General features: G+C 38.2%; 1 non-coding gene and 1 pseudogene across 1 annotated transcript; one reads left to right on the top strand and one right to left on the bottom strand.

Moving 5' to 3' along the window:
- The first annotated feature begins 41,471 nt into the window (after positions 1-41,471).
- LOC128290063 (small nucleolar RNA R71) lies at positions 41,472-41,578 on the top strand. Its single transcript, XR_008279704.1, has one exon. It is a non-coding gene; the product is annotated as a small nucleolar RNA R71 (small nucleolar RNA).
- A 2,420-nt stretch (positions 41,579-43,998) lies between these two features.
- LOC128289514 (small nucleolar RNA R71) lies at positions 43,999-44,096 on the bottom strand (annotated as a pseudogene).
- Between the last annotated feature and the right edge of the window lie 27,993 nt (positions 44,097-72,089).

Genomic DNA, 72,089 nt, shown 5'->3' with positions numbered 1-72,089 from the left:
AATCATTAAATCAATACCATGTTATATGCTTTTGATTTTGTATAAGTGTGTAAGAGATTAAGGTTGACCAAAGCTTGGAAAATAGCCTAGGTATATTCCACACAGGCAGAGACACGACCATGTGTCTCAGCCATGTATGGAACATGTGACACCCCGAATGTGACCCTAGTCGGAGAGTGGTTTCGGGACCACGAAACCGAGTCACAAGAATAATTAAGTGTTATATTCCGTACTTATTGAATGTGGAATTGGTATGCGTAAATATTTCGTGTCTCGATTTTTATTAATTAGGTGCTAATTTATAAGAAAGGACTTAGTAGTAAACTTTGAAAGTACGATAGGGAAATATGTGATGACTAATTAAAGCATGCATGCAAAATAATGGACTTGCATGTCAAATTCCCCTTTTACAAGTAATGGCCGCCATGACAAAGAATATGGGTTAAACATGTCATGAAACATGTTTTGTTGGGCATTAGGGAGAAAATCATAAACAAATAAGCATGGGTGAGAAAAGAATGAAAAAAAAATGTGTGTGAGAGAGTAGCATTCCCCCCATTGCCGTGCAACCAAGAGGAGAAAACAAAAACTTGTTCATCCTTTCTCATCTTTTTAGCGAAAATACTAAGAGGAAGAAGGATTTTGCTTCATTTCCTTTGTTTAGAAGAGATCTAGAAGGTGATTTGGCTAAATTTGCATCAAGATTAAGGTATGTATGGGGTTGTGTTGGGAGTTTCATGCATGTTTTGGTTGCTAACTTGATGTGCATGTTAGCCATGGCTCAAATCTTTGGTATGCCATGGAAATGGTATTTGGCCAAAGTTGTTATAGTGATAAAGCCATTGCATGCTAAGTGTGAAGCTTGATGATGACGCATGCAATGATGGATTTTCTACTCATGAGTAAGATTTTGAGTTTTCTCTTTGTTTTATCATGATTAAAGTTGAAAAGGAGCATGATTGTCATACTTGGCCATGATGCATTCTTGAGCATGATTCATGCTTCTTGCATGTTAGTTAAAAGTTTGTGTTTTGGATGGCTATGGACACTTTGAAAATTCGCCATGCTCATATATGCATATATATGATTGCACATTTTGTTTGGTTATGAACTAAGTGATGAATATATTGATTTAAAGAAGAAAATGTGGAAGAATGCTTGTGAAATTGCAAGCACAATTCGGCCTAGCACACATATAAGTGCTTGATGCTATATTATAAGTTTTGGGCCACAATGTGCAAGCATTAATTAGTAGATTGCATGCTGTTTTTGTGAGGTATTAAGTGCAAATTTTGACCTCAACATGTACATGAATATTCGGCCTTGGGTAGCCCATTGAAGGCCTTAGCATTTCCTTGATGTTCAAACAAATTGTATTGAATTGCTTGATGTAGTATAAAATGTGCATGACCATTGTGTATTCAAGCTAAAGAGTGGCCATATGACCATCTAAAATCCTTGTCATATTCGGCCATAAGCAAGCACAATGAGGTTTTAATAAATTGAATTTGTTTGAATTAGCTCAAGAGCCAAGAGGGCCACAATTGGACAAGGGGAAGGAAAAGGTGATCGAATAGCCAAAAAAGCCGTTCGACAACATCCGAGGTAAGTCCTCAAGAAGTGACCTTACTCAATTATGTGAGATGAAATATGGATGTGTATGATTATTGATTAGGTGTGTATGAGTATTTGAATTCCACCGGGCTAAGTCCCAAGGCGAATATGCTAATGATATTAATTGTGTTTGAGCCTTAGTAACGAAAATGAAATATGTATGCCCAATGATTATTGATGTATGTGTGCATGAGAAATTGAATGATATCCGGGCTAAGCCGAAGACAATTATGCTGGAAATTATATCCGGGTTAAGACCAAAGGCAATTGTGCTAGTGGCTACATCCGGCTAAGACCGAAGGCATTCGTATGAGTTATTCTATCCGGCTAAGACCAAGGCATTTGTGCACTTGATTATATCCGGTTATATTCGAAGAATCTTGGGCTGGAGGTGAGTGTTGGTTGCTGAAATGAATTTAATTAGTACACTCGGACAGCCCAAAGGATAAGGTACGTTATATGTGCATTGGAAAGTCGACGTGTTTGAGCAACATTCGCTCAATCGACTAACAATTTCAGTTATTGAATTGATTGATGCTTTGCGAACTTATATAATGATGAAGTATGAAGTAAGAATGTGTATTAATGAAATGATGCATTTGGCTATGTGAATGTATTGCTGTAAATTATAGTTCATTATATTCCTTGAGACTTACTAAGCATAAAAATGCTTACCCGTTGCTTTGGCTCTTAGTTTTCTAGATTTCGCTCGAGGCAATCGGATTTGGGATCGTTGAAGTCGAAGTCATCCACACTATCAAGCCTCCATTTTGGTATAAATTTTGTTTGAACTTGAGATGGCATGTATAGGACTACCCTTGTTTGTTAAATATGTTGTAATGTACGTATGTACGGCCGTGCGAAAATGGCTCGAAAAGGGAAGTATGAACTTAGACTAATTGTGGGTTGTATGTATATATTTTGTGTCATGATGTGGCTATGGCTTGGAAATGAGAATGTTGGTCATATGATCAGCCATTGGCACAGTTAAAATGATCATATATGAACCTATGTATGGTAAGGCTAGTTGAATCATGGAGACCACCAAATAGGTGAGTCCTATCTTAAAACAGATGCTGCCAGCTGCAGTGGCGTGAATGTGAAAAATCACCAAAATTCATAGGAATGGAATTAGATAGTGAATAAGCTATGTAAATGAACCTTGATGAGTCTATTTTCATATGGAAGAAATGAAACGGTCATAGGAGTTACAGGTTAAGAGATATTAAAGCTATTGTGAGACAGGGCCAGAATGGTTTCTGGGTTCCCTGTCGCAACTTTAAAATTCACTATAAATTATCCAAAAAGAATTAGGAGATATATCTTATATGTACAGATTCCATTTTGAGTCTAGTTTCATTAGAAACAAACGACACCAGAATTAAAGCCCTGTACAGAGAGATATTCAAGTTATACCGCGCGAAGGTCGGAGCAGTCGATCCCTGTAACAGGGGTAACTTTAACTAATAAACTGTACCAATTGGCCCGACCAAAATCCTAGAAATAAATCCATGGATGGATATATGAGTCTAAATTCAGGGAAAATTTACGAAACCAGTTTCCGAGTTTTGAAACTCGAGATATGATTTTTAAGGCGACAGTGACGCAGTTTTCCAGCCTGACTGGAAATGTCAAATTGGTGGGCAAAACATGTGAACTTGGTTTGTTAACCCTCGGGTCCGACACGGCGATGGTCTCGGGTTTTGGGGTGTTACAATTTTATTGGTATCAGAGCCACGGTTTAGTCGATTCTAGGACTACCGTGATGTGTTTGGGGTCTAGCTATACATGCCATTAAATGATGAATCGATAGTGTGATGAATTCTGACAATTTGACTTCATGTTTGTTTATAGCAATGGATCCCGATCCTAACCGAAGCGATAGCTGATGATGTGGAGAGTGTGGCGCTGCTCCCGCGCAAGGGACAGCGCCATGGACTCTCAACCTATGGCCAGATAATCCTAATGATGAGGCTAGGCAAGCCTTTTATAGTGTGATGAGCGAATGGTTTAATCAATACATTCGAACCAACACTACTGTTCCACCACCTCCATTCCCGATTTATGCAACCCCGCACCTCGATACCTCCGGTGATCGACCCAATAAGGTCGGGTAAGCCCCAATCGATAGGATTCGAAAACATGGGGCCACTGAATTTAAGGCTACGGATGATGATGATGCCGAAGCGAGCTGAATTATGGTTAGATAACACTATCCGGTGCTTGATGAGCTATCCTGTACACTGATGAGTGCTTAAAGTGTACCATCTCCTTGCTACGAGTCCGCCTACTATTGGTGGAGTACTCGACTTCGTGGTGCCTAGAGAGCAAGTGACTTGGGAATTCTTTCTAACCGAGTTCGAAAAAAGTATATCGATCGAGATTCATCGACCAAAAGCGGAGGGAGTTCCTTGATCTTAAGCAAGGTTCTATGTCCGTTACTGACTACGAACGAAAGTTTGTGAGGCTTAGCCGATGCTGCGAGAATGCATTTCGTCCGAAGCTATTATGTGTAAACGCTTGAGGATGGGCTGAATGATGATATAAGGATGTTTGTTGGCATTCTCGAGATCGAGAGTTCGTAGTACTTGTTGAGCGAGCTTGTAAAGTCAAGAGCTTAGAAAGGAGAAACAAAAAGCTGATGTGGGGATTGGAGAATTCGAAAGAGGTCCTCGGAAAGTCTCTTCAACAAGCATCGAAGAGATTTCGAGATGATGCGAGCCGGTCTAGAGGCGTTTGGGCTTTTCTAGACGAGGACGCGATCGACCCCTGTGACCACACGAGTCACCTCGATCATGGTGGCGGAAATGATCGCCGAGAGAGGGCGGAGTGTCCACATTGTGGCAAATGGCATTCGGGAGCTGTTGGTTTCGTGATCGCTCTCGCTATAAGTGTGGATCGGCCGACCACTTTATGAAGGATTGCCCGAGGATGCACGAGCAGAATGCAAGTCGAGTGCAAACCCGGTGCTACCATCGCTCGAGGTAGACCACCTAGAAATATGGGCAATGTCGTGGCGGTCGAGAGGATCTAGAGATGCTACCATCGGATCTCGAGGCTCGTGCTCTCGCTAGGACTTATGCCATACGCGCACGCCGAGGATGCCGCCTCTCCGGATGTTATTACCGGTACTTTCACTCTTTTCAATACAAATGTAATTGCTTTGATTGACCCCGGTTCTACTCATTCATATATATGAAACCTTAGCATCCATAAGACTTTGCCCATTGAGTCTCTGAGTTTGTAATTCGGTGTCAAACCCTTGGGTCATTACGTGCTTGTTAACAAAGTGTGCAAGAAAAGTCCCCTAGTGTTCCGAGGTTCTTGTTTTCCGCGGACTTGATGCTTTTGCCGTTCGATGAGTTCGATGTTATTCTTGGTTTGGATTGGTTGACCATGCACGATGCGGTTGTAAATTGCAAGAGCAAGACTATCGATTTGAGGTCTTGCGAATAATGAAATAATTCGGGTTGAGTCCACGGACTTAAAGGGTTGCCAATGTAATATCGCGATGTTGGCCCGTAAATATGTAAGAAAAGGGTGCGCGTACCTTGCGTCGTGCTTTCGATGACAAGGAATCGAGAAGAAACCGAATCTGTGCCCGTGGTTTGTGAATACCGGATGTTTTCCCAAGAATTACGGGTTTACCACTGTTCGGAAATAGAATTTGGCATCAATTGGTACCGGTACCACTCCAATTTCGATAGCTCCGTGTCGTATGGCCCCAACGAATTAAAGGAGTTGAAAGTTCAGTTGCAAGAATTGGTGGATAGAGGTTTTGCTCGCCCGAGTTTTTTCGCCTTAGGGTGCTGTGGTCTTTGTTCGTGAAGAAGAAGGATGGAACCATGCGATTGTGCATCGACTATCGTCGACAACAAAGCGACGATAAAGAACAAATATCCGTTGCCACGTATTGATGACTTGTTCGATCAAGCGAAGGAGCCTCGGTGTTCTCGAAAATAGATTTGAGATCGGGCTACTATCAATTGCGAATCCGAGATTCGAGCGTGCCCAAGACCGCCTTGAGCGAGATATGGTCACTATGAGTTCCTAGTGATGCCGTTTGGGCTCACTAATGCCCTCGGTATTTATGGACTTAATGAATCGGATCTTTAGACCATATTTGGATCGATTCGTAGTCGTGTTCATTGATGACATCTTGGTCTATTCAAGAAATGAGACCGAACATCTTTGAACACTGCGGTTAGTCTTGCAAATTTTATGGGACAAGCAATTATATGCTAAGTTCAGCAAGTGTGAGTTACGGTTAGAGAGGTTAGCTTCTTGGGTCATGTGGTATCAGCATCGGTATTCGAGTCGACCAATAAAATTTCAGCCATACTTAATTGGAAACCTCAGAAATATTACCGAGGTTCGAGCTTTTTGGGGCTTCTTAGGTTATTACCGACGATTTGTAAAGGGTTCTCAACGATAGCCACGCCGATGACGGCTACTCCAAAAGGATGTTAAGTTGAATGGACGGAGAAATGCCAAAAAGCTTCGATCAACTGAAAACTTATTTGACTGAAGCCCCAATTCTAGTGCAACCCGAGTCCAAGCAAGGAGTTTGTTATCTATAGCGCCTCTCTACTTGGGTTAGGTTGCGTATTAATGCAAGAAGGTCGAGTTGTGGCCTGTCGTCGAGGCAATTAAAGCCACATGAGAAAAATTATCCGACTCATGATCTCGAATTGGCGCTATCGTATTCGCCTTAAAGATTTGGCGACATTACTTATTTGGTGAAAGGTGCCATGTATACTCGGATCACAAAAGTCTCAAATATTTGATGACCCAAAGAGACTTAAATCTGCGACAAAGACGTTGGCTTGAGCTGTTAAAGGATTATGAATCGATCATTGATTATCACCCGGAAAGGCGAATGTGGTTGCGGATGCCTTGAGTCGTAAATCGTTATTCACTTTACGACGATGAATGTGCACTTGTCATCCGATCCGACAAAGTGTTAGTGGCTGAATTGAAAGCCAAACCACTATTGACACACCAAATTCGAGAAGCTCGAGAAAGTCGACGACGAGTTGGTTGCAAAAGCGGGCTGCGTGTGTTCGAACAAGGACTCGGAGTTTCAAATCGACGATGACGATTGTTTGAAGTTCAAAAGTCGTCTGTGTGTCCCAAGGAATTGAACTCATTTCGATAATTCAATGAAGCCCATTGTAGCCAAATGGCAATCCACCCGGGGAGTACAAAGATGTACAATGATTTGAAACGTCGATTTTGGTGGCATGGTATGAAGCGAGACATCTCCGACTTTGTTTCAAGATGTTTAATATGTCAACAAGTGAAAGCGGAACATCGGTGCCTTGAGATTACTTGACCAATCACGATACCCGAGTGGAAATGGGATCGAGTCACAATGGACTTTGTATCCGGACTGCCATTGTCAGCAAGTAAGAAGGATGCGGTTTGGGTCGTGGTAGATCGATTGACTAAGTCGGCCCACTTTGTCCCCGTACGTACGGATTTTTCAATGGACAAATTAGCGGAATTGTACGTTTCTCAGATTGTGAAATTACACGGGGTGCCTATTTCTATCGTGTCGGATAGAGATCCGAGATTTACCTCGCGGTTTTGGAAAAAGTTGCAAGAAGCTTTGGGTACCAAGTTGCATTTCAGCACCGCCTTTCACCCCCAAACCGATGGTCAATCCGAAGCGGTAATTCGAGATACTTGAGGATATGTTAAGATGTTGCGTCCTCGAGTTTAGTGGTTCATGGGAACGGTATTTGCCGTTGATTGAATTCGCTTACAACAACAACTTTTCGATCGAGCATTAAGATGGCACCTTATGAGGCTTTATGCGGGCGTAAATGCCGTACACCATTGTTTTGGACCGAGCTTGGTGAAAGCAAGATTTTCGGGTGGATTTGATTAGGGATGCTGAGCGAAAGTGAAAGTAATCCGTGAAAGTTTGAAGATAGCCTTCGATCGTCGAAAGTCGTGCGCGGATATGAAGCGTAAGGATATCGAGTATCGTGGGTGATAAGGTGTTTCTCAAGGTATCGCCTTGGAAAAAGATACTCGTTCTACCCGTAAGGGCAAGTTGAGCCCGAGGTTCATTGGGCCATATGAGATATCGAGCGAGTCGGTCCGGTGGCATATCGTTTGATTTTGCCCCGAACTCAAAAGGTTCACGATGTCTTCCACGTGTCGATGCTTGACGTTATAGATCCGATCCATCGCACGTGATTAGTCCATCGAAATTGAAATTCAAGCTAATATGAGTTATGAGGAAGAACCAATTCGTATCCTATCACGAGAAGTGAAAGAGTTGCGAAACAAGCGGGTTCCGCTAGTGAAAGTGTTATGGCTCAAGCACGGGATAGAAGAAGCTACTTGGGAGACCGAGAACTCTATGAGAGAGCGATATCCGAACCTATTTACCGGTAAGCTTTTGGGGACGAAAATCTCTTGAGTGGGGAGAGTTGTGACACCCGAATGTGACCCTAGTCGGAGAGTGGTTTGGGACCACGAAACCGAGTCACAAGAATAATTAAGTGTTATATTCCGTACTTATTGAATGTGGAATTGGTATGCGTAAATATTTCGTGTCTCGATTTTTATTAATTAGGTGCTAATTTATAAGAAAGGACTTAGTAGTAAACTTTGAAAGTACGATAGGGAAATATGTGATGACTAATTAAAGCATGCATGCAAAATAATGGACTTGCATGTCAAATTCCCCTTTTACAAGTAATGGCCGCCATGACAAAGAAATATGGGTTAAACATGTCATGAAACATGTTTTGTTGGGCATTAGGAGAAAATCATAAACAAATAAGCATGGGTGAGAAAAGAATGAAAAAAATGTGTGTGAGAGAGTAGCATTCCCCCCCATTGCAGTGCAACCAAGAGGAGAAAACAAAAACTTGTTCATCCTTTCTCATCTTTTAGCGAAAATACTAAGAGGAAGAAGGATTTTGCTTCATTTCCTTTGTTTAGAAGAGATCTAGAAGGTGATTTGGCTAAATTTGCATCAAGATTAAGGTATGTATGGGGTTGTGTTGGGAGTTTCATGCATGTTTTGGTTGCTAACTTGATGTGCATGTTAGCCATGGCTCAAATCTTTGGTATGCCATGGAAATGGTATTTGGCCAAAGTTGTTATAGTGATAAAGCCATTTCATGCTAAGTGTGAAGCTTGATGATGATGCATGCAATGATGGATTTTCTACTCATGAGTAAGATTTTGAGTTTTCTCTTTGTTTTATCATGATTAAAGTTGAAAAGGAGCATGATTGTCATACTTGGCCATGATGCATTCTTGAGCATGATTCATGCTTCTTGCATGTTAGTTAAAAGTTTGTGTTTTGGATGGCTATGGACACTTTGAAAATTCGCCATGCTCATATATGCATATATATGATTGCACATTTTGTTTGGTTATGAACTAAGTGATGAATATATTGATTTAAAGAAGAAAATGTGGAAGAATGCTTGTGAAATTGCAAGCACAATTCGCCTAGCACACATATAAGTGCTTGATGCTATATTATAAGTTTTGGGCCACAATGTGCAAGCATTAATTAGTAGATTGCATGCTGTTTTGTGAGGTATTAAGTGCAAATTTTGACCTCAACATGTACATGAATATTCGCCTTGGGTAGCCCATTGAAGGCCTTAGCATTTCCTTGATGTTCAAACAAATTGTATTGAATTGCTTGATGTAGTATAAAATGTGCATGACCATTGTGTATTCAAGCTAAAGAGTGGCCATATGACCATCTAAAATCCTTGTCATATTCGCCATAAGCAAGCACAATGAGGTTTTAATAAATTGAATTTGTTTGAATTAGCTCAAGAGCCAAGAGGGCCACAATTGGACAAGGGAAGGAAAAGGTGATCGAATAGCCGAAAAAGCCGTTCGACAACATCCGAGGTAAGTCCTCAAGAAGTGACCTTACTCGAATTATGTGAGATGAAATATGGATGTGTATGATTATTGATTAGGTGTGTATGAGTATTTGAATTCCACCCGGCTAAGTCCCAAGGCGAATATGCTAATGATATTAATTGTGTTTGAGCCTTAGTAACGAAAATGAAATATGTATGCCCAATGATTATTGATGTATGTGTGCATGAGAAATTGAATGATATCCGGGCTAAGCCCAAGACAATTATGCTGGAAATTATATCCGGTTAAGACCAAAGGCAATTGTGCTAGTGGCTACATCCGGCTAAGACCAAGGCATTCGTATGAAGTTATTCTATCCGGCTAAGACCAAGGCATTTGTGCACTTGATTATATCCGGTTATATTCGAAGAATCTTGGGCTGGAGGTGAGTGTTGGTTGCTGAAATGAATTTAATTAGTACACTCGGACAGCCCAAAGGATAAGGTACGTTATATGTGCATTGGAAAGTCGACGTGTTTGAGCAACATTCGCTCAATCGACTAACAATTTCAGTTATTGAATTGATTGATGCTTTGCGAACTTATATAATGATGAAGTATGAAGTAAGAATGTGTATTAATGAAATGATGCATTTGGCTATGTGAATGTATTGCTGTAAATTATAGTTCATTATATTCCTTGAGACTTACTAAGCATAAAAATGCTTACCCGTTGCTTTGGCTCTTAGTTTTCTAGATTTCGCCGAGGCAATCGGATTTGGGATCGTTGAAGTCAAGTCATCCACACTATCAAGCCTCCATTTTGGTATAAATTTTGTTTGAACTTGAGATGGCATGTATAGGACTACCCTTGTTTGTTAAATATGTTGTAATGTACGTATGTACGGCCGTGCGAAAATGGCTCGAAAAGGGAAGTATGAACTTAGACTAATTGTGGGTTGTATGTATATATTTTGTGTCATGATGTGGCTATGGCTTGAAATGAGAATGTTGGTCATATGATCAGCCATTGGCACGGTTAAAATGATCATATATGAACCTATGTATGGTAAGGCTAGTTGAATCATGGAGACCACCAAATAGGTGAGTCCTATCTTAAAACAGATGCTGCCAGCTGCAGTGGCGTGAATGTGAAAAATCACCAAAATTCATAGGAATGGAATTAGATAGTGAATAAGCTATGTAAATGAACCTTGATGAGTCTATTTTCATATGGAAGAAATGAAACGGTCATAGGAGTTACAGGTTAAGAGATATTAAAGCTATTGTGAGACAGGGCCAGAATGGTTTCTGGGTTCCCTGTCGCAACTTTAAAATTCACTATAAATTATCCAAAAGAATTAGGAGATATATATTATATGTACAGATTCCATTTTGAGTCTAGTTTCATTAGAAACAAACGACACCAGAATTAAAGCCCTGTACAGAGAGATATTCAAGTTATACCGCGCGAAGGTCGGAGCAGTCGATCCCTGTAACAGGGGTAACTTTAACTAATAAACTGTACCAATTGGCCCGACCAAAATCCTAGAAATAAATCCATGGATGGATATATGAGTCTAAATTCAGGGAAAATTTACGAAACCAGTTTCCGAGTTTTGAAACTCGAGATATGATTTTTAAGGAGACAGTGACGCAGTTTTCCAGCCTGACTGGAAATGTCAAATTGGTGGGCAAAAACATGTGAACTTGGTTTGTTAACCCTCGGGTCCGACACCGGCGATGGTCTCGGGTTTTGGGGTGTTACAGAACATGACTTTGGGACACGGGCGTGTGGAGCCTTAAAGCATGAAATTTCCAAGATTTTCGTAAGTTCTCGGTTTAGTCCTAAACCCTTTCTAAAGTATGTTTTGGGCTTCGTAGACTCAAATAAGGGACTATGTGTAAGTGAATGAACGTTTTGAAATATGAATGAAATTTTATGGCTCGTATTTTAGTTTAATATTTGTATGTTTGTCCGGTAATGCCTTGTACCTTATCTCGGCCTCGGGTACGGGTAAGGGGTGTTACATGCCATGTGCTAGATATGTCTTACATTAACTTACGTCTCGAAGATAATGCATGTCCCAGACATGTCTTACACTAGCACTCGTGTCAATGCCGACGCCATGTCCCAAACATGGTCTCACACTAGCTCTCATAATGTGGCCGATGCATGTCCCAGACATGTATTACACTAGCTCACATAAGTGACCCCAAACGTCATGGCATGAATATTCGATTTATTTCCTAAGGTTCATTTGGGAATTCTACTATCTCTATTCTCATCACATTTTCCCATTTCCACAATCAAGCAATTTATGCTATAAAAATTTCAATACAATTCAAACACACATATTATCAATGTAGTTGTATTATTTACATACAACTTACTTCGGATTACAAAATGTGGCGACTAGTCGATTTGCTTGGCTTTCCCCCGGTCTAGGTTTGGATTCCGTATTTCTTAATCTATAATAACAAAATGCACTTATTTAGTCACTTTATCAATGTCGGCACTCTACAATTCATAATTGGGCAAAATGACCAATTTGCCCCTAGACTTTTGCAAAATGACCATTTTACCCCGAAGCCCGAAAATCAATTTTTTATCAAATTTCTTCACATCTTGAGCTTAGCCAAACCCTTTCTACTCTTGCAGCAACTCCAAATTCCCACTATTTCACACTCTTATCATCTATTTTACAACTTATGCAAAATAGTCCTTTTAGGTGTTTTCATGCTACCACCTTTCACAAAAGTTATTTATAAGACCATAAAAACTCAGCAAAAATTACAAATCCTTTCATGACAAAACCCTAAACTCCTAATCATTTTGAAAAATAGTACTCTCATTTGAAAGCTTATGCTTCAAGGGTCTCAAAAATGCAAAAATCATCAACAAAGGATATGAAAATCACTTACTTCTAGAGATGCTAAGTTGTTGAAAATTTCAAGCTTCAAAACTCTTATTTTGGCTGATATTTTCATTTAAGAAGAAAGAATAGGCGAAAAAGATGAAGGCTAGGAACTTAGGGTATTATTTTATCACATAATATGTCATCACTTACCTAACATTTTGACCATTTACTCTTCTTTGTCTCATGGCCGGCCAAGCTCTTTTAAAAGGGTATAATGTCCCTTTAAAGACCCCCAAATTTTATTCTCTAGCTATTTGACACCTTTAGCTATCAAATTAGGACTTTTTCGCTTTATACGATTTAGTCCTTTTACGCAATTAAGCTCACAAACGCTAAATTACTTCACTAAATTTTTCATTAACTCTTAAAAACATGCTATAATATCAAAATAATAATAAAATAATTTCTTTGACTTTAGATTTGTGGTCTCGAGTCCACTATTCTGACTAGGCCCAAAAATTGTGCTATTATAATTTTGGAAATAAAAGAATTTGTAGTGCTTGTTGAACGACCGTGTAAAGCTGAAGAGCTTAGGAAAGAAAAAAGAAAAGCCAACTCAGAAGCTAGAGATGTGAGAAAGAGATTTGCAAGTAAATCATTTCAGTCTATGTCAAAGAAATTTCGATATGATTATAGTCATTCAAAGGCTAATATAGGGCATTCGAGTAGAAATCGTGCTAGATTGCATTCGAGCTTTAGAGCTCCAGCCACTTCTATTGCAAGTGTTGGAAATGTCTGATCCGACCGACTTGGGTGCAAACACTGTGGTAAAAGATATTCTAGTAATTGTAGACTTTATGATCAGGCTTGTTTCCAATGTGGATCTTTTGATCATTTTATCCGTGATTGCCTCGAGTTTGTTGAGCAAGAGATTGTGCAAAATCTGAGACCGAGTAACACTTCAACTAGAGGTAGACCTCCCAAAAATACGAGAAATGTGAATGGTAGTCAAAAAGGGACTAAAGACATTACTGTTTGATTCGAGGCTAAAGCACCTGCTAGAGCCTATGCCATCCGAGCTCGTGAGGAAGCTTGTCTCCCGATGTTATAACTGATACTTTCACACTTTATGATGCTTCTGTGATTGCATTGATAGATCTTGGATCAACACATTCTTATATATGCATGAGTTTAATGAACAGTAAGACTTTGTCTATAGAGTCTACTGAATTTGTAATTAGAGTATCGAACCCCTTAAGCAAATGTGTTTTGGTTGATAAAGTCTGCAAGAATTGTCCGTTAATGTTTCAAGACATTTGTTTTCTAGCTAATCTGATGTTATTACCCTTTGATGAGTTTGATATAATTTTGGGTATGGATTGGTTAACTTTGTATGATGCTATTGTGAACTGCAAATGGAAAACTATTGATTTGAGATGCAAGAATGATGAAATAGTCTGAATTGAATCTAGTTATTTGAATGGGTTACGAGCTGTCATTTTGTCAATGAAAGCTCTAAGTATTGTGAAGCTTACTTTGTTTATGTGATTGATTCAAAAGTAACAGATAAGAAAGTGGAATCAGTGCCTATTGTCTGTGACTTCCCTGATGTGTTTCCTGAAGAACTTTCGGGATTACCTCCGATTCAAGAAGTTGAATTTGGCATTGAGTTAGTACCAGGGACTACTCCAATTTTGATAACTCCGTATATGTAATAGCTCGGTTTAGACCCTAGTCAGAATAGTAGTTTTGGGACCACAAATTCGAGTCAAAAAAATAGTTTAATATTATATTTCGTGCTTAAAATATGTGAATTGAGATGTATGAAATTTTCGTATGAAAATTTCGTCGTATGAGTGTTTAATTTGTGAAAATGACCTAATCGCGTAAAATATAAAAGATGTGTTCCATTTGTTAAAGAGCTTAATTGCTATGTCTTTATAAATATGGGGTCCTTATGATGCAATTAGACCATTGAAAGAGTTAATGGACATTAATGACCATTATTTTTGTGTTATTTATATGTTTTAATGAAGGTTAAAAAGGTAAATGATATATTATTATGAATAAATAAAATAATGGCATGAAATTAGTCCATTAATGTTTGTTCTTGCCGAAAATATCAAAGAAAAAGAAAAGAAAAGCTTGCTAGGGTTTTGACACTTATATTGGCTAAATAGATATGTGTTTTTGATTGGTTTTTGATAATTTCTACGTTTTTGTGATTGTTGCTTAGTGTTCTATCAAGCCCATGTCTCAATTTCTGATTTTATTGATGATTTTGAAATATTCCATTGATGAAATTGTGAGCTTTGTGATGTTAGTTGTTGGAAAATAAAAGATATGTGTTGGATTGATATATTTTGTCCTTGAATTTTTGATGAATTTGTCTAAATTGGGCTAAATTATAAAAATGAGATTTTGAGGGACTAAAATGAGAAATAAATGAAATATGTGGGCTTGTATGAACACCATAAAGATTCGGCTAAGCGTGGGTGTTTAGAAATTTTGAATATTTTGTGTTTTGTTAAATAGGGACTAAATTGCGAAAAAATGAAAATTGTAAGGGAAAAAGTGTAATTAGCCCATTTATGTGTTTTTGGATGAATTTGATTGAGTGTATGATTAAATAAGTTGAATTTTTAGTGAATTAGATAAAAAAGTGAGAAAATCGAATTTGGATCGGGGAAAGTAAAAAATTATTAAATAGTCATTTCGGTTCGTTCGTGTTAGTACGAGGTAAGTTCATAAGTAAATAAATGTGTTTTGAATTGAATTATTATTATTTGTATGCTCTTGATCAATAATGAATGATTATATGAGTAGAGTATGATATATCCGAGAAAGTATTAACAAAGTTTCAACGTCCGAAAAGCCCCGTACAAGCCATAAGAATTGTTAGGATACATATGTCATGACATAGGATCCGATATGTGTTTTCGTACAAGACCACATCTGGGACATTGGCATCGTATATGATTTCGTGTAAGACCTTGTTGGGGACAGTGGCAACGATATTTGATTACATGTAAGACCACGTCTGGGACATTGGCATTTTATGAGCTTATGTGCTATCTAAGTATCCTTATTAATTCTGAACGGTTCAACGGGCATTTCGAGAAATGAATAACCATGTGAAATTATATCCGATTCAGGTACGTGTGATTTGTTATGAAATTCAAAAACGAAAGGTGAATTTGTATCATATGACCATATGTGAAATATATGACAATGAATGATATGAATGTATATAAATAAATAATGTGTTATATATGCTAATTATATGAAATTATGGTTCTATGTTTCGAACATGAGATTTATGAAATATGAAACATGGCTTTGATGTATGATTTGTTAGTTCAAAAACTTGAACAGTTAATGAAATTAAAATGGTTAAGTTGGCTATATGGTTCATATATGCAAATTGGATTTATGTGAATAAAGAGAATTATGGTTGTTCGAGTTTAGAAGTGTTTATAAAGAAGTTTATATAATCTTATGTATAATTTGTAATAAATGAACATAGTTTGATTGGCAATGTAATGAATATGTGCGAGCTTGACTTATATGATTAAGCTAACGATTGTTTTCCGAATTTGAAAGCATGGTTATACGTTCATTGGATATAAGATAAGCGGAGTTATTTAATGTGGTTTATGAATTTATGAGTACAATAAATGTATATGTGATTGAGACTTGATAAATTTGGTTTAGTGATACTGATTATAAATATCATTGAAATGATTTATTTGTTTATGGCTTACTAAGCTCTCGAAGCTTATATTGTGTGTTTTTCCTATGTTTATAGATTTATAGAGATATGCTCGGGTTGGAAGTCGATGGAGACATCATCACACTATTTGGTTATCATTTTGGTAAATAATGTTTTGAGATTTGGTTATGTGGCATGTATAGGCTATAGGTATGTGAATATGTTTTGAGATGTAAATATATGTTTTTCCAAGTGATATGGCTTAATAATGGATGTGAATATGGTTTGGTTTTTTTATGGTTTATGTGGTAAGAAAATGGTATGATTTAATGCATATGAATGATTAAATGAAATGGTCAATTTGGTAGAAGGTTGGCCTGAAGATGGATAAGAAATTGAGATGTTGGTAACATATGATTTAATATGACTTTGGCTCATGATTTGATATGATTGAGTATAGATTATAAGCTTGAATTTGGTTGATAATAATATGGCATGAATTATGCAAGTTTTGGTATTGAAATTACCTAAGATTATAGTGCAAATATGTTGGTTTGATGCTTGTAGGTTTGAACCAAATTAGGTGGCAAATTGGCTTTTCAAATGGCCTATTTTTGTCCACACGGATAGAGACACAGGCGTATGCCTCAGTCGTGTGTGACACACAGTTATGTTGCACGGTTGTGTGTCCTCTGGGGTACCCTACGATTTTAAGTCAGTCTTGAGCCGGGCCAAGGCACACGGGCGTGTGGCTAGCCATGTGACCCAAGTCAGTTTCGACCACGGCCAAGGTACACGGGCATGTCTTGTGGCCGTGTGATTAAGTCAGTATGACTGCCCTGTTTTGACACGATCTAGACACATGGGTGTGTCTAATGCCGTGTGAGGCACACGGCTTGTTCACACTAGCGTGTGACCTCTGTAACTTAGAAAATTTATTTAAGTTTCGAAAAATTTTGTATGTGTTTAGTTTGGTCTTAAACCTTCTCCAAATCATGTTTAAGGTTTCGTAAACCTTCTAAAGGGACTATTTGTGTATGAATTGTTGTGATATGATGATGTATGATTATGATTTTGTAATGTTTCGATAAGTCTGGTAATACCTCTTAACCCTAGTCCAGCAATGGATATGGGTTAGGGGTGTTACAGTATAGAATGGCTCCGATCAAGTTAAAAGAATTAAAGTCTCAGTTGCAAGAGTTGACCGATAGAGGATTCAGAAGACTGAGTTTTTCACCTTGGGGTGCTCCTATTCTGTTTGTAAAAAAGAAAGACAACACAATAAGAATGTGTATTGATTATTGTTAGTTGAATAAAGTGGATATCAAGAACAAATATCCTCCACCCCAAATCGACGATTGTTTGATCAGTTGAAAGGAACTACTATGTTTTCAAAGATAGATCTTAGATCAGGCTATTATCAGTTGAGAGTAAAAGATTCAGACATTCCAAAAACTGCTTTCTGAATGAGGTACAGACATTGTGAGTTTTTAGTTATGCCTTTCGGATTAATGAATGGAACTGCTATCTTTATGGATTTGATGAATAGATTTTTTAGACCAAATTTAGATCTATTTGTCGTTGTATTCATTGATGACATTTTGATTTACTCACGTGATGAAACTGAGCATGCCGAGCATTTGAGAATAGTGCTACAGACTTTGCGTGATAAGCAATTGTATTCAAAGTTTAGCAAATGTGAATTCTGGTTGCGCGAAGTTGATTTTCTTGGCCATATTGTGTCAGTATCAGGTATCTAAGTCGATCCGAGCAAAATTTTAGCTATTCTGGATTGGAAGCCATTGAGAAATGTTTCTGAAGTCTGCAGCTTTCTTAGACTTGCTGGTCATTATCGACGATTTGTAAAAGTCTTTTCGATGATTCCGACTCTGTTGACAAAATTACTTCGGAAAGATGTCAAGTTTGAATGTTCTGAAAAGTGTCAGAAAAGCTTTGATTAGTTAAAAGTCTATTGACAGAAGCTCCGGTGTTAGTACAACCAGAATTGGGTAAAGAATTTGTGATCTACAGTGATGCTTCGTTGAACAGTTTGGGTTGCATTTCGATGCAAGAAGGCAAAGTTATAGCTTATGCCTCGAGACAGTTAAAGACGCATGAAAAGAACTATCCAACACACGATCTGGAATTGGCGGCTATTGTGTTTGCTTTAAAGATTTGGCGCCACTATCTATTTGGTAAGAAATGTCTCGTTTATTTCGATCATAAAAGTTTGAAATATCTGATGACTTAGAAAGATTTGAACCTGCAACAGAAAAGATGGCTAGAACTGCTAAAAGACTACGAGCTTGTTATTGATTATCATCCGAGAAAAGCAAATGTTGTTACTGATGCTTTGAGTCAGAAATCAATATTTGTATTAGGTGCTATGAATGTTCAGTTGTGTATGTCTGATGATGGTTCAATTTTAGCAGAATTGAAAGCAAGACCGTTGTTTTTACAACAGATTATTGATGCTCAAAAGGTTGATAATGAGATAATAGCAAAGCGAGCTAAGTGTGATTTGAATTTTGATTCTGAATTTGGGGTTGATAATGACAATTATTTGAGATTCTGAGATCGGATTTGTGTTCCGAGAAATCTAGAGTTGATTCAGATGATTTTGGACGAAGCCTACAATAGTAGTTTATCTATGCATCCGGGTAATACAAAAATGTATAATGATTTGAAACAGTATTACTGGTGGTTTGGAATGAAAAGAGATATCTCTAACCTTTTTTCGAAATGTTTAACCTATCAACAAGTTAAAGCTAAACATCAAGTGCCCTCTGGTTTGTTACAGTCGATTATTATTCTGGAATAGAAATAGGATAGAGTGACGATGGATTTTGTTTCGGGTTTGCCCCTATCTCCGCGAAAGAAAGATGCAATTTGGGTTGTAGTTGATCGATTGACAAAATCAACTCATTTTATTCCGGTACGATCTGATTACTCGCTTGATAAATTAGCTGAGTTATACATTTATGATATTGTGAGATTGCACGGGGTGCCATTGCCTATTGTGTCAGATGGAGATCTGAGATTCACATCACTATTTTGGAAGAAACCACAATAGGCATTAGGTACGAAATTGCATTTCAGTATTGGTTTTCACTTGCAGACAGATGGTCAATCTGAGCAGATTATTTAGATTCTCGAGGATATGTTGAGATGTTGCATTCTTGAGTTTGAAGGTTCGTGGGAACGATATTTGCCATTGATTGAATTCGCGTATAATAATAGTTTTCAATCAAGTATAAAAATGGCACCTTACGAAGTTTTGTATGGTCGCAAATGCCGAACACCCTTGTATTGGACTGAGCTCAATGAGAAAAAGATTCACGGAGTTGATTTGATAAAAGAAACTGAACAGAAAGTAAAAGTGGTCCGAGATAGTTTGAAAACAGCTTCTGATTGTCAGAAATCTTACACAAATTTGAAACAAAAAGATATTGAATTTGAAATTGGCGACAAAGTGTTTTTGAAAGTATCCCTGTGGAAGAAAGTACTCCGATTTGGCAGAAAAGGAAAATTAAGTCCAAGGTTAATCGGGCCATACGAGATCATCAAGCATATCAGGCCGGTTGCTTATAGATTGATGTTGCCACCAAAGCTAGAAAAGATTCATAATGTGTTTTACGTATCGATGCTTCGTTGATACAGATCTGATCCTTCGTATGTAATTTCTTATTCTGAGATCGAGATTTAGTCCAATATAACTTATGAAGAAGAACTGATTCGTATTTTAGCTCACGAGGTTAAAGAATTAAGAAATAAGAAAATTCCGTTAGTTAAAGTGATGTGGCATCGACACGGTGTTGAAGAGGCTATGTGGGAGCCCGAAGATGCTTTGAGACAGCAATATCCAGATCTGTTCAATCGTAAGATTTTCGGGGACAAAAATCCCAAAGGGGGAGAGTTGTAATAGCCTGGTATAGACCCTAGTCGGAATAGTGGTTTTGGGACCACAAATTCGAGTCAAAAAAATATTTTAATATTATTTTCTGTGCTTATTATATGTGAATTAGTATGTCAAAAAATTTAGTATGAAAATTTAATCGTTTGTGTGCTCAATTTGATAAAATGACTTAATTGCAGAAAATGCAAAAGTGGCCTTCTATTTGATTAAGTGCCGAATTGATGTGTCTCTTTAAATATGAGGTCCTTAAGATGTAAATGGACCATTGGAATTATGTATGGACAAAATAGACATGTATTGGTGGATTTTAAATGAAATGAAAAAAGGTTAAATTAGTAATTAGAATATTATGTTAATATAATTAAAACAAAACAACAAATTAGTCATTATATTCATCATTTTAGCCGAAATTGGAGAAAGAAAAGCTAGGGTTCTTGTGTTTTGATATTCGGCTACTTTCAAGTTTGGTTAAGGTATGATTTTGATTTGGTTTTTGATAATTTCTACGGTTTTGTGATCGTTGCTTAGTAATCTATCAAACCCATGTCTCAATTTCTGATTTTGTTGATGATTTTGAGTTATGCCATTGATGAAACTATGAGTTTTATGAAGTTTGATGATTTTAAATGAAAGATATGTATTGGGTAATCATGTTTTGTCTTTGAATTTTTGATGAATTTGAGTAATTTTGGGCTAAATTGTAAATATGAGATTTTGAGGGATTAAAATGTGAAATAAATGAAATATATGGACTTGTATGAACTCCGTGAAAATTTGGCTTTGTGTATTTTGTGATTTTATGAATTAGGGACTAAAATGTCAAAATGTGAAAATGTGAGGGTTAATTTGTAAAATTCCATAAATATGTGTATATGGATTGAATTGAATGATTTGTTGAATAAAAGAGTTAAATTTGAATATGTTTAGATCAAGAACCAAAGAAAATGAAATTAGACCGGGGAAAGTCAAAAGTCGTCGAGTAGTTGATTATGTTCGTTTGAATCTGTACGGGGTAAGTCAATATACAAACAAATGTGTTTTGAATTGAATTATTATTGTTTATATGCTCTTGAACAATGATGAATGATTGTATGAGTTGAGTATGAGATATCTGAGAAAGTATCGACAAAGTTTCGATGTCTGAAAAGTCTCGTATGAACCATAGGAATAGTTAGGATACATATGTCATGACGTAGGATTCGATATGTGTTCTCGTGTAAGACCACGTCTGGGACGTTGGCATCGACTTATGATTTACGTGTAAGACCATGTCTGGGACATCGGCATCGTATTTGATTTCATGTAAGACCCTATCTGGGATAGAGGAATCGATATTTGATTACATGCAAGGCCACGTCTGGGACGTTGGCATTGTATGAGCTTTCTAAGTTATCCGCATATCCTTATGATGACGTACGGTTCAACGGGTATTCCAAGAAAATGAATGACTATGTGAATGTGAATTCGATTCAGGTACGTTTGAATTGTATACTATGTTTGAGGATGAAAGGTAAGTACATGTAATTTTGTGAATATATGATATAAGTATGAGAAAATATGCTATAGGTACAAATGAATTGGGATATGTGTAGTGTATACGAACCATGTGGTTGATGATAGTATTTGGCTATGGAATTTATGTAATTTGATGATGTTTATCTGCTTATAAAGTTAAGTTCATTTGTACATGGCTTACTAAGCTTTGGAAAGCTTACTTTTTGTGTTTATCATCTGTCTTTTAGATATCGAAGCTACTGAAAGCTTAGGGAATGCCGAGGATCATCACCACCCTATCGAACTTCATTTTGGTACCTTTTAAGAATATGAATATTAAAATATGGCATGTATAGGCTAGAAGTACTTTGATTATGTTTTGCGATGTATATATTTAGCCATGTGATATGGCTTGGCTTTGGTTGTGATTATGGTTTGATTTTGGTATATGAAATGTAATGCAAATTGATCAATATGATGTGTTTATGAATGGCCAAGAGATTTGGTAAGTTTTTGATATGTACTTAATTGTGGATTTGGTAAGAATGTGATATGAGAATTAATGAGGTAAATTGAAGTTACAAAACAAATGTTTTGGTTTGATTATGACTCATGATATAGTATGTTTTTGTATGGATGTTAAGTATGAAATTTGTTGATAATGAAATGGCATGAAAGATCTATGTTTTGGTTGTGAAATGGTTGAGAATTTGGTATAAAATGATGTGGTTTTGATGCTTTGTAGGGAGGACAGTTAATGGGTGGTAAATTGGCCTTGTAAATGGCCTATTTTTGCCCACACGGGTAGGGACACGGGCATGTGTCTCAGCCGTGTTGCTTATTGGCCATTTCAAAATGAGCCTGGGCAAACCACACTATCGCACACATGGGCGTGTGCTAGGCCGTGTGGCCAAGTCAGTTTCGAACACGGGCTAGACACACGGGCATGTGACTGGCTGTGTGACACAAGTCAATAGCCTCCCTAATTTTCACACGGCCTGGCACACGGGTGTGTCTTGTGGCCGTGTGGATAAGTCAGTACGTATGCCTTATTTTGACACGACCTAGACACGTGGGTGTGTCTAATGTTGTGTGAGGCACATGGCTTGTTCACACAAGCGTGTGACCTGTAACACCCCAAACCCAGCCCAGACGCTATGGCCGAATCTGACGTGTTACATTGAAGTGTTTTAGTGAAAACCCTTCTTAAACAAAAGAAACCTTAATTAACTTAACTTAAAAAAAAAATAAACACAACTGAAATTAACTTAACTTAAAAAAATAAACACACCTTTCAGTTGCGAAAATGTAGAAAACATACTATAATTTAGGAATCCCAAGTTCAACTACTAATAATTACAATGAAAATAATAATAATTCAAATAATAATAGCATAATGAAAACCTTATTACAATCTGGTCTGAAACATACTTAATAAAATAAAACTTATAAGCTTAAGAAAAAGAAGTCCAAATTTGTCTTGTTAGATGGCAACCCAAAGTCCCTCCAAACATTGAACCGTCTAATGACCATCACCTGAAAATAAAATGAAAAAGGGGGTGAGTTTTCGCAAACTCAGTATGTACAACCCTCGATGAAAAACAAGCATTCAAAGACAAATCATCAGACATGCAATGCAATCCCATCCAAAGTATCCATCCGCTACACACCACCTTCATTCCCCATCACACCATGTGGGGATATAAATATCAACCCACCCAGCCCACACACCAAAGGTAGCCCGATTGCGGAACTACCTTAATTTACATATTGGGCTTTAAAAGCCGTCGGTGGATCCATGATTGTTAAGAAACCATGCGAATCCTCATATACTTCTTCCGTTCAATAATTCCCACTCCATATGCAACCTAAGCAGAACATCATATGTATGCATGTGACATCCATAAAACTTACATTCAACACCTAGGGGTATTCTGGTCATTCTCGCCCTTAGGGGCATTTTGGTAATTTTCTTTTCATTATGATTTTCACTTACCTTGGCCCATGAACAAGTCCCGCGAGCTAAGATGAACGAATACTATGCACCAGGTAGGATTCCAAAGAAGATGAGGTGGGTCATTAAGACCGCTTAAGTACCAAGCTCTCCCTAGATCCAATCTTAGACATGCATATACCCGTTCAAACACCTTAACCCTATGACTTGTCCACAGTCTCAATTAATTAATTAAGTTTTATGTAGTCATCATATACTAGGCCCAATACCCCTACATACATGCATATGGCCCACTAGGCCCAATCTTATTCAAATGGCCCATCTGGCCCAATTCATATTCTTATGGCCCACTAAGCCCAATTCACATTCATATGGCCCATTAGGCCCAAATCATATTATATTCATGCTCACATACAAATTTCCTAACACATAGAATCACTTATCAATCCTTGCCTATTATGGGTCCAACAGCCCATTAGGCCCATTTAGCCCATTCCGGCCCATTTAGCTAATTCTCAACCCAAGTCCACGAAAGCGTCCGTGGGCCTCAGGCAACCTATCGATTTCCTCTCCACGAGTGTTCGCGCCTTCGTATGACTACCGTAGCCCAACTTTCGGCTTTTCGGCTTTTAGGCATTTTGGCTTTTGTCGATTCATTGTGTGTGTGCAGTGTATGTACACACCTGGTAGGCAAGTGTGCTGCGATTTCCTTAGCCCAAACCTACAACCGATATCACTCAAAGATTAATCTCACATACTTATCGAATACTTTACCAAAAGCCGGAATCTCACCTTAACCTTACCTTGCGTGATAAGTATAATAGCCCCTTCACTAACCACGATCAACTCCTAGATCTACAGCAATCGTAACTATTAAAACCAAAATAATAGGTGACTCGTATCCAACACAAGTCCCCTTACCTTACTATGGCTATTCAGCCAACCTTAGCCAATGGATGAGGAATACTTACCAAAACCGCAACATCTAAGGGGCAATTTGACAATGAGCAAAGATCTGAGATTCGATATTAATTCCCTACCACGGTTCATTAGAAAGAGTGAGGGACAATATTCAATACTTAGCAAAGAAACCGATTGGGAGAACAACACTTATACTAGATTTGACTGAAGTAGATGGAATAGTGATTGCACCAAGGATATTCAGCCAAAGAGGTTCAGCCCTTTATGATTTTGTATGGAAAAAGAGGGTTATTTGGCTCCAATGAAAAAGAAAGAAAAGTCAACAATGAGGTAGAGGAAGAATAGAATTCGACACAAGGAAGGAGAAAAAGAAAAGAAAGGCAGAGGGTTTTCGGCTTTTAGAGAAAAGAGTGTATGGTAACAGGGTGAAGGAAATTCGGTCATTAGCTTCATACCCTAGCATTCGGCACCTATTTATAAGCCTTATAGCCGAATTTTCCCATGCCTAATTCCCCATTCTGCTCCATCACTTCTCCCTTCTCATCTCCTCGTTTTTCTCCCTGATAACCCTTTGATCCTTTCCTTAATTTTCTCTCCTGAACACTTCCTTTGGAGTCCACTCTTATGCCATTTCCATCCTTCTAGAAGGTCAAAATTAAACTTCTAAAAACACTAAGCTAGGATTCGAACCTTGGACCTCCTTGCTAGCTATTAACGCCACCTCCCTACACTCTAAGTGGCGTCACTTAGCCACTCCTCTACTAGGCTGTTTACTGCTATTTTCCCATATCTTTATTTAAAAGTCCAACTACTTGCCAACCCTAATTCTTTTAATAATTAACTTATAATTTCTTCTACCCCTTAATTCGAACTCAAACCTTGACCAAGACCTACCTTTGCATAATTGGCACTTAATCGGAACTATTAAGCACAAAACAAAAAATTCAAGATTTCAGGATTTTTGGATTTCGGGATTTTTGGGGCATTACATGACCTGTATAAATTTGAAAAATGTTTAAGTTTTGAAAAATTTTGTATGAGCTCGATTTAGTCTCAAACCCTTTCTAAAGCATGTTTACGGTCTCGTTGACCTATGTAAGGGACTTTGTATTGATGTGTGACTTTAATGTTGTGATGATTATGAAATATTTGTGAAATGTTTCGATATGTCCGGTAATGCCTCTTAACCCTAGTCTGGCGACGGATACGGGTTAGGGGTGTTACACCTATAGAATGGGTATTTTTGCTCTTTAAAGACCTCTAATTATGATTATCTAGTTATTTAACACCATTTGCTAGTAACAAAACTTTTGCCTTTTATGTGATTTAGTCCTTTTTTCACAATTAAGCTCAAAATTGCTAAAATTAATTCATCAAAATTTTCATGAATCCATGTAAACATGCTATAACCCATAAAATAATATAAAAAATAATTTCTCCGACCTCGAATTAGTGGTTCTGAAACCACTGTTCTGTCTAGCCCCAAAATCGGGCTATTACAAAAACTAAACAAGTCATCAAGCAACATTGTTGAACATTTCTCGACAGTAGTCAATTAGATTGATTTGACCCTCTCCATGACTGGTCAATAGGCAATTAAACCTTTACCAGTTTTCTTTTAACTACCCTAGATTTGGTAGGGAAATCAGAGGGTCTGAAAGTATATTTATGGGAAGGTACCATTTCAGATGGTTTTTCCTTCTACTTAATGTTTAGGTTCTTATTTATAACACTCCAAACCCGGCCTAGACGTTATGGCCGAATCTAGCGGTACCATATGAAAGTGTTTTTCGTAAGATGAAATTCCGTTTGAAAAACCCCATTCTGTATTAACCCTCTTTGAAAACATAGCTAGTATCTAGGTCGTCTTGTTCAGTGCTAAAACGCAAGTTGTTTTAGGAAAATGGTTAATCAACTAGATCGTAGTTATCTTTTTAAAACGTTTTTTGTTTGCAGAAGCTTTTTGAAATAGGATGCGTACTTGCGATGTTTTGAAAAGCATTTATCATTTTGAAAACTTGTGCTGTACTTCTAGTAGATATGCATCATAATAAACAAATTCCAAATTAAAAATTAAAAATTTAAGAGGCCTTATTACATAACCAAATACCCAAATTAAATTATAAAGTAAAATTTAATAAAAAGTCCATGTAGTTGTGTGGCCACCTTTGAGTCCCTTGCAGCACTGACCTACCTAAAGATTACCTATGCAGAAAACAGAAGGGTGAGTTTATGAAAACTCAGTGTGTAATCCCTTAACAACAATCAGACATACAGTAGGCATTTACAGTTTGGGCCTAAGCCCGCTTCAGTAACAGTTTAATCTCAGATAAGACCTTAGCCCATTATAGTATCAGAATCAGTGAGGGCCTTAGCCCAATTCAGTAGCAGTCACAATACAGATATGCAAATAGGAATCCTACCCAGCCAGCCTCTACACACTACTCCATCCAACCCTACACACCATGTGGGATAAAATCAACCCACCTATCCCTACACACCAAAAATAGCACCGGTGGCGACACTAAACAGAAATTGTAGCAGAGCTGCCAAAATAGACACTTCCTCCAATCATAATGACCCAACCCCACGCATCACATCATAATATTCTACATGTATGCAACATATATAAAATTGCATGCTCAATACAGTCATGCATATCATAGGGGTATATCAGTCATTTTACCTCAAAGGGGAAAAACAGTCAATTCATCAGATTAGGGTCTACGTATACTTACCGACCCAATAGTAGATCCATAGTTGTCTCGGACGACCCATGCAACCTTAAAAGTCAAACAACGAAAATGGACCCAAACCCACAATGTGGGCCCATCTAGGCCTCTAAGCCCAAGAGTGACCTTGGCCGTGTGAATTACGCAGCCTGGCCCAATAACCCCCACATGTCCATGTGGTTCACCCGTGTAGGGCCCACATCACTCATCTCGACCCAACGTGGCAAAAAATGGCTTATGCCCATGAAATCGCTCATGGTAGCCTCTATGATCAAACGCCCATGATTACGCGTTTGGATTACCACACAAATGAACTCACGCTCGTGTAGGGTCAACGATCACCTATTCCGGCTTTTGCCAATTTACGTGTATAGCAGTGTGATTACACACCTTATGCGATTTGAAGTTAATCCGCGCTCCAAACATTTTTTATACCTGAAGAAAAATCAGTATGAAACCTAATTAGTTACTTAACTCATGCATCAAAGGGAAACTAACGGAGTTCCGAACGATCACTCTCTTCTTACCCAAAATCAATAGTAATCGCACCCTTGACTCTCAGGAAAAATGCAATCAACTTCGACCACTACCTATACAAAAGTCACCCCTTTCTATTAGAGTCATGTTTGAAGTATAATATCATCTCAACTACACCCACTTACCAACAACGACAGAGAAGATTGTAGGCATGTGATGTATCTTACAAGAACAAGACTAAGGATTGATCTACAAGAGTAACAAAGGAAAGGAAGGTAATCAGTATGAAAAGAAAGAAAGAAGGTGATGATGTTTAGAAAAGGGAGAATTGAAAGGAAAAAAGAAGGGAGTGAGACAGAGGTTTACCTACCAATATTCAGCCAATCGAAGATAATTCAAGGAGAGCAAGAGAGAGCTGTACGCCCGAACCCAACAGATCAGTGATCACTTGCCAAAACCGAAAGCAAGATAGAAAAGGTGAGATGGAGGTGTTTGACCAAGGTAGCAAAGTGAAAAGGGTAAAGAATAGTGAGAAGGAAATAAGGGGAGAGTATTTGGGAAAGCTTTAGAGAGAGGAGAAGAAGAAGTTATCAATCAAAAGGAAACCGATTGGGAAAAACAAAGAAGGTGCCTATTTGGTAACAGTAAAGAACAAACACACAAGAAATCCGAATGCAATGCTTGACCCCAAAAAGAGAGGAAATAATCACCAAAAGCATGAGAATGCCCAAAAAATGCAATATTAGTCTCAACAGAGAAAAAAACCGAAAGCATGACAAAACCCCCCATTAAATTGCCCAAAACCGAATATGTATAGAGGCAGAGTTCCCATTCGGCACACCCTCTCCACTCCCTTCAAAATCTCCTAATTTCTCTCCCCATATCACTCTTAAGATTACTCAACCATAACCTACCTATCCATATCCCAACCAGCCGAAAATCTCTCCAACAAGTACCTAGAATTCGGCCTCAACTCCCCACACTCCTCAAGCACTCAATTTTAGTCAAACCACAACACCTCCCCAGCATCAATAGCAAAATAAAATACTCATCTTGCATTAACAAGCCTCGAACCTTAGACCCCCTAGAACACTCCACACGCCTCTATCCCCTAGACTAGCAGGCATTTTATTAACATGATTTACCTACAATAATTTAAAAGCCTACTAACTAGAGGAAAGGGTTTATTCAAGGAAAACAAAATTTTGCACAATCCAAGACTTGAACTCAGGACTTCTCCAACACTTCCCAAAACACTTAACTACTGAAGTAGACACACACTTGTGTTACACAATAATATAAATATAATTACTTAAAAAAATGGGGCATTACATTCTTTCTAACCTCAACACTTACTTTTCATTCTTCATTAATATCGGCTAAGATCTTATCTAATGTGTAGATGATTCTGCCTTCTAGTAAGTCTTCAAGCTTTGTACGTTATAGTTATGGAAGGGAAAGGTGTTATAGGATGACCCTCTATGGGGGTTGCATGTCGTTGAAATGTTAGTAAAATGTTTGTAATAGGGATTCTAATAGAAATCATATGATCTTTTATGCAGTTGCTGCTGCTAGTTGGGACGAACATTTGAAATGAAAGCTTCAGGTTGAGGTTAAGGTAGGTCTCTAGTGAGTCTCTAAACTTGACTCCTACATGTCATGTAATTATATGAATGTGTGTTTCTGAGAGATATATACAAATATGTAAATGAGTTGAACAATGTCCGACATGATATGATGTTGTGTGATATAAAATGTTATTGGCGTGGGTGTAGTCATTGCAAAATACTTTCCTATTATATGGGTTCAGTACCTAACAATTCTGGGTTATGTAAAAAGGTGAGAAAGAGATCCTTTTGTGTTCCCTCCGGTAGGATAGGTATATTACAAACCAAACAGACAGATCACTATGAAAATAGAGATTTATTGTGTAGCCATTGCATCATATGATAATACACTAATAGGACGTGAAGGTTTAAGGCGATGTGGGAGAAGCCCCATAAAATCTATAGAGATTGTTTTTCAGGACAGTAAACACAGAATTCTCTAGAAAGCCTTTGTGGCGAATTCTCTGGAAAGCCATTATGGCGAATCCTTTCGAAAGCCTTTGTGGAGAATCCTTTGGAAATCCTTTATGGTGAATCCTTTGAAAAGTATTTTTGGCGAATCTTCTGGAAAGCCTTATGGTGAATATTCTAGAAATCCTTTGTGGCGAATCCTCTGAAATGCATTTTTGGCGAATCTTCTGGAAAGCCTTATGGTGAATCCTCTGGAAAGCCTTTGTGGCATGTTATCAAGGAAATTCGTAAAGTGAATTCTTTAATGATAAAGTGGTGAGATACTGGTCTATTTTGCATGAGATCTGGGTATACCTGTGAGGCATGTTCCAATACTATTCTCAACAAGAGTAACCAATGAATGAATCTTCCTTAATTATATGCTATGAAAGAAACCATAAGTATTGAAATATAGGGTAGTCTAAGTGCCCACCAAACATGGAATTTCTTTGGTCTTGTATTGAAGTTCTCTAGGATTCTATTGCTTTAATTAAAATCTTGTATTCTTCTAAGCAAGTATGTTTGTCTAGACTGTTTCAATGATACGATGTAACTGGTGTTTTGATAATCGATGGGTCCTTTAAAGGAATCAGTCAAGAGTAGTATTCATCGAATATCATTCTGAGAAGCGTATCTAACCAAAATTGCAAATAAATTGTGTAATGGGATTTGAAGCATGGTGAACAGTCTAAAATCAACAAATTAAGTGAAATGGGTAAAAGATGGTTAGTGTAGATATTGGTGTATAGTTATTTGCCAACTAGGAATGTAACAGCCTGATTTTAGCTAAATTGGAATAGTGGTTTCAGGACCACAAACATGAGGTCGTAAATTTATTTTAATATTATTTTTTGTGTTTACAGTATGTGAATATGTATGTGTGAAAATTTCGTGAGCTAATTTTATCGTTTTATAATTCAATTTGAGAAAAATGACTTAATCGCGTAAAATGCAAAAGTAGCATGCTATAAGTTAAAGGTGCTAAATTGTTATGGCTTATTAAATGAAATGTCCTTATGTTGTAATTAGACCATGGATAGTGAAAATTGACATAAATGACCAACCATTAAGTGTTTTGTTAATGTTTTAAGTAAGGTTAATTAAGTAATTTGTGAATTAAAGCTTAAATAATTAAAAAAAAACAAAATGGTGGCCATTTTGTTCATCTTTTATGGCCAAATGTAGCATGGAAGAAAACTAAAATAGGGTTTGAGATTTTAGCTAGTATTTCCTTGATTAAGGTATGTTCTTTGCTCGATTTTTTATGATTTCTACATTTTTTTTATCATTGCTTTGAGTGCTAGCTAGCCTGTACCCTAATTTCTAAAATTGTTGATAATTTTTTGAAATTCCATTGATGAATCCATGAGTTTTATGATGTTTGATGATGAATTATGGAAGTTAGATGATAGATTTTCATGTTTGTTAAGTGATTTTTGGTAAAAATACAAATTAGGGATTAAATTGTGTAAAGATGAAAATGTGGGGTTTAAAGTGTGAATAAATGTGAAATATGGCTGCTAGGGATACTATGGTAATTTGGCTAAGCATGGATTAAATTGAATTGTGTGAATTTGATGTAATTGTAAAAATGGGACTAAATTATAAAAATGTGGAACTTTAAGGGCTAGTGTAAAAATGCCCAAATATGTGTTTGTGGATTAAATTGAATAAATATGTGATTGAATAAGTTAATTTTGAATACATCCAGATAAAGAAAGGAGGAATTCGGATCTAGATCAGGGAAAAACCAAAGTTATCGGCTAAACGATTCAATTCGCCGTTTTAGTATTTGAGGTAAGTTCGTCTGTGATAAACATTGTTATAATTATGGTTTTAATGCTTTAATAATGCATAAATTATATATATACGACTATGATTGTGTATGATGACAAATCGGCTATGTTTGGCACTTAGTGTGCGTTTCAAGATAGCTTCGGCTATATATAGCACTTAGTGTGCGAACTAGAATACCTTTAGCTATATGTGGCACTAACTGTGCGGTACATAGATAAATTTGGTTTAATGTGATGGCACTAAGTGTGTGATATCGTTATAGCTTTGGGCTAATCATTTTTGCACTAAGTGTGTGAGTTCTTAGAGTATTGAAAGATTTCCGAATGATTTAACGTATTGAACAAAGAGGTGAGAATGAAATAAATAAATACGGGAAAGTACAGGTACATACGATACCTATGTGGTAGTTGATACTATGTGTATGAAGCTTGATGAATTTGTATATATATGATAAATGGTCATGGATTAGAATCGAATGATGATATGAGATTTACTAAGTGTTTATTAATTGATGATTTGTATATTATGAACTGTTGAGTAAATATTTAGTACGAACTTACTAAGCTATGAAGCTTACTATGTGTTATTTGTCTTTGTTTTATAGAGTATCGAAGCTAGCTCGAACATCGGGGATCATCAGGAACTGTCATCACACTATTGACTACTTGTTGGTATTTTTGGATGCCTGTAAATATGGTATATGGCATGTATAGGCTAGTGAGTTGATTATGATTTGAGATTTGAGATAGCATGAGATTTGGCTAGCTTTTGTTTAAAATGTTGTTATGTATTTGGTCATTTAAGTTAGCCTAATTGATGTGCATAATGCCTTATATGTATTGGCTTCTTTTGAGTATGTTGGCCTTAGTTGTTGATATAGTTTAATGATGTGTTTTGTGATATGAAATAGTTAATAATATGATGAATTAATGTATATAGAATTTATGCAAGTTCTGGTGATTTTGGCATAATGATTTGGCAAGTTTCGAATGTGGAATTGAGTAGTTGAATTAGTTGATGATAGATGGCATGATATGTGTGTGAATTGGCATGTTTTAGCTACCTATATATGTGTTAAAATGATCCTATTTTGATGGCTAGGTGTGCATGAGAAAAGGGTGGCGAATTGGCTTTGCAAATGGCCTATTTTTGTCCACACGGCCAAAGACACTGGCGTGTGTCTCAGCTGTGTGTGACACATGGTCATGTTACACGGCCGTGTGTCCCCTGGGCTACCCTTTCGAATTAAGCTAGTATACCCTACAGTTTTGACATGGCCTAGACACACGGGCGTGTCTATTGGCCTTGTGTGGCACACAGGCTGGCACATTGGTGTGTGGTCGGCCATGTGACCCAAGCATGTAACCTCCCTAGTTTTTCCACGAGCATGGCACACGGGCGTGTCTCCAGCCTTGTGGTACAAGTTAGTATGTATCTCTGTTTTCACACAGCTTGTGACACGGGTGTGCCTGGTGACCATGTGTGGTACATGGCTTGTTCACACGGGCGTGTGACCCTTATATGCTTGAGAAATTTCCAAGTTTCCTAAAGTTTGCATATGTTATTGGTTTTGGCCCTAACCACTTCTAAGCATGTTTTAAAGTTTAGTAGGACCTTATAAGGGACAATGTGTTTGATATGAATGGATTTTAATTACAATTGCATAGATGTATGAATTATGTTGTGGTTGATTGGTAATGCCTCGTAACCCTATTCTGGCAATGGATACGGGTTAGGGGAGGAAGTAGAAAGGTACCTCCCAATGTTTATAAGGAAATCCAAAACCCTTGAGTCGAGAGATTCTACAACCCCATAAAAAGATAATATTGAGGGCGACCCACTAAATTCCTTTCAACTTACATGCAAATTTTGGTATGCAGGTCTGTGAATTGAACTAAAGTGTCAAAAGGGATCAAGCCAGGGATATGCCATGGCGGTAACTAAGGGAAATATTATTCATACAAAGGGACATTTAAAGAAACATGTTTTGCAAAGGGAAAATAATTGAAAATTTTAGTTAAGTGTGAAACTACTGTAACACATATTTAGATTCGGTAAATCGGGTCAGGAATAGGGTGTAACAAGTTAATTGGTATTAGAGTTTTGTTTAGCTAATCCTTTGGAAGTTAAGTGAGAGACAGTCTTGCATACGTAATGTGCCAAACCTAGCTTAGTCCCTCAAGTAAGTTAAAGACTTTTGTATGGCGAATACTTTGGTATACTATTAGTAATAGAGTAAGTGAGACAATTGGAAAGGAAATTAGTGATTTCATTAAAGAGTAAATGAGATTTCATGAAAGAGCAAAAGAGATTTAAATACAAGAAATGCAGAAAAATCCTTAGTTTCCTCCCTCAGCTACCTAGTCAATTGGTCTAGTAGGGGCTTCTTTTGTATGGAGGCATTCTCCACGAACTTCTTCCAAATCAATTGAATATTCTAATTCCTTATCCTCTACTTTGGGGTCAGTGGGGATGAAGAAGTTGGCTGGTTGCTTCCTTTCCCTCTGGAATTTTTCTAGCCTTCTCCCTCAAGGTTATAGACATTGAATTCCAAGGATTTTATGGCAAGCTTTTGAAAGCATTTGAAGTCCACTTGGCATAGATTTAGAGGATCTGAAACAACTTAGGCATGTAGGATCAAACTGGAGCTCTGCTTGAGCAAAGTCTTTGTCAGATTTTTTCTTGTGTCCTTTATGTGATGTGAATTGTGATAAGTTTTATAATTTATGAATGTTCGTTCTTAAAAACTAACTATTATCACGACAAAGGCAAGTGTACCTTATCGAACAATAGTATAGCTTATGACAAGACCGGGATGTCGAACCCAAAGGAACTAAAAGTACTAGTATTAACTCTCTTTTTATTATCTAGCCTAAAAAATAAAGGGGTTTATTTTATCTAAATTAATTACTAAACTAAGAATGCACAGAAAGTAAATTGGGGAAATAACTTTTTGGAAAACTGAATGATTTGGACAATACCTAAGGGAAAAATCCACCTAGACTTCACTTGTTATTGACTTTGAATCAGATGATTTATTCACTTGACTTGATCTGTAGAAATCCCTACGTTATATTATTATCTCTCTCGAGACTAACAACATCTAAACCTAGGTTGATTAATTAAAATCTCTTTCTAATTAAAACCCCTAGTGTTGCATTAACTCGATCTATGGATTCCTTTACCAGGTTTCACCCTAATCCGGCAAAATTATGTCACCCTATGTCTAGGCGTGCAATCAACTCCGCATAATTATGCTAGATATACTCTTAAACAGGGACTTTTGCTCCTCTGAATAAGCACATCAATACTTGAATCAATATGCTGGAATATTAAAGCAAGAATTAAGAACTCATAATTAAGAACAAGTCAAATATTTATCATATAATTCAGAAAATAATAACAAGATCCGTCTTAGGTTTCATTCCCCTTAGGTATTTAGGGGATTTAGTTCACAAGTGTAAAAGAAAACATCTTATAAGAATAATGATAACAAAATATAAAGAAAACCCAAAAACTCCTAAAGGAAATTGAAGGGAGATCTTCAGTCTTGAAGGATAATCCGACTTCTGAGATGGATCAATCGGCTTTCTTTGAGTAATTCCTTGCCTCCTACTCCGTGTCCTCATTCTAGGTATCTTTTGGGGTGTTTATATAGGCTTTAAAATGCTCCAAAACCTTCAAGAGTGGCCTTTTTTGAATAGGACTAGACTTGGGCTCGACAGGGACACGTCCGTGTGCAAGTGCTTCAACTCTTGTTCGAGTTTGTTGAATGGTCACGGGCGTGTAAACTACCCCTGTGAGGAAGTCCAGGCCATGTTGATCTCCAACGTTGACCCATTTTCTCTGGTTTTGGCCCGTTTCTCAGTCTTTTTACTCTCCTATGCTCACCTAAGTATAAAACATGAAATTAAAGGATTAAGAGCATCGAATTCACCAAATCTAAGGATAATTCATCCAAAAATATGCTAAGCATGGGATAAAAATATGTATAAATTATGGTTTATCAAATACCCCCACACTTAAGCGTTTGCTTGTCCTCAAGCAAAATACTCAACTCACAATCAAAATAAATTCTTCTCAACTTATACTTTTCATCAATAGTATCTCAAAATAATCCATAAGTAATCATACATTGAAAATTCAACTCGAAGAACATCAAAGTTTCAAACATTCCAGGTTGAACATTTTATCATGAAAACATAAGTGTCTCCCCTCATCTAAGTAATCACCTTTAATTCAAAATATCATAGAGTTTCACATCCTCACTAAGGATTCACTCAAATCACTCAAGGTGTTTAAGGACAAGAAATTTAGCACTCAACAGTCAATATGAAAAGTTATTACCATAGACTTGCATGACAATCAAGTTTCCACCACTATATATTGAGATGATACATCAATCAAAAGGGCTTTAGAGGGTTGCAACGTGGCTTCGGTTAGAGGGTGTGGTTACAAGCTGAAAAAGAAGGTTAGAATCGAGATTAAATTGAAAATTTATCTAACTATAAAAATTCTACAACTGAAAAATTACATTCCTAATTAGAAGATCCTATAATTGAGCTTTTCTTCATAGAATAAGGAATTAAATACTTAAGCTCAAAAACAAAGAATTACTACTAATATGTATGTATGTATGTTTTTTTTTTTAGAACAAGTCAAATATTTTAGAGTTTTGCTAAAAATAAAACATAGCTAAGTAATTTATTCAAATCAAATCTCAACAAAAAATAGGGATCAAATTAATTGAGGGGATTTCAACAATAATAGGTTATGGGTTAATATTGAGGTTAGATCAATGAATCGATTGTTGGGCTCAAGGGGGTTCACTAAGGGTTAATTATGAAGGTAGGCTTTTATGGAATGAGTGGGTTAAACCTAAGTGCCTTTATCATCTTGACATATCAAATCAAAGGTGTGGTCTTGACATGCATAATCAAGCAAGTTCTAGAATAACAATTCAATATTGACGCACTCATAACAATAAAAGTGAGCATGAAAGAAATAATATATGCTCTAAAGGCTCAAGATCTCACAAAAATTATGGCTTTTTGATGCTAAACCTGTGAATTTTAACTAAAGATAATACGTAAAGTTGGGGAAACAACCTATTCTTTTTTAATTCTCAAAAATCAACTTATCAGGCTTGATTCTCTAATTCCTTAAAGTTTTAAACAATCAATGCATAAATGCCTATGTTTTAATTCAAGACATATCAACAAAAATAAAAAATAAATAAAAATTTATTCTAATAATGATATGAGAAGATTATTTGAGAACAAGACAAATTTCAGGTTTTTTTTCTGATGATGATATTAATAACCCCCCCACACTTAAGATGTACATTGTCGTCAATGTACAAAGATAGATTTACTGAAAAATATAGATATAAGATAGGGAGAGAAGTGAAACTTCCTAAATTTGTGGATGAATTCCTTGAATCAGAGTTATGGAGAATAATCGGCCAAGGCAATGATAAGAGTGGAGGAGGATACTCTGGTGGTGGTAGAGGTTGGGTTCCACAACCACAGTGTCCAGCAAAGAGGTTATCATGGTGGTCGGGCAGGACATGGCAGTCGTGGAGAACCTTTTTCAGTGGAGTTGCAAATTCCAAAGTATTAGTGAGCTTTGGAGCTCTTTATAACTGCGATAAAATCACTAACTCTTTAGGAAATATAAAGAAGCATAATTACTCGTAAAGAAATAGCCGAAAACATAAATTATCTAATAAAAATTATAAAACCTAAAAATGAAATAGTATTAAAGGGAAGTAAAATAAAAAGTACTTTAAATATATAAATAAAGATAAAAGTAAAAATAATAAATAATAAATAAAAAAGTCTTTAAAAATCTTCATCGCCAGATGGTTCGCGAGGTGGGGGTGGCGATGAGATGTGAAGGTGCTGACAAATCTGATGTAAGGTAGCATCAATGTGATCAAAGTGCTAAAAAAATTACTGCTCGAATTGAGTAAGGAGCTCAAAGATGTCAAAGAGTGAAGCTACCGAATGAACTGGACGATGAATAGGTGGTGGCTAAGAGGCTGGATCATCGTGAGGTGGAGGGACATCATCAGTAATGTCCTCTACGTCCTCCTTCTCGGCTGGCTGGACTAGGCAGTACTGAGGAGGATCAAATCCACGTCGTCGCTCGATCATCCTCATATGGAGCATACTCGAGATGCCCTGTGGGGACATCTGACCGATGAGAGTGAGAGAGGATGCTTGCACCGCCGTGTTGAGGAGACCAAAATACCGCGCTAGGTGAGTCACATAATGGTTGATGGATATGACTTCCTTCCTGTGGCGCTCCGTCTGATGGCGAATGGCAAGGGCGATGAAATAAGCAAGGTCGAAGACGTGTCCATTTGCCATGCTCCATAAGAAATAGGGATGGGGCGAGAACCGATGCCTTGGAGCGACTAGGGTCATAGGTGGCCGAAGTAGGAACGAGGGCCCTCCAGGAGTTTGAAGGTGAGTAGTGGATGTGGCGATGGAGGCTGGCAAAGTCGTCGTCATCCATGAACTCTTCCGTGTATAGTCCTAACACGACTTCAAACTCAGGCATACTCAGCTGGTGAACTAAACTACCGAGACGGAACTGGACTGTTCCAAGATCATCGAATTCTTATGACTTGGAGGTGAAAGTTGGAATAGAGTTCGAGTGTGAGTTTGAGGTACGTCGGCTCGACGATCTTGAAGAATAGCCCCCATGTGTCAGTTGTCAAGAGGGCCCGAACTGCGTCAGCCAGTTGGATTTGTTCTAGTGTGGCCCAGTCAATGTAACGGCCCACACCTAGGCATTGGGCCTGTAATATTTGGAAAAGTTCCTCTTGTTGTCCTAGTGGAAATTGGAGGAATGGGTGCCTGATCTCAGCGATAGGACCCGAGGATGATGCTGCTCCTTTCCTCTTCTTTGAGGTAGGAATGACGGCTTTCTTGCCGCATGGATTTGACATGATATACCTACAAGAAACAAACATTTACAAATTTAAAAAGGAATTAACCATGAATTAAACTAACAAATACAATAAAAAATTACTAACATGAACAGGACTCAACCAAAAGCAATCAAACTTGACAGAGATTTTATGGCAAATGGCAAAGTGACAGCATGACTAAGTTAAAAACAAACTAGATGGAAGTAGCTAAGCATGGTAAGAATATGGTACAAATTATGTGAACTAAATCCTAATAATGAGGATGATAATATATACAATTAGTAGCAATATGTAAATACAAGAATAAAAATTAGGACTATAATGTTAGTAAGCATCTAAAGAAAGTAAAAGAGAAGAGACAACCGTTAGAAGAGGACCGATGGTCAGAGGAGCGACAGCGTGAAGGTTAGGTGCAGTTGGGGTTGGCCATGGGCATGGGTGGTGGGGTTGTATGGGTCGCACAAAGGGAAAAGAGGAGAGAGGGGAGAAAAATGGGAGAAGAGAAGGGGGATAGGTACCGGTCGGTAGTGGAGAAGAGGATTTTGGCGGCTAGGGTTAGGTTTTGGGGAAGAGGATGATGAATGGTGAGGGGTTTATATAGATTTTGGGGCGAAGGCCGTGGGGCACGCCCGTATGCCCTTATTTCAGCCCGTGTGTTTCGTGATTTTCAAATTTGGGGCGTGTCTGAAATTTGGCCCACGCCCGTGTTTGTTGGGCTTGTTGGTGCACACGGTCGTATCCTGCTTCGTTCGATTCTCCCACTCCCGTGTATGGATGTACACGCCCGTGTTAATTTCATAGTCTCGAGCACGGTTGGTGGGCAAGGGCGTGTCTCATGCCCGTGTTAATTTCTCAGTTTCAACCACGGCTTCTAGACACGGGCGTGGCACATGCCCATGTTGTTTTGATAGTTTCGTCCACGGCCATGTAGCACAATCGTGGCAACGTATCGAATCCCGTGTTGAGGAAAACTTTCGCTCTATTTTCACACGGCCGTATCGCACTGCCATGTCATCACCCGTGGTATGAGCACGGCCTAAGGCACGCCCGTGTGCCTAGCCGTGTGGATTTGGACAACCTGTGTTCAAGGACTCAGTTAGTGATTTAGATGTTAAAAACTAAAATTCAAAGAAGTTAACACTGTTAGTGCTTGGGTTGCCTCCCGAGAAGCACTTATTTATAGTCTAAGCTCGACTTACCTCTCTTGTTGCGTAGTCATGGTGGTGCGAGGAGTTTGCACTCCTCATTCCTGCTATCAATCTCATCAAAATAAGGTTTTAGATGAGTACTATTTACTTTAAAGGTGCCGAATTTAGGATGAATTACCTCGACTGCCCCATATGGTAAAATGCTGAGTACCGTAAGAGGGATTGCTCCATTAGGTTCAGAAGTGGCAATACGAGGGTCTACTGCATCTAGTAGTACTTTGTCTCCAACCTTAATTGATTTGGTGAAACATTGAGCTCGTCATGGCCTGGTTTTTGTCTATCGTGTGCTCTCAATTTCTGTGTCCTCCATTCATCTAGTTACTCAATTTGTAGCATTCATTTTTCCTAGATGGGTCCTTTGTTGTTACTTGAACAAGGCTCATGTATGCTTTTCGAACGTCTTTCCTACAAAGAAGTTGCACCACATGATCAGTATTAGTAGAATTTCGAGCTTAAATAGTGATTGTTTCATCACCCACACGAAGTGTGAATTCACTTGTACCAACATCAATAATTGTTCTAGCAGTTGCTAAAAAGGGTCGTCCTAAAATCAAAGGTATGTCACTATCCTCTTCCATCTCTAGAACAACAAAATCAATTGGGAATATAAATTTATCGATTTTGACAAGTACATTTTCAATGATACCCTTAGGAAATCTAATGGTTTTATCGGCTAACTGAATGCTCATCCTAGTTTGTTTGGGTTTCCCAAGACCTAGTTGTTTAAACATTTTATAGGGCATGACATTAATACTAGCCCCTAAATCAGCCAATGCATTATTCACATCTAAACTACCAATTAAACAAGGAAACGTAAAACTCTCTAGATCTTTCAATTTGTTGGCTAGCTTATTCTGTAGAATGGCTGAGCAAATTGCATTCAACTCTACATGCGATGCCTCATCCAACATCCGCTTATTTGCTAAAAGCTCCTTTAAAAATTTAACTGCGTTTGGCATCTGTGAAAGAGTTTCAATAAATGGTAAGTTAATATGCAATTTCTTTAATTGTTTAAGGAATTTACCAAATTGTTCATCTGTGCGGTCTTTCCTTATCGCATTGGGGTATGGCACCCGTGGTTGGTACTCTTTACTTACTGGTTTTTGCTCACTATGGACTACCTCACCTTTACATTTACTTACCACAATTCCTTGCCTTAGTTCTAGTTCAGGTTCAACTAACCCTTTCTCGTCTTGAATAATAATCGCATTGAGTTGTTCCCTTGGGTTAGATTCAATGTTACTTAGTAGGCTACTTTTTGATCATTCAGAAATTAGTTTAGCAAGCTATCCTATCTGAGTTTCGAGTCCTTGGATCGATGCTTGTTGATTCTTTAGTGCTGTTTTGGTATTCTGAAAGCGAGTTTCTAACACCGAGATAAACTTTGTTAGCATCTCTTCAAGGTTCAGCTTCTTTTCCTGTTGGTAAGGTGGTTGTTGAAAACTCGGAGGAAGTTGTGGCCTTTGATTCCCTTGATCACCCCACGAGAAATTGGGATGGTTCCTCCAGCCTACATTATATGTATTACTATATGGGTTATTTTGAGATCTAGATTTATTGTTACCCATATATTGGACTTGTTCCTCCTGGATGTTGGAGTTGAAGGATTGATATTCTATATGTACTCCTCCATTTGAATCGTATCTCATCACTGGATTTACCTAAGTAGGACCACACAAACTATCAAGTTTTTTATTTAACAGTTCTACCTGGTTAGATAGCATAGTAACCGCGTCGAGGTTGAAAACACTGGCTGCTTTTGTCGATTTTATTCTCATGACTTGCCACTGATAGTTATTCAGTGACATCTCTTCAATAAATTTGTAAGCCACTTCAGGTGTTTTGTTATTGATAGTCCCACCAGCAGCTGCGTCGATAAGTTGCCTTGTTGAGAGGTTTACGCCGTTGTAAAACGTTTGAACCTGCAACCATAAAGGTAACCCATGGTAAGGGCACCTTCTCAATAGATCCTTGTATCTCTCTCATGCATCATAGAGTGTTTTGAGGTCCATCTGTACAAAAGAAAAGATGTCATTCCTCAACTTAGTCATTTTAGCTGGCGGGAAATATTTAAGTAAGAATTTTTGCGGTCATTTGTTCCTAAGTAGTGATTGACCCTCGTGGTAACAAGTTCAACCACTGTTTAGCCTTATTCCTTAATGAAAAGGGAAATAACTGAAGGCGAATGGTATCATCAGAAACGCCATTGATTTTAAACGTGTCGCAGAATTCCAGAAAATTTGTTAAGTAAGTGTTTGGATCCTCAACTTGCAAGCCATCAAACTGAACAAACTATTGGATCATTTGAAATGTGTTAGGTTTCAATTCAAAATTATTTGCAGCAATAGCAGGCCTAACTATACTTAACTTAGTTCCTTTTAACTTAGGTTTAGTATAATCATACATAGTGCGTGGGGCAGGATTCTGATTTACTGGATCAGCAGCAATTGCAGGAGGTAGTGGATTTTCCTGATTTTCAGCCATCCCCTCAGTTGTGGTGTGAATATCATCCTCTTGCCCTTCCTCTATGTATCTTAAGCTTCGCCTTATTTCTCTTCAGTTTGTGCAAGCTATGTGTTCAATCTCACTATCAAAAAGTAATGGTCCTGACGGGTTTCATCTAGGCATAAACTATAAAAACCTGCCAGAAGGGAAAAGAAAATTTAGTAACAAAAATCAAAATAAAATTCAAATTGCAATAAAATAAATGACTAAAGTAATAAAAATTAAGTGTTCCTAATACCTTAGTTCCCCAGCAACGCCACCAAAAACTTGATGTGAGGTGAATCGTGATAAGTTTTATAAGTTATGAATGTTCGTTCTTGGAAACTAATTATTATCATGACAAATTCAAGCGCACCTTATCGAACAGTAGTATAGCTTATGGCAAGACCGGGATGTCGAACCCAAAGGAACTAAAAGTACTAGTATTAACTTTCTTTTTATTATCTAGCCTAAAAAATAAAGGCGTTTGTTTTATCTAAATTAATTACTAAACTAAGAATGCACAGAAAGTAAATTGGGGAAATAACTTTTGGGAAAACTGAATGATTTGGACAATACCTAAGGGAAAAATCCACCTAGACTTCACTTGTTATTGACTCTGAATTAGATGATTTATTCACTTGACTTGATCCGTAGAAATCCTAAGTTATATTATTATCTCTCTGGAGACTAGCAAAATCTAATCCTAGGTTGATTAATTGAAATCTCTTTCTAATTAAAACCCCTAGTTTTGCATTAACTCAATCTATGAATTCTTTATTAGGTTTCACCCTAATTCGAAAAAATTATGTCACCCTATGTCTAGGCGTGCAATCAATGCTGCTTAATTATGCTAGATCTACTATTAGACAGGGACTTTTGCTCCTTTGAATAAGCACATCAATACTTGAATCAATATCCTGGAAAATCAAAGCAAGAATTAAGAACTCATAATTAAGAACAAGTCAAATATTTATCATATAATTCAGAAAATAATAACAAGATCTGTCTTAGGTTTCATTCCCTTTAAGTATTTAGGGGATTTAGTTCATAAGTGTAAAAGAAAACATCTCAAAAGAATGATGATAACAAAACATAAAGAAAACCCAAAAACTCCTGAAGGAAATTGAAGGGAGATCTTCAATCTTGAAGGATAATCCGGCTTTGGAGATGGATCAATCGACGTTCTTCGAGTAATTCCTTGCCTCCTACTCCATGTCCTCGTTCTCGGTACCTCCTGAGGTGTTTATATAAGCTTTAGAATGCTTCAAAACCCTCAAGAGTGGCATTTTCTAAATAGGACTAGACTTGGGCTCGACAGGGACATGCTCGTGTGACACGCTCGTGTGCAAGTGCTTCAACCCATGTTCGAGTTTGTTGAATGGACACGGGTTTGTGAACAACCCGTGTGAGGAAGTCCAGGCTGTGTTGATTTCCTGTGTTAACCCATTTTCTCCGTTTTTGGCCCATTTCTCAGTCTTTTTACTCTCCTATGCTCACCTAAGTATAAAACATGAAATTAAAGGATTAGGAGCATTGAATTCACCAAATCTAAGGATAATTCATCCAAAAATATGCTAAGCATGGGATAAAAATATGTATAAATTATGGTTTATCAGTCCTCTTAGGATTCTCTCAGAGCTTCTTCACTGGATTGGCATAGACATTCCAACTTTGATAACTAAAATTGTTCTTGGGATTTGAATTTCTCCTTCCAATAGGACTCTCTGGCCTTCAACCAACTATTCTCCTCCTCCATCTCCTCGCACCTAACTAGTACATCCTTATGCTTTACCTTCTAAGCTGAGACATAGGAGTTAAGAATTGATAATACTAAATTTAAATTATCAGTTGGTCCCCTTTTCTTTGATTGATAACACCTTTTATTGTTTAAAATCGCAAGCACCAGGGTTTATCATTACATGAGACGAGCTCAATAGAAAGTTCTTTCAGAAGTTTTTACCCTATTAGTAAAGTGGTTAAACTAAGAAGAGAAATTGTTGTCTTTGAAGGGGAAAGTTTTCATGAAGCTTGGGAACATTTTAAAACATTGATTCAGAAATGTCCGCACCACAGATTCCCTGAGTTGATGCGACTGCAAGTGTTTTATAATAAGTTGGATGCAAATGAAATATTCGAATTAGACGGAGTAGTTGGAGTAGCTCTTATGAACAAGACGTACGAGGATGTGTATGGAATCATTGAGAACATGGAATTGAACTCCTGTCAGTAGCCAATTGAACGAGTTACATATGGCCAAAAAACTGCTACGGTAAAAGCTATTCAAGAGGATGACAAGTATCAATATTTAGTGGATAGACTTAAATGCATCGAATATGCAAACAATACACCGTCTATGGGAGGAGGAGACAAATTGCTCTTCCACTACATTAATAGTCCTGCTGAGGATGTGAATTATATCAAAAATAGGAGTGGAAATCCTTATCACATACCTATAATCTCGGCTAGAGAGATTACCCGAATCTGAGATAGGGAGAAAATCAAAGAGGAGGTAATAGTTCGAATCAAGCTAAAAATACTAACTATCAACCTCCTTATTCGTAGAAGCCCCAGGACAAGGTCAACCCATGTGACCATATTGCATGTGGTCAATGTCTGGATAGGATCGGAGGAGAAATACAATCAATGAGAACGGATGTAAAGTAGGTGTAGTCTGAGTGCACCAACTCAATGAGAATATTGACTAAACTTGAGGATCAAATGAGCCAATCGATGAGCATAATGGGTGACATCAAAAGAAAAATTGGCACCGATATTCCCATCAATACAAAAAAAAAATCCTCAAAGGAAAGGTAAGGAGCACGTGAAAGCAATAGCTCACCGATCAGGCAAAGTACTGAGTTGTAACATCCCGAATTAGATCTTAGTCAGAACAATGGTTTCAGGACCAAAAATCTGACCTAAGAAAATTTATTTTTATTATATTTTTGTGGCCTACAATTTCACAGAATGATTTCGTGAAACTTTCGTTCGAAAATTTCGACGTTTGGGCACTCAATTTGGTCAAAAGGACTACATTGTAAAAACTGCAAAAGTTGAGTTCTACATGTTAGAGGTGTCTAATTGTTATGAAATTTTAAATGGGAGGTACTTAAATGGTAATTAGACCATTGTATAATTTGTTGGACAAAAATGGCTTTGGTTGGGTAAATTTTGAAAGAATAGTAAAATGGCATTTTGGTCATTTAGGGGTAAAATGAATTAAAAGATAAATTTTAAAACCCAAATGTGTCCCTTTCTTCTTGATTCAGCCAAATGTACCAAGAGCAGCCATGGTTAGGGTTTGCCCAAGCTTCCAAGCTCAATAGTAAGTGATTTCGAGCTCCGTTTTTAACGCTCTATGCATTTTTGAAGTCCCGGTAACATGTTCTAGCTAATTCTACCATTTATTTGAGCTAGGGTTTGTGTTTAAAAACTTTCCCATGAATGATATGCATGTATTTTGATGTTTAGTGGTAGAATATGAAGTCTCGGTGTGTAATAATCGACTTTTACTAAGCGGTTTTTGATGAAAACGTCTGAAAGGACCGTTTTGTAAAAATTATAAATTTGGTCATAAAAGGGTGATTTAGTGGAAATTAGGGGCTGTCATAGTTATGAAAATGATTTGGCTATGCTTGAAATGCAAGGAAATTGAATAAAAATCATTTTACGAGTATTAGGGCAAAAGTGAAAATATGTAAAAGTTTAGGGGTCAAAATGCAAATTTGAAAAATATGATTTTTGGACCCATATGAATAATGTGGCTAATTAGTAGGCTAAATGTGATATTATAGATCAAGGAAAACAAGATTCGGGCTTAGAACGAGGTTGAACAAGGTTAAGCACAAACTCGAAATAAATAATCGTACTCGAAACCGAGGTAAGTTCATATGTCAATGATATTGCAATGATATTATTGTTCATACTTGAACTTAAATTGATGTGTTAGCTTTGTGTGATGGATATTTATTTAGTTGATATAAAGATTATATATTGTAACAAATGCCTAAATATAATTGTATGCAATACCATGTTTATTTTGTGGAGTAATTCTAAATAAACATGGAAATGTGTTGAATTGGATGTACATTGCATGATCAGCTATGGATAATGAGATACTTGATGAAAACAGAAAAATCCCGATTGAATAAAAAGGGAAATCCGTTGGATAAACAATGGCTTACATGACTTGAGATCCTGCATGTGTTGCAGAAAAGGATTTAGCCCGGATGGGTAATCTATTAATGTCAAATATAGAAAAAGATCTAGCCCGGACGGGTGTTCCTTGAGTGATCGAGCATCTCGAAGAATATGTGTGCATTAAGGATTTTTCCTGGACGGGTAATCCGATTAGGATCTGAATTTAGCCTGGACTGGTAATTCAGATCCGATCTTATTTGAGTATATGTCGTCGTAGGGGATTTAGCCTGGACTGGTAATCTCGACAATACCCTATGAGCTTATATTACGGGGTATTTAGCCTCGACTGGTAATACCGTCGAAAGATGTGAGGTTCGTAGGAGTGCGTACTAGAGATGATCACTTGTATGACTTGACAATAAATGGATTATCCATCGAGATTTCCAAGAAATTCAACGGCTATTATAATGAATAACGTGATTAAAGTACCGAGATGGGCGCGGTGATAAAGGTAAATTTAATCGGTATGCTATGGATATGTACAGGTACGTTCATTATACTCATAAGTGATGCCTTATTGAAATGTGATAAATGATGAGTTAGCGAATTCATGCAAATGTATGTGTATACATGATGAACAAGAGAAAAGATTTGAAAGACGAACCATCCTTATGCTTATGATTATGAATTGTGTTGCAATATCATGTTAACTTACATTATGTAATTGAATATGGGAATTATGAAATAATGAGTCCATGATCAATATGAAAATCAAATTATGATAGCTATTGTGATTTTGCACCGAAACAGTGTTGAACAGCAGTAGTAGCCTGACTTTGAAAAATCACCATAAATTGTGGAAATCGAATTAGAGGCTGAATAACATATGAAATTAAATCTTACTGAATCTAGTTTCACATAGAGGAAATATGTAAGTAAAAAATTATGTATTTTGAGATAGTTGAATTCTTGTGAGATACAGTTGGAGTGATTCTAGACTCCCCTATCTTAACTTTGGAAAATCATTAGAAATTTTAAAAAAATAATTATGAGTTAAAATTCCTATGAATGAAATCATTAATGAGTCTAATTTCAATAGAAATATACGGGAACATTATCCGAGTCTCGTACTATGAGATATTTGATTTTTAGTAGATAGAGGTCAAAGCTGTTAGATAGCGAAACATGGGAGAGTTTAAAGAATAAACTGTACTTATTGGCTAGACCAAAAATTCTGGAAATTTTATGGTAAGAAAATATGAGTATAGTTTCAGGGAAAATTAATGGATCTTAATTTAGAATCCTTTAGCTCGAGATATAAATAATTTATCAACCATGACTCGAATAGACAGCTTGACCAGAATATGAATAAAAGTGTAATTATAGTTGTTTTACCTAAGGAAACATGTTGTTATAATGCTTATTACTTTCATATGGACTTGCTAAGTGTAAAGCTTGCGCACCCTTCCATTTCTTCTAGCGTCCTCAGGTCAGCTCAGGGTTGGAGATCGTCGGAGGCAACCTTACACTATCAAGCTACCATCTTTGAAGTATTGTTGAAACTTAATTTCTTCAAGTGAGTGGCATGTATAGGGACTTAGTTATTGAAATGTTTTTTTTATGTTTTGGTCAAGATTTAGGCTTATATTAATTCATTGTATATAGCCATGAGATGTGGCTTATAATGATTTTGGCTTGTAAGCCTATTTGTCCGTGGTATGTGTTAATGTCTTGTGATGTGGTTATGTGATTTTGCTTATTCACCATGTATGAGAAGTATTTGGCAGATGTATATGATGAATGCCCCAAGACCATTCGAGATGGTCGTGGCCATGGAGTGAATGTGTGGCATGGTAGTAAGATGATAATGATTGAACATGGACGATTGTTCAATGTGAAGAGAGTAAGTGTTGGGTAATAAACACGTGTATGACAACATGCAAATTATTTAATTGAATTTCACGAAAGGTTGATTAAACATTAAATTGATGTTATAATTTGTGCCTATGATGTGTAAAAGTATGGGGGGAAAATAAGGTCAATATAAGGCTTGGAAAATAGCCTAAGTGTTAGCTACACGGGCAGAGACACAACCATGTGTCTCGACCGTGTGGAAGACACGGCCTAGTACACGGGCATGTGGCCTGACCATGTGGTATAAACTATTTTGCTGACGTCATAAACAGAGAGTTACACAAGTTGAGGACACGGGAGTGTCCCAAGCCACACGAGCATGTGTGACCACACGGCCCCACCTACACGGGCGTGTGACTCTCCAAACCAAGAAAATTTATTAAGTTGCCCAAAGTTTATCGAATGTTTTCAGTTTTGTCCCGAACCGCCCCGATGCATGTTTTAGGCCTCGAAGGCCTGTATAAGGGACAATATGCATTTGTTTGAAAAGTTTTAATTTTGGTCGAAATTTGGTGACCCAGTTTTGTATGTTTGTGAATGTTTAAGTCCAGTAACGCCTTAAACCCTGTGTAACACCTAGAACCCGAGACCGTTGCCGGTGTCGGACACGAGGGGTTAACAAGCCAAAACCACTTATGGCACCGACCAATTTGACATTTCCAGGCAAGCTGGAAAACTGCGTCGCTGTCGCCTTAAAAAGCGTATCTCGAGTTTCACAACTCAGAAACTGATTCCGTAAATTTTCCCTGAATTTAGACTCATATATCCATCCATGAATTTATTTCTAGAATTTTTGGTTGGGCCAATTGGTACAGTTTATTAGTTAAAGTCACCCATGTTACAGGGGTCGACTACACTGACCTTTGCGTGTTAGAACTTGAATATCTCTCTGTACAGGGTTTCAATACTGATTCCGTTTGTTTCTACTGAAACTAGACTCAAAAAGGAATCTGCACATATAAGGGCTGACTTCTAATTAATTCTGTATAATTTATGGTAAATTTTTTAAGTCACGACAGGGGACCCAGAAACCGTTCTGGCCCTGTCTCACGAGAACTTTAATATCTCTCGGTATACTGTTCATATGATCGTTTCGTTACTTTCATATGAAAATAGACTCGTCAAGGTTCGATCGCATAATTTATTCACTAATTAACACCATTCCTAAAAATTTTGGTGATTTTCCACATCCACGTCACTGCAGCTGACAGCATCTGTTTTTAAGGTAGGCTTTACCTATATTGTAGTTCCCATGGACCAACTATAGTCTAGTCATACTTAGGTCCAACATATGATCATATTTAGCCATTCCAATGGCTGATCGTGTGACCAACTCTCTCATTCCAAACCATAATCACATCATGAAACCAAATATAATTACAAACCACATATGGTCAAATTCCATACTCCACTTTTACGAACCATTTTCGCATGGCCGCACACATATACATCACAAGTACTTAAAACAACCGAGAGTAGTCCTATACATGCCATATCCAAAACTCAACTAAAGGAGTACCAAAAGGGCTTTGATAGTGTGGTTGACTTCAACTTCTATGATCCCGAATCCGATCGCTAACGAGCAAAATCTATAAACAGAGAAACAAAGAAACGGAGTAAGCAATTTATGCTTAGTAAGTTTCGAGCCATAATATACACACAACCAAAGCATAGCATTCAAGTAGCTAAACAATAATTCATATGCACAATTTCTCAAAGACATGCTTACTTCACAATCCCAGCTCTTATATTCATACACAAATAACGGCCTAGTTACAGTCGATAGCTCATTTATCATTAGAGCGAATATTCATACGCACTTACTCATAGTGTGCGAAGCACACACAAAACATACCTTGTTGTTGGGAATTTCACAAGTGCATTAACTGAAAATTTTCCAGCAAGTTCAAAGTTCTCGAATCACATACCTTCGAGTTTATCCGGATATAGCTACTGTTCAAACGCCTTGGGACATAGCCCGGTTATGGTAACCCGCACAAAGGCCTTCGGGACTTAACCCGGATATCACAATTTGCACAATTGCCTTCGGGCTTAGCCCGGATATCATAACTCGTACAATTGCCTTCGGGCTTAGCCCGGGTATCACAATTTGCACAATTGCCTTTGGGCTTAGCCCGGATATCACTCGAACATTCATACACATCTTTGTTTCAATTTCATAACACAACTTTTATGCACAATTCCTTAGCAAAATATCATTTCGCTCAATGGCCACATACAAAGGCACAAATTCAATTGCTCATTACTTCATTCAATCGAATCAAAATCTAAGTTTCGATACTCGAAAACTTACCTCGGACGTGGTCGAACGATTTCGACGGCTATTCGACGACTTTTTCCTTCCCCTTATCGGATTTAGCTCCCCTTTGCTCTTGACCTTAATTTAACAAATAAATTGGTTTTATCATTTGAGCATCGAAAGAGGAACTCAAGATACCTAGCCAATATATATGCTCATTAGGCATCAAAGTCACATATGTACGAAATCACGAATCGAACTCAACACATTAGTTAATATTCCTCTTAGCCGAATTTTCTAGGCCAAGAATAGGCATCAATATGCTTGCCTCTAACCGAATGCATGCACACCAATTTCCCCTCATGTGGCCGAATATGCATGTCCATGTTGAGGCCAATTATGCACTTAATACCACACAAAAAAAACAGCATGCATTTTACTAACTAACACATTACATATTGTAGCTCAATACACATCTCTCATGTACTTCATAACCGAAACATCATCACAAGCAAATATATACCTTGAAATAGTATATATGTCATGCCAATACATCATGTACAAACATGTATACACATATAGGTGCAAGGTCAATCTCAAGGGGTTCATACCCATCCAAACACAAATTTTACCAATCAAGTAACAAGCATAAATCATGCTCATGAATGCACCATGGCGAATACATCACAACCATACTCTTTCAACTTCGGTCATGGTTAAACAAAGAATTCAATGTCTTACTCAAGATTGCTACAAAGAAATTTCAAGAGTAGTCAATCCATCATTGCATGCATCATTAGCAAGCTTCACATTTAGCATGCAATGGCTTCAACACAATAACAACCTTGGCCAAATACCATTTCCATGGCATAACAAGGATTTGAACCATGGCTAACATGAACATCAAGTTAGCAACTAAAACGTGCATGAATCTCATGACACAACCTCATACATACCTTAATCTTGATGCAAGTATAGCCAAAATCTCCTTCTAGATCTCTTCCAAACCAAAAATGGAGCAAAATCCTCCTTCTTCCTTAGTTTTGGCTCAAAGAAAGGATGAACAAAATTTTTCTTTCTTTCTCTACAACTCACGGCAATGGGGGGGAATACCACACTCACACACATTTTTTTTTCATTCTTTTCTTACCCATACACCTTTGTTTATTATTTCTCCCCAATGCACCAACAAAACATGTTTCATGACATGTTTTGCCCATCCTCTCTTGCCATGGCCGGCCACTTCATGTTGGGGGAATTTGACATGCAAATCCTTATTTTTGCATGCATGAGCAACTAGTCATCACACATTTCCCCATCATACTTTCAAAGTTCATTACTAGGTCCTTTCTAGTGAAATTCACATTTATAACACTAAATCGAAACATCAAAAATGTCACACACAAATTAACACATATCATAGGCATCAAAATAAATTTTAAATTATTTTTATGCCTCGGTTTTGTGGTCCCAAAACCACATCCCGACTAGGGTCAATTTTGGGCTGTCACACCCTGTCTCAGAGTTGGATACAGGTGAGGGGTGTTACATGAGTAGCCTATAAAACCCTACTCCAGAGGTTAATATGGAGAATGCTTATACCCTTCAAGAGAAATACCTAAAGGTTGAAGATGAACCAGAGTTAGTGGAATAAATTGCACCAGTGGTTGAGCTAGAAAAAAAGATAACTAAAGATTTTGTTGTTGTAAAGATCACATTCTCTTGAAGGCTAGAAGAAAAAAAGACGAAGGATGAATACGAGTTTGTAAGTTTTCTAAACTTGTTCAAAACATTAAATATTAACCTACCTTTAATTGAGTTAATTGAGAAAGTTCCTATGTACGACAAATTCTTGAAGGAAATTATGTCTATGCGTAGGAAAATTAAGGTAGGTGAATAAGTTTATCTAAGCGCTTCTTGTAGTGTTATTATTTCAAGACAAGTTTCCCAAAAGTTTAAAGACTCGAGAAGCTCTACTATTACCATAGAGATATGGAGCATTCATTTTAATAGAGTTCTATGTGACTTAGGAGCTAGTATTAATTTGATACCTCTAATTATACATGTCATAGGCTCCTATTAAGGAGTTTATAATAAAAATTGGAAAAGTTTTAAATTTGTCCATGTTTGGGTGATATGAAAACGTTTGTATGCATGAGTTCAAGTTAGGTAATACCTCATATTCCACCCCGGCATAGGGCACGAGTGTGGGGTGTTACATTTAGTGGCATCAGAGCTATGATTCAGTTGGTTCTCGGACTAACATAGCATGTGAACGAGTCTAGCTATACATGCCATGGATAAATTGTGATAGTGTGACGGCTCCTGATTTTTTAAAATTGCGTTTTCATATAGTAATGGATCCCGATCGAACTATGGTAGATGATGTAGAAAGTGACGCACCAGCTCCCGCAGAAGGGGCAGTGCCATCCGATAATCGACCTCCCAAAAATAGTTAGGGAGGAGGAGAAAAGGCTCGGAAGGCCTTTCTCCACATGATGAATGACTAGTACACGGAGTTTGTCCAAGCGAACTCGAATACTCAACCCCCTCCACCCTCACCTATTCCTCAACCTGTCCCTGTAGCACCCCAAGGTATGGACTTTGAGAGGTGGAATAGACATCCGATCTATAAGATATGGAAGCATGGAGCTGAAGAGTTCTGTGCTAATAAAGATGACGACATTGAAAGGGCAGAATTTTGGCTTGAGAATACCATCAGGGTATTCAATGAATTATCATGCACTCCCGAAGAATGCTTGAAGTGTGCCATACCTTTGTTGAGAGGCTCGGCATACTACTGGTCGAAGACATTAGACTCAAAGGTGCCTCACGAAAGGGTCACATGGGAATTCTTCCAAGAGGAATTTCAGAAGAAATACATCAGTGAAAGATTTATGGATCAAAAGCATAAAGAATTTCTTGATTTGAAATAAGGTGGCATGACGATTACTGAATATGAAAGAGAGTTAGTCCGACTTAGTAAGTATGCTCGAGAGTGTGTATCCTTCGAGGCTAAAAGATGTTGAAGGTTCGAAGATGGACTTAATGAGGACATTAGACTGTCAGTGGTTGTCCTTTAGTTGAATGAGCTTGTAGTACTCATTGATCGAACTTGTAAAGCTGAGGAATTAATTAAGGAAAAGAAGAAAATCGAAGCTGAAACTAGAGATGAAAGGAAGAGGCATGCGAGCAAGTCATTTCCATCTTAGTCTAAGAAATCCAGAGATGTCTACTTTCATTTCCACGCATCTACTAGACATTCGTATCGAGATTGTAAGAAGCAAGATTCAGATTTTAAGTCTCGGGCTACATCAGTGGCTAGTGTGGGCAATGTTAGATCTTCCAAAACAGAGTGCAAACATTATGGTAGAAATCACTTCTGCAAGTGTAGAATGAACGATGGATCTTGTTTCTGGTGTGGTTCTCAAGACCACTTTATCAAGGATTGCCCCGAGATGAATGATAAAGAAAAATTTCAAAGTATAAGGCCAAGTGGCACCAATTTTAAAGGAACGCCTCAGAAGAATGTTGGAGCTGGGGCTGGTAGCAGGGATGTGACGAGAGACACCACTGTAAGGTCTGAAGCTAGAGCTCTGGCTAGAACCTATGTCATACGTGCACTTGAAGATGCATCCTCTCCTGATGTGATCACTGGTACATTTTCTCTATATGATAATACTATTATTTCTTTGATTGACCCTGGTTCTACTAATTTGTATGTGTGCATGAAATTGGTGTCTAACACGAATATGCCTGTTGAGTCTACAGAGTTTATGATTAAAGTGTCTAACCCGTTTGGCAAACATGTGATAGTTGATAAAGTATGCAAGAAATGTCCTTTGGTGGTTAAAGGTTATTGTTTTCCAGTTGATTTGATGATGTTACACTTTGATGAGTTTGATGCCATATTGGGTATGGATTGGTTGACATTTCATGATGATGTAGTAAACTGTAGACAAAAGGTTATTAGACTGAAACGTGAAAACGATGAAACCCTTTGGTTTGAATTAGGTGAGCCAGAGAACTTGCCTATTGTAATATCCTCAATGTCTACCCAGAAATGTTTGAGGAAAGGATGTGAAGCTTATTTGGCTTTTGTAATGAATACTAAGGAATCAGAGTTGAAGATTGAGTCAGCGTCGGTTGTAAGTGAATATGTGGATGTATTTCTGGAAGAATTTCCTAGGCTACCCCCTAATAGAGAGGTTGAATTTGGTATAGAGCTAATGCCAGGGACCACGCCTATTTTGATTGCTCCATATCGAATGGCCCTGACTGAGCTGAAAAAACTAAAGTCACAGTTGCAAGAATTGACTGACAAGGGTTTCATGAGACCAAGCATTTCACTGTGGGTGCTCCAGTGTTGTTTGTAAAAAGAAAGATGGATCTATAAGTTTGTGCATAGATTACTGGCAGTTAAATAAGAGGACAATCAAGATAAAATACTCGTTGCCGCGAATTGACGACTTTTTTGACTAATAGAAGGGAGCAGCATGGTTTTCTAAGATAGACTTGAGATCTGGCTACTATCAACTACGACTTAAAGAAGCAGATGTGCCTAAAACTACTTTTAGGATGCGGTATGGCCGCTATGAGTTTCTTGTCATGCCTTTCGGCTTAACAAATGCTCCCGCCGTGTTTATGGATTTAATAAATAGGGTATTTTAGCCATATCTAGATAAGTTTTTTGTTGTATTCATCGATGATATCTTGATCTATTCTAGAGATAAGGTAGAACATGCTGAACACTTGAGAACCATTTTGCAAACTCGGAGGGACAATCAGTTGTATGCAAAATTTAGTAAAAGTGAATTTTGGCTTCGAGAAGTTAGCTTTTTGGGTCATATTGTCTCAATTGATGGCATTAGGGTTGATCCCAGCAAGGTTTCTGCTATTGTTGAATGGAAACCACCAAAGAATGTAACTGAGGTTAGAAGTTTTTTAAGGGTTGGCCGATTATTACAGGTGATTTGTAAAGGACTTCTCTATGATTGCGACTCTCATGAGAAGGTTACTTCAAAAAAGGAGTTAAGTTTGAATGGTCGGATAAGTGTCAGTAGAGTTTCGAGAAGTTGAAGATGTTATTGACTGAGGCTCCAGTATTAGTACAACCCGAATCAGGAAAAGAGTTCGTGATTTATAGCGATGCTTCTCTAAATGGGTTGGGATGTGTACTTATACAAGAGGGCAAAGTTGTGGATTATGCCTCGAGACAGTTGAAACCTCACGAGAAGAATTATCTGACACACGACCTAGAGTTGGCCGCCATAGTGTTCGCTCTGAAAATCTGGTGACATTTTTTGATCGGAAAGATATGCCATTTATACACCAATCATAAAAGTCTTAAGTACTTGATGGCCCAGAAGGATTTAAATCTGAGGCAACGAAGATGATTGGAACTATTAAAGGATTATGAGTTGATTATCGACTACCATCCGGGAAAAGCGAACGTGGTCGCTGATGCATTAAGTAGAAAATCATTGTTTGCATTGAGAGCAATAAATGCCAGATTGACCTTGTTGGAGGATTGTTCGATTCTAGCAGAGTTAAAAGCTAGACCGACGTTTCTTCAAGAAATTTGCGAGGCTCAAAAGAGTGACGGTAAATTATTATCCAAGAAAACCCAGTGCGAATCGGATGTTGAATCAGATTTTTGGATTGGTTCCGGTGGTTGCTTGAGATTTTGGGAAAGGATTTTTGTTCCTAAGGACACCAAATTGATTTGGAAGATTTTAGATGAGGCACATAGTGGCTATTTATCAGTGCACCTCGGGAGTATGAAAATGTAAAATGATTTGAAGAAAATGTATTGGTGGCCAGGATGAAAAGAGATATTTCAGAGTTCGTATCCAAATGCCTAGTATGTCAACAAGTGAAAGCCAAGCACAAAGTACCTTTGGGTTTACTTTAGCCTATTATGGTCCTAGAGTGGAAGTCAGATCGGATTACTTTGGACTTTGTAACTGTAACACCCCGAACCCGAGACCATCGCCGGTGTCGGACACGAGGGGTTAGCAAGCCAAGTTCACTTGTTTTGCCCATCCATTGGACATTTCCAGTCAGGCTGGAAAAACTGCATCACTGTCGCCTTAAAAATCATATCTCTAGTTTCAAAACTTGGAAACTGGTTTCGTAAATTTTCCCTGAATTTAGACTCATATATCCATCCATGGATTTATTTCTAGAATTTTTGGTCGGGCCAATTGGTACAGTTTATTAGTTAAAGTCACCCATGTTACAGGGATCGACTGCTCTGACCTTCGCGCGGTATAACTTGAATATCTCTCTGTACAGGGCTTTAATGCTGGTGCCGTTTGTTTCTAATGAAACTAGACTCAAAATTAAATCTGTACATATAAGGTATGTCTCCTAATTCTTTCTGGATAATTTATAGTAAATTTTTAAAGTTGCGACAGGGAACCCAGAAACCGTTCTGGCCCTGTCTTACAATAGCTTTAATATCTCTTAACATGTAACTCCTATGACCATTTCGTTTCTTCCATATGAAAATAGACTCATCAATGTTCATTTACATAGCTGATTCACTATTTAATACCATTCCTACAAATTTTGGTGATTTTTCACATTCACGTTACTGCAGCTGGCAGCATCTGTTTTAAGGTAGGTCTTACCTATTTTGTAGTCTCCATGAACCAACTAGTCTTGCCTTACATAGGTCCACATATGATCATTTTAACCATGCCAATGGCTGATCATGTGACCAACATTCCCATTTCCAATTCATAGTCACATCATGACACCATATATATATATACAAACCGCAAATAGTTTAAGTTGATACTTCACTATTATGAGCCATTTTCGCATGGCCGTATACATATACATCATAACATATTTAAACCAACAAGGGGTAGTCCTATACATGCCATTTCAAGTTCAACCAAGAATTTATACCAAAATGGGGGCTTGATAGTGTGGATGACTTCGACTTCAATGATCCCGAATCCGATTGCTATCGAGCGAAATCTAGAAAACGAGAGCCAAAGCGGTGAGTAAGCATTTTTATGCTTAGTAAGTCTCAAGGAATATAATCAACTCTAATTACAGCAATACATTCACATAGTTAAATGCATCATTTCATTAATGCACATTCACATAATCATACTTACTTCACCATCCCAACTCTTATGTTCATACACAAATAACGGCTTCATTAAGGCCGATAACTCGTTCCATCATAGGAGCGGATATTCACACGCTCTACTCCTAGCGCCAGCACACACACCGCACTTACCTTGTCATTGGGAAATTTCACAAGTGCATTAGCTGAAATTTTCCAGCAAGTTTATAATTTTCAAATCACATACCTTCGAGTTTAACCGGATGTCGCTACTCGATCAATCGCCTTGGGACATAGCCCGGTTATGGTAACCCGCACCGAGGCCTCACGGACTTAACCCGGATATCACGATTTGCACAAATGCCTTGGTCTTAGCCGGATAGAATGACTCATACGAATGCCTTCGGTCTTAGCCCGGATGTAGCCACTAGCACAATTGCCTTCGGTCTTAACCGGTTATAATTTCCAGCATAATTGTCTTGAGGCTTAGCCCGGATATCATTCAATTTCTCATGCACACATACATCAATAATCATTGGACATACATATTTATTTTCGTTACTAAGGCTCAAACACAATTATAATCACTAACATAATCGCCTTGGGACTTAGCCCGGTATCATTCAATACTCATACACACATAAATCAATAATCAATACATCCATATTTCATTCCACATAATTCAAGTAAGGTCACTTCTTGAGGACTTACCTCGGATGTTGTCGAACGGCTTTTACGGCTATTCGATTACTTTTTCCTTCCCCTTGTCCAATTGTGGCCCTCTTAGCTCTTGAGCTAATTCAAACAAATTCAATTTATCAAAACCTCATTGTGCTAGCTTATGGCCGAATATGACAAGGAATTTAAATGGTCATATGGCCACCCTTTAGCTTGAATACACAATGGTCATGCACATTTTATACTACATCAAGCAATTCAATACAATTTATTCGAGCATCAAGGAAAAGCTAAGGCCTTCAATAGGCTACCCAAGGCCGAATATACTTGTCCATGTTGAGGCCAATTATGCACTTAATACCACACAAAACAGCATGCATTTTACTAGTTAATGCTTTGCATATTGTAGCTCAAAACTTACAATATAGCATCAAGCACTCATATGTGTGCTAGGCCGAATGTGCTTACAATTTCACAATTATTCTTCAACATCTTCTTCTTTAAACAAACTTATTCATCACTTCCTTCATAACCAAAACATCATGTACAAACATATATATACATATATGAGCATGGCAATTTCAAGGTGTCCATAGCCATCCAAAACACAAATTTTAACTAACATGCAAGAAGCATGAACCATGCTCATGAATGCATCATGGCCGAATATGACAATCATGCTCCTTTTCAACTTCAATCATGATAAAACAAAAAGAAAGCTCAAAATCTTACTCAAGAGTAGACAATCCATCATTGCATGCATCATCATCAAGCTTCACACTTAGCATGCAATGGCTTTATCACCATAACAACTTTGGCCAAATACCATTTCCATGGCTTAACAAAGATTTGAGCCATGGCTAACATGCACATCAAGTTAGCAACCAAAACATGCATGAAACTCCTAACACAACCTCATACATACCTTAATCTTGATGCAAACTTAGCCAAATCTCCTTCTAGATCTCTTCCAAACCAAGCATGAAGCAAAAATCCTCCTTCTTCCTTAGTTTTGGCTCAAAGAAAGGATGAACAAAATTTTTTCTTTCCTTCTCTACAACTCACGGCAATGGGGGGATTACCACACTCACACACATTTTTTTTCATTTTTTATCACCCATACACCTTTGTTTATTATTTCACCCTAATGCACCAACAAAACATGTTTCATGACATGTTTAGCCCATCCTCCCTTGTCATGGCCGGCCACCACCTATAAAAGGGGGAATTTGACATGCAAGTCCATTATTTTGCATGCATGCTTTAATTAGTCATCACACATTTCCTATCATACTTTCAAAGTTCATTACTAAGTCCTTTCTTGTGGAATTCACCCTTATAACACTAAATCAATCATCATAAAATGTCATACATGAGCACACACATATTATAGGCATCAAAATAAATTTTAATTATTTTTATGCCTCGGTTTTGTGGTCCCGAGACCACCTTCCGACTAGGGTCAATTTTGGGCTGTCACAACTCTCCCCACTTAAGAAATTTTCGTCCCGAAAATCTTACCGTAAATAGGTTTGGATATCGCTCTTTCATAGAGTTCTCGGTCTCCCAAGTAGCTTCTTCTATCCCGTGCTTGAGCCATAACACTTTTACTAGCGGAACCCGCTTGTTTCACAACTCTTTCACTTCTCGTGATAGGATACTGAATCGGTTCTTCCTCATAACTCATATTAGCTTGAATTTCAATTTCGATGGACTAATCACGTGCGATGGATCGGATCTATAGCGTCGAAGCATCGAAACGTGAAAGACATCGTGAACCTTTTCGAGTTCAGGGGGCAAAATCAAACGATATGCCACTGGATCGACTCGCTCGGATATCTCATATGGCCCAACGAACCTCGGCTCAACTTGCCCTTACGGCCGAATCTGAGTATCTTTTTCCAAGGCGATACCTTGAGAAACACTTTATCACCCACGATACTCGATATCCTTACGCTTCAGGTCCGCGTATGACTTCTAACGATCGGAGGCTATCTTCAGACTTTCACGGATTACTTTCACTTTCTGTTCAGCATCCCTAATCAAATCCACCCCGAAAATCTTGCTTTCACCGAGCTCAGTCCAAAACAATGGTGTACGGCATTTACGACCGTACAAGGCCTCGTAGGGTGCCATCTTAATACTTGATTGAAAGTTGTTGTTGTGCGAATTCAATCAACGGCAAATACCGCTCCCATAAACCACTAAACTCGAGGACGCAACATCTTAACATATCCTCAAGTATCCGAATTATCCGCCGGATTGACCATCGGTTTGGGGGTGAAAGCGGTCTTGAAATGCAACTTGGTACCCAAAGCTTCTTGTAACTTTTTCCAAAATCGCGAGGTAAATCTCGGATCTCTATCCGACACGATGGAAATAGGCACCCGTGTAATCTCACAACTGAGAAACGTACAATTCAGCTAATTTGTCAATTGAAAATCCGTGCGTCGGGGACAAAGTGGGCCGACTTAGTCAATCGATCTACCACGACCCAAACCGCATCCTTCTTACTTGCTGACAATGGCAGTCCGGATACAAAGTCCATTGTGACTCGATCCCATTTCCACTCGGGTATCGTGATTGGTGAAGTAATCTGAAGGCACCGATGTTCCGCTTTCACTTGTTGACATATTAAACATCTCAAACAAAGTCGGAGATGTCTCGCTTCATACCATGCCACCAAAACCGACGTTTCAAATCATTGTACATCTTCGTACTCCCCGGGTGGATTGCCATTCGGATACAATGGGCTTCATTCAGAATTATCGAAATGAGTTCCGAATTCTTTGGAACACACAGACGACTTTTGAACCTCAAACAATCGTCATCATCGATTTGAAACTCTGAATCCTTGTTTGGAACACACTCACCCGTTTTGCGACCAACTCGTCGTCGACTTTACGAGCTTCTCGAATTTGATGTATCAATAGTGGTTTGGCTTTCAATTCAGCTACTAACACACTATCGGATCGAATAGACAAGTGCACGTTCATCGCTCGTAAAGCGAATAATGATTTACGACTCAAGGCATCCGCAACCACATTCGCCTTTCCCGGGTGATAGTCAATGACCAGCTCGTAATCCTTTAACAGCTCGAGCCAACGTCTTTGTCGCAGATTTAAGTCTCTTTGGATCATCAAATATTTGAGACTTTTGTGATCCGAGTATACATGGCACCTTTCACCAAATAAGTAATGTCACCAAATCTTTAAGGCGAATACGATGGCGGCCAATTCGAGATCATGAGTCGGATAATTTTTCTCATGTGGCTTTAATTGCCTCGACGCATAGGCCACAACTCGACCTTCTTGCATTAATACGCAACCTAACCCAAGTAGAGAGGCGTCGCTATAGATGACAAGCTCTTTCTTGGGACTCGGGTTGCACTAGAATTGGGGCTTCAGTCAAATAAGTTTTCAGTTGATCGAAACTTTTTTGGCATTTCTCCGTCCATTCGAACTTAACATCCTTTTGGAGTAGCTTCGTCATCGGCGTGGCTATCGTTGAGAAGCCTTTTACAAATCGTCGGTAATAACCGGCAAGCCCCAAAAAGCTCGAACCTCGATTAATATTTCTGAGGCTTCCAATTAAGTATGGCTGAAATTTTATTCGGTCGACTCGAATACCGATCAGATACCACATGACCCAAGAAGCTAACCTCTCTTAACCGAACTCACACTTGCTGAACTTAGCATATAATTGCTTATCCCGTAAAATTTGCAGCACTAACCGCAGTGTTCAAGATGTTCGGTCTCATTTCTTGAATAGACCAAGATGTCATCAATGAACACGACTACTGAATCGATCCAAATATGGTCTAAAGATCCGATTCATTAAATCCATAAATACCGCGAGGGCATTAGTGAGCCCAAACGGCATCACTAGGAACTCATAGTGACCATATCTCGCTCAAGGCGCGGTCTTGGGTACGTCCAATCTCGGATTCGCAATTGATAATAGCCCGATCTCAAATCTATTTTCGAGAACACCGAGGCTCCCTTTAGTTGATCGAACAAGTCATCGATACGTGTAGCGGATATTTGTTCTTTATTATCGCTTTATTAAGTCGACGATAATCGATGCACGTACCGCATGGTTCCATCCTTCTTTTCACGAACAACACCGGCGCACCCCAAGGCGAAAAACTCGGCGAGCAAAACCTCTATCCACCAATTCTTGCAACCGAGCTTCCAACTCCTTTAATTCCGTTGGTGCCATACGATACGGAGCTATCGAAATTGGAGTGGTACCGGTACCAATTCGATGCCAAATTCTATTTCCGAACAGTGGTAAACCCGCAATTCTTGGGAAAACATCCGGTATTCACAAACCACGGACACAGATTCGGGTTTCTTTTCGATTCCTTGTCATCGAGCACGTCGCAAGGTACGCCGCACTCTTTTCTTACATATTTTCGGGCCAACATTGCGATATTACATTTCAGAACCCCTTTAAGTCCGTAGACTTAACCCGAATTATCTCGTTATTCGCGCACCTCAAATCGATAGTCTTGCTTTTGCAATTTACGACCGCATCGTGCATGGTCAACCCATTCAAACCAAGAATAACGTCGAATTCATCGAACGGCAAAAGCATCAAGTCCGCCGGGAAACAAGAACCTCGAACACTAGGGGACTTTTCTTGCACACTTTGTTGACAAGCACGTAATGACCCAAGGGGTTTGACACCCGAATTACAAACTCAGTAGACTCAATAGGCAAAGTCTTACTGGATGCTAAGGTTTCACATATATAAGATTGAGTAGAACCAGGGTCAATCAAAGCAATCACATTAGTATTGAAAAGAGTGAAAGCACCGTAATGACATCCGGAGAGGCAAACATCCTCGGCGTCGCGATGGCATAAGTCCTCGCAGGAGCACGAGCCTCGGATCCGATGGTAGCATCTCTAGATCCTCTCGACCGCCATGACATTGCCCATATTTCTAGGTGGCCTACCTCGGCGATGGTAGCACCCGAGTTTCCACTCGACTCACATTCTGTTCAAGCATCCTCGGGCAATCCTTCCTAAAGTGGTCGGCCGATCCACACTTATAGCAGGAGCGATCACGAAACCAACAGCTCCCCGAATGCCATTTGCCACAATGTTGACACTCCGCCCTCTCTCGGCGATCATTTCCACCACTGGCGATCGAAGTGACTCGTGTGGTCACAGGGGGTCGATCGCGTCCTCGTCTAGAAAAGCCCAAAGCGCCTCTAGACCGGTTCACATCATCTCGAAATCTCTTCGGTGCCTATTGAAGAGACTTTCCCGAGGACCTCTTTCGGAATTCTCCAGTTCCCACATCACTTTTGTTTCTCCTTTCTAAGCTCTTCGACTTTACAAGCTCGCTCAACAAGTACTACGATCTCTCGTATTTCGAGAATGCCAACGAACATCCTTATATCATCATTCAGCCCATCCTCGAAGCGTTTACACATAATAGCTTCGGACGAAATGCATTCTCGCGTGTATCGGCTAAGCCTCACAAATTTTCGTTCATAGTCGGTAACCGACATAGAACCTTGCTTAAGATCAAGAAATTCCCTTCGCTTTTGGTCGATGAATCTCTGACTGATATACTTTTTTTTTTTTCGAACTTGGTTTGAAAGAATTCCCAAGTCACTTGCTCTCTAGGTACCACAGAAGTCAGAGTACTCCACCAATAGTAGGTGGAATCACGTAGCAAGGAGATGGTACACTTTAAGCACTCATCGGTGTACAAGATAGCTCATCGAGCACCGGATAGTGTTGTCCAACCAAAATTCAGCTCGTTCGGCATCATCATCATCCGTAGCTTTAAATTCAGTGTCCCCATGTTTTGAATCCTATCGATGGGGGCTTACTTGACCTTATTTGGTCGATTCTCGGAGGTATTGTAGGTCTTGGGGTTGCATTTGTCGGGAATGGAGGTTGTGGGACAGCCGTGTTAGTTCGAATGTATTGATTAAACCATTCGTTCATCACACTATAAAAGGCTTGCCTAGCCTCATCATTCGGATTGCTGGCCATAGGTTGAGAGTCCGGCGCTGTCCCTTGTGCGGAGCAGGCGCCACACTCTCCACATCATCAGCTATTGCTCGGTTGGGATCGGGATCCATTGCTATAAACAAACTCAAAGTCAAATTGTCAGAAATCACCACACTATCGATTCATCATTTAATGGCATGTATAGCTAGACCCCAAACACCTCACGGTAGTCCTAGAATCGACTAAACCGTGGCTCTGATACCAATAAAATTGTAACACCCCGAACCCGAGACCATCGCCGGTGTCGGACACGAGGGGTTAGCAAGCCAAGTTCACTTGTTTTGCCCATCCATTGGACATTTCCAGTCAGGCTGGAAAAACTGCGTCACTGTCGCCTTAAAAATCATATCTCTAGTTTCAAAACTCGGAAACTGGTTTCGTAAATTTTCCCTGAATTTAGACTCATATATCCATCCATGTATTTATTTCTAGAATTTTTGGTCGGGCCAATTGGTACAGTTTATTAGTTAAAGTCACCCATGTTACAGGGATCGACTGCTCTGACCTTCGCGCGGTATAACTTGAATATCTCTCTGTACAGGGCTTTAATGCTGGTGCCGTTTGTTTCTAATGAAACTAGACTCAAAATGAAATCTTTACATATAAGGTATGTCTCCTAATTCTTTCTGGATAATTTATAGTAAATTTTTAAAGTTGCGACAGGGAACCCAGAAACCGTTCTGGCCCTGTCTTACAATAGCTTTAATATCTCTTAACATGTAACTCCTATGACCATTTCGTTTCTTCCATATGAAAATAGACTCATCAATGTTCATTTACATAGCTTATTCACTATTTAATACCATTCCTACAAATTTTGGTGATTTTTCACATTCACGTTACTGCAGCTGGCAGCATCTGTTTTAAGGTAGGTCTTACCTATTTTGTAGTCTCCATGAACCAACTAGTCTTGCCTTACATAGGTCCACATATGATCATTTTAACCATGCCAATGGCTGATCATGTGACCAACATTCCCATTTCCAATTCATAGTCACATCATGACACCATATATATATATACAAACCGCAAATAGTTTAAGTTGATACTTCACTATTACGAGCCATTTTCGCATGGCCGTACACATATACATCATAACATATTTAAACCAACAAGGGGTAGTCCTATACATGCCATTTCAAGTTCAACCAAGAATTTATACCAAAATGGGGCTTGATAGTGTGGATGACTTCGACTTCAACGATCCCGAATCCGATTGCTATCGAAATAAATCTAGAAAACGAGAGCCAAAGCGGCGAGTAAGCATTTTTATGCTTAGTAAGTCTCAAGGAATATAATCAACTCTAATTACAGCAATACATTCACATAGTTAAATGCATCATTTCATTAATGCACATTCACATAATCATACTTACTTCACCATCCCAACTCTTATGTTCATACACAAATAACGGCTTCATTAAGGCCGATAACTCGTTCCATCATAGGAGCGGATATTCACACGCTCTTACTCCTAGCGCATAAAGCACACACCGCACTTACCTTGTCATTGGGAAATTTCACAAGTGCATTAGCTGAAATTTTCCAGCAAGCTTATAATTTTCAAATCACATACCTTCGAGTTTAACCGGATGTCGCTACTCGATCAATCGCCTTGGGACATAGCCGGTTATGGTAACCCGCACCGAGGCCTCACGGACTTAACCCGGATATCACGATTTGCACAAATGCCTTGGTCTTAGCCGGATAGAATGACTTCGCACGAATGCCTTCGGTCTTAGCCCGGATGTAGCCACTAGCACAATTGCCTTGGTCTTAACCGGTTATAATTTCCAGCATAATTGTCTTGGGCTTAGCCCGGATATCATTCAATTTCTCATGCACACATACATCAATAATCATTGGACATACATATTTATTTTCGTTACTAAGGCTCAAACACAATTATAATCACTAACATAATCGCCTTCGGGACTTAGCCCGGTATCATTCGAATACTCATACACACATAAATCAATAATCAATACATCCATATTTCATTCCACATAATTCAAGTAAGGTCACTTCTTGAGGACTTACCTCGGATGTTGTCGAACGGCTTTTACGGCTATTCGATTACTTTTTCCTTCCCCTTGTCCAATTGTGGCCCTCTTAGCTCTTGAGCTAATTCAAACAAATTCAATTTATCAAAACCTCATTGTGCTAGCTTATGGCCGAATATGACAAGGAATTTAAATGGTCATATGGCCACCCTTTAGCTTGAATACACAATGGTCATGCACATTTTATACTACATCAAGCAATTCAATACAATTTATTCGAGCATCAAGGAAAAGCTAAGGCCTTCAATAGGCTACCCAAGGCCGAATATACTTGTCCATGTTGAGGCCAATTATGCACTTAATACCACACAAAACAGCATGCATTTTACTAGTTAATGCTTTGCATATTGTAGCTCAAAACTTACAATATAGCATCAAGCACTCATATGTGTGCTAGGTAGAATGTGCTTACAATTTCACAATTATTCTTCAACATCTTCTTCTTTAAACAAACTTATTCATCACTTCCTTCATAACCAAAACATCATGTACAAACATATATATACATATATGAGCATGGCGAATTTCAAGGTGTCCATAGCCATCCAAAACACAAATTTTAACTAACATGCAAGAAGCATGAACCATGCTCATGAATGCATCATGGCGAATATGACAATCATGCTCCTTTTCAACTTCAATCATGATAAAACAAAAGAAAGCTCAAAATCTTACTCAAGAGTAGACAATCCATCATTGCATGCATCATCATCAAGCTTCACACTTAGCATGCAATGGCTTTATCACCATAACAACTTTGGCCAAATACCATTTCCATGGCTTAACAAAGATTTGAGCCATGGCTAACATGCACATCAAGTTAGCAACCAAAACATGCATGAAACTCCTAACACAACCTCATACATACCTTAATCTTGATGCAAACTTAGCCAAATCTCCTTCTAGATCTCTTCCAAACCAAGCATGAAGCAAAAATCCTCCTTCTTCCTTAGTTTTGGCTCAAAGAAAGGATGAACAAAATTTTTTCTTTCCTTCTCTACAACTCACGGCAATGGGGGGATTACCACACTCACACACATTTTTTTTCATTTTTTATCACCCATACACCTTTGTTTATTATTTCACCCTAATGCACCAACAAAACATGTTTCATGACATGTTTAGCCCATCCTCCTTGTCATGGCCGGCCACCACCTATAAAGGGGGAATTTGACATGCAAGTCCATTATTTTGCATGCATGCTTTAATTAGTCATCACACATTTCCTATCATACTTTCAAAGTTCATTACTAAGTCCTTTCTTGTGGAATTCACCCTTATAACACTAAATCAATCATCATAAAATGTCATACATGAGCACACATATTATAGGCATCAAAATAAATTTTAATTATTTTTATGCCTCGGTTTTGTGGTCCCGAGACCACCTTCCGACTAGGGTCAATTTTGGGCTGTCACAGTAACGGGTTTGCTAGTGACCCCGAGGAAGAAAGATGTTGTATGGGTTGTGGTTGATCGACTAATAAAGTCAGCTCATTTTATTCCAGTACGCACTGATTTCCCACTCGACAAGCCAGCCAAGTTATATATTTCAGAAATTGTGAAGTTACACAGAGTACCTTTTTCGATCATACCAGATAAAGATCTAAGGTTCATATCGCGGTTTTGGAAAAAGCTTCAAGAAGCTTTCGGTACAAAGTTAAATTTTAGTACGGCTTTCCACCTACAGACCGATGGCCAATCAGGGAGGGTAATTCAGACCTTGGAAGACATGCTCCGATGTTGTGTATTGGAGTTTCAAGGCAGTTGGGAAAAGTATTTACCACTGGTGGAGTTTACTTATAATAATAGCTTTCAATCGAGTTTGAAGATGGCACCTTATGAAGCGTTGTATGGGCGTAAGTGCCGAACGCCTTTATATTGGACCGAGCTTAGAGAAAGTCAAATTCACGGGGTCAACTTAGTCAAGTAGACCGAAGGAAAAGTTAAGGTGATTCGTAATTGTTAAAGGCCACTTCGGATGGACAGAAATCTTAAGCGGATTTGAAACGAAAAGAGATCGAGTTTCAAGTCAGTGATAAGGTATTTCTAAAAGTATCCTCATGGAGGAAGGTTCTTAGATTCGGTAAAAAGGGCCTTATGAAGTGATTGAGAGAGTTGGGCAAGTAGATTCCATGTGTCCATGTCACGCCAGTACCACTCTGACCCTTCACATGTGATTTCTCCGATTGAAGTAGAAATTAGATTGGATATGTCTTAAGAACCTGTTAAGATTCTAGCTCGAGAAGTTAAGCAACTGAGAAATAAAAGCATTCCCCTTGTGAAAGTGTTACGATAGAGACATGGGGTTGAAGGGGCCACATGGGAGCTCGAAGAAATCATGAAAAGCCAATACCCAAACCATTTTATCGGTAAGATTTTCGGGGACGAAAATTCCAAAAGGGGGACAATTGTAAAAGGCCAATTTTGGGGCTAGTCGAAAAAGTGGTTTTGAAACCAGTAACTCGAGGTTGAGGAAATTATTTTAAATATTGTTTTATGTATTGTAACAAGATTAGATAAGTGCATGGAAATTTTGGTGAATTAATTTTAGCGATTGCTTGCTTAATTACGAAAAAGGATTAAATCGCATAAAGTGCAGAAGTCCTGTTTTGTTAGATAAGGGTGTCAATTTGCTAAAGAACCTAAATTGGGGGCCTTTAAAGATCAATTAGACCCCCAACACTTAGCCTAGCCGGCCATAGGAGACAAAAGAAAGAGAAATGGTCAAAATTAGGTGGGTTGGTGACCAATTTTAACTAGAATAAGAATAAAATAAAGAGAAAAAGATATCATCTTTTCCTCTTCTTCTTCATCACTGAAAAATGAAGCCATTAGAGGGTTTTTGAGCTCCAAAATTTTCAGCCACTTTGTCTCTCTACAAGTAAGTGATTTTAATGAGTTTTCTTAATGATTTTTACATTTTTCAGACCCTTGTGTCACGAGCTTTCTAATAAGGGGACTATTTTACAAAATGGTTGAAAGTCTAGGGTTTTTCCATGACAACATTTAGGTTGCTTTCTGAATTTTTGTGGAAGAATATGAGTCTTAGATGAGTAATAAACAACTTTTGAGAAGGGATTTCTCATGAAAACTCTAATAGGGACTATTTTGCATAAGTTGTAAAATAGATGATAAATGTGTAAAATAGAGGAAATTTTAGATTGCTATAAGAGTAAAAAGCATTCAACTAGGCTTATAATAGGGAGAAATTCGATAAAAAATATTGACTTTCAAGCATAGGGGTAAATGGTCATTTTTTGAAAGTCTAGGGGCAAAATAGTCATTTTACCCAATTATGAAATTTTGAGTGTCTAAATTGATGTGCTGATGAAATAAATGAATTTTATTAATTTAGATCAAAAGAAGTGTGATTCGGGTCTTGATCGGGGTAAGAACAAAGTTTACAAAAATTAAGCTCGTTTTCATAATTTTATATCGAGGTAAGCACATATGTGAATAATGTGTTATTGAAGCTTACTTTGGAATATTTTGATAATATACATGTGTAATTGGCTCATTGTTGTTATGTATCTAAATTTGATTTGTTGCCATGAATGTATAAATGACATGTTATGTGAGTAAAGTACATTGTGAGCAAGTACGATGCTATTAGGCTAGTTATGAAATAACGTCGGACCTTAGGCATAGCATAAGATACTAAGGGGTATGTTATAAAAATTATGTGCTCTGAACTCATGAGTTGAGTCTGAGTTCATGATATGAATGTTATAGGTAACGTGGGTCTGGGTACTGGCTTTATGTACAAACCTGTGAGTGGCTCAATGAGCGAACGTTACATGATAGCTATGGGGTTCGGGCCCTGACCTGATAAAAAGGCCCGTGAGTAGCTCAAATGTAAGCATTTCATAGCACAAGGTAGCCTTGATTTCTGATATGGTAATTAGATGCAAATTCCCTGCGTATCCATATGTATTCTGAGAGTTCAACGGGTAACATTGAAGATTTAATTGGTGAAAACTTGATGAGGTATGTATACTAAACTTATGGATAGTACCTGAGTAAGGGACGAGATTCATTAAGTATACATGAATGAAAGGAAGAGTAAGATAAAGATCTTAAAGGGTTTATATCTTTTAAGCATGACAAGTTACTGTTTGACGAATATTATTTTCTTTTAATTACACTATATTTGCATATATGTACTTACTAAGCTCCCACGCTTACCCTCCTTTCTTTTCTTTCCTTATAGTGCCGCAAAGCTAGCATCGGGGATCTAGTGACGTTTTAAAGCTTCGATCACACTATCATCTAAGACCTTGGTATAGCTAGTTTAATTGTTTTGTTTTCTAACATGTATAGGGATTCGATTCTTTTGTTTATTATTTTGTTAGTTAACCATAATGTGTTGGCTTATATGATAAAAATGATACTCATTTTGTATAGACCATGAACGTTGGGTAACACCAATTATTATTCAATGCAATGTTGCAAATTTCTAATGGTTGTGGCTATTTTTGTTATGCATGTTATGTTCGTATTGATCTTGTGTAGATAGGGGTATGTAAGAGTGGCAAAGAGGCTTGGTAAATAGCCTTATTTTGTCCACACGGGTAGACACACGGGCGTGTGTCTAGGCCGTGTGTGACACACGGTTAACCCCATGGGTGTGTCGTTCAGCCGTGTGTCCCCTGTATGTAAAAATTTCAAGTCAGTATGCATGGTAGTAAACACACGAGCAGAGACAAGGCTGTGTGTCTCAGCCGTGTGAAGGGCACGGCCTGGCACACTGGTGTATGCCTTGGCCTTGTGGCCCTTAGGTATTGCTGACGTGAGAAACAGAATGTCCAAGTTTTTGCACACGGGCTAAGACACGGGCGTGTCATGGTCATGTGAAGGACACGGTTCATGGACACAGGCGTGTGTCAGGCCGTGTGAAAACCCCTGTAGGTTCGAATTAGAAAATAAATCCACATGGGTAAGGGTCACGGGCATGTCCCAACACGGCCCATCAGCACAACCATGCCTAAATGGTCACACGGACGTGTTGCCCCTCTCACAGGGGCTTGTGCCCTTGTGTTAAGTGTTATTTTCAGAATTCTGTGAAGGACCAGGATTGATTCTAAATGGGTTCTAATGGATGTTTTGAGCCTCAAAGGCTCTTATTAAGGAATTTATAATAAAAATTGGAAAATTTTTAAATTTGACCATGTTTTGGTGATATGAAAACATTTGTATGCATGAGTTCAAATTAGGTAATGCCTCATATTCCGCCCCGGCGTCGGGCATGAGTGTGGGGTGTTACAAAAACAAGTAAGGGCAAACTGTGCCTTGAAATAGGGCCACACATATTGCCCACACAGCCATGTCCCCACTAAAACCCTAGTATATTTTGATTCTCACACTGCCATGTCTCCCCTGTAGCCTAATTTTGCATGTTCCACAAGACCATAGTCTGTCACACGGTCATGTAACCCCTCCACACGGCTTAAGGCATTGTACAAGGCATGTGCCCCTATTTTATACTTTTGCACAAAATTTTTCTAAACTATTCAATTTAGTCCCTATATTATCCTCGATTTGTTTTAGTGATTTATTTCCTTCAATTAAGTCCCTGGTATTATTAATAATGCTAGAATCCACGATTTGACTAACTAAATTGCTATTTTATATGCAAGATATATTATTAGTACATGCCTGTTGTGTCTGAATTGTTAATGAACTGTTACTATTACTTGTACCACTGCATACTAATTACATGGTAAGCATAACTAATGCTAAAAATGAAATGGAAATATATTGAACATGCCTGCTGCTTCATTTGATATTGTTTGAAGCATGTTATATTGCATTGCATGGGCAGGACAATTGTGCAGTGGAAGTTCTGGCAGTTTAATAATCTGGAGACACTTGTTGTTTATCCACAATTTATACTGA

Source organism: Gossypium arboreum, chromosome 2 (genome assembly GCF_025698485.1).
Source record: "Gossypium arboreum isolate Shixiya-1 chromosome 2, ASM2569848v2, whole genome shotgun sequence".
NCBI lineage: Eukaryota > Viridiplantae > Streptophyta > Magnoliopsida > Malvales > Malvaceae > Gossypium > Gossypium arboreum.
The sequence above is the reverse complement of the archived record's forward strand: the minus strand, read 5'-3'. Positions and strand labels throughout refer to the sequence as shown.